This window comes from Podarcis melisellensis (assembly GCF_964234715.1).
Source record: "Podarcis melisellensis genome assembly, chromosome: 13".
Taxonomy (NCBI): Eukaryota; Metazoa; Chordata; class Lepidosauria; order Squamata; family Lacertidae; genus Podarcis; species Podarcis melisellensis.
In genome coordinates, this window is record NC_138545.1 from 22,566,904 (window position 1) to 22,637,264 (window position 70,361).

Sequence of the window (70,361 nt, forward strand, 5' to 3'; positions counted from 1 at the left end):
TTCAGAGCTACTGTTCACAAGTTGTTGTTTCCTGGAGCTCAGATTTCAGTATAGGTTACCTGGGGTGTCACCACTCCCCAAATGCTAAACAAATAATGGAGACTGGTATGGAGCTGAGGGTGGATGAGCACGGAGAAAAGACAGCTGGGCATGGTAGGTTCAGGTGTGGTCTCTCAGTTGCATTTACTTCTTCCTGGCAACCTCAGCAATTGGCCCCAGCAGGATGGATGCTAGAAATGAAGGCAAAGATGTGTGCCAAGATCTGCTGAACTTGTTGGTCAACATTCTCGACCAGGACACAACCTACCTGCCACAGACAGCTATATAAGTGAGGTGACTCTCGTTGCTGATGGCTGGATATCTTTCAGTGGCTTCCTATCACTTATGTGTCCACTTTCTGGAAAGCTACAGATTCTTCCTGACTGGCTCTTTGGTTTTTGGCACTAGCAAAACCCACCATGTTGGAGTGGCAAGTGATCAAAAGACAAGGCCTTGTGGCGACCAGGGAAGCTCGTCTACTCATGCTTCTGTTAGCACTGATGGGTAAGAAAAACCACCATATTTTTACCTACCTCCAACAGCTAAACCAATTGGACTAAACAACAACCAAAAACAACAGTGAGTTTTAGAATCTTAGAAGGATGAGAAGACTCTTTGGTTTTGCTCCTAGCTCTAGGACAGAAGTGGTATTGCTCTGGTAGTGCAATGGGAAAGGGCTAGTGGCTATGGACACAGATCTAGAAGAATGAAGTCCAAGAAGGATGTCTGAGTCTCAGCAATAGCCCACTTTTCAAACTTTGAGTTCAAGGTTGTTAGCATTGTTTTGCCCTGTTATTCTCTAATAACCTTATAACAAATCCATTTACTGCCTTGTATTAGCAGCCTTTTAGATATGCATACAGAGGAAGGAAGAGGTGCCCATAGCTCAGTGGCATGTTTGCCATATTAAAGGTACCCAGTTTCAATCTATGGCACATCTTGTTAAATCCTCAGGTAGCAGGGACAGGAATAAACCAACAGACACAGAAATTTACCACATATCGCATCAGACTACTTGTCCATCTAGCCCAATATTTTCTACTCTGACTAACAGCAGCTCTCTAGGGTCATAAGCAGAGGTCTTTCCTACCATCCTCTTCCTGATCTTTTTAAAACAGAGATGCCAGGTATTGCACTTGGGACCCTCTTCTTGCAAACAATGTCCTCTGTCATTGAGTTGTGGTCTGCCACTAAACTGTGATTGCAAAGACCGCCAATCAGAAAAGACAATGCTGGGCTACATGGATCAATGGACTGACCCAACTGAAGCTTTTCTTTTTCATATGTATTAGCTTATATCTGGACTACTTTCCCCTTTAGGCATTCATTCTTTATTGCAGCTGGCACAACTGTGAAGCTGCTCCAGCAGCAGTAAGTGCAATGGTGCTGTGGAGGCGATGAGGGCAGAGTCCCAGTGGGGCTGTCAGTGATGCAATAGCAGAGGCATGGAGGAGATGGGGCAGATCTGCCACCTGAGGAAAATTGTTCCACCTTACCTCAGTGATACCTGCACTGAAGAAGTGGTGTGGGGAAGTCCGAGGCTTTATTCAAAGGAGTAGAGAAAGCCATAGCTCAGTGGCAGAGCCCAAGCTTTGTCTGCAGAAGCACCCCCCCCCAGTTCCTTCCCTGGCACCTCCAGTTAAAAGGATCAGGTAGCAGAGGATGAGAGAGACTTTCAGTTAAGATGCTGGAAAGTAATTCTAGAGTAAGTTTATTGGGGTAGATGGACCCACTTTCTGACTCAATATAAGGGCAGGTCTAAATGTTGTATTGGGATGTGTAGAGTTCTCAAATGTCTTTGCTCATTTGCAATGTGTAGCATCTGTAAGGAGCATGTTGAAGCTCCTGTTTCTTATCTACTGGACCACATCTCAGGCCCATCTAATCCAGCATGCTGTTCTCACAGTGGCTAACTGCAAGCTTGCAAGCAGGACTTGAGTACAACAGCATCTCCTGTGGTTTTCTAGCAACTGGCATTCAAAAGCATTACTGCCTCTGTCAGTTGAGGCAGAGCAAAGCCACCAAGAATCCCATTACAGTTTGGAGTGTTTTCGTGCTCATTTGGGAAGTGTACAACAGTTAAGTTCACATGGACCATGGTTTTGGAAGGAAGCTATTGGTCTGGTGCAGCAACAGCATCCTCTAGAGTCCATCTAGCCCTCTTTTTCAACCACCACAGAGGGGGCAGAGAATTCAATGGCATTGCAGAGATGTATGTAAACTGCTCCTCCAGCTGAATGCTTTTAGGGACTTTAGAAACATAGAATGCTGGCAACTTGTAAATTCCTAGACACAGTACTCCAGGTGTAGTCTGACCAAGGCAGAACAGAGCAGTACTATTACTTCCCTTGATTGGGATCCTATACTTCTCTTGATGCAGCCTAGAATAACATTAGCTATTTTAGCTTCTGCATCATACTGTTAACTCATGTTAAGCTTGTGGTCTACTTCGACCCCTAGATCTTTCTCCTATAATTGAGCACGTGCAAATCTGTGTTTACAGCGATGCCCCTGTTATAGGATCTACCATCTAACTCCTACCAACGTGTCTGAAATTATTTATTCCCATGCTCCAGCCAGCTGTATTGCTGCACCTATTTTTTTTAATCAAACACACACAAACATATGCAAATACAAAGATGCCTTAAGCATAACACCTTTTTTTCTATAGAGCAATTGTGAAAATTTATGTAGGCTTAATCAATGAATTAATTCATTGACTATAGACCGCACAATTAATCACCCAAGGTTTCTGTAATGAGTTAGCAGCCTTCACCAAAGCATCTGGGACACTTATGTAAAGCTAATCTCTGATGATATTGAGTGAACGTGCCAAAGGTTTAGCTGCCAGCCCAGATTTACCGCAGAATTTCCATGAAATTCCTCTGCTCAGGACTGGGAAACAGAACTGGAATTCTTCCAGCAGGTCTTGCATGCACTAGGTTTACTATATTAAAAACACATCCTTTAATACTATACAAATAGTGTCGCCAGCACATGAGGACTATAGCTCAGTGGCAAAGCACAAGTTTTTCAAGCAAAAAGCACTAAATTCAATCCCTGCCTATACTCTGGTTCTTTCTGCATTTACTCTTTATAGTGGTATAGATGCTGTTTCTTCTTCTTCTTCACACATAGCTCCTCTTCTAATCCCACAAGATTAGAATTATTGAATACATAAAAATAAAATAAAAACACAAAGGGTTATACCTGTGCACATACTCATAATCCCAATATTTACTGGCTGGAGGAACATGGAGATGCAAAGAGGTATCACTATGGCCACTGAATTTTTCTCAGTTTGGGCAGAACCTGCCATTACTGTGGAAAGGAGAACCCAGAACTCATAACAACAGTGACATGTGACCAAAAGGGCAGATGAGCAGCTACAAGTTGTTATTATTTAAAATGTCTGATTGAACAGCAACTGTACTGCTATAAATGTTAAGTGCAGAAACACCCTAGAAAGGGCCAAGAAAAATCCCAGTCTGGCATCCTCGTAAGCTGCTGCCAGTCTGTGTAAACAGTACTGAATGAGCTAGATGGCCCGACTCAGTCAGTACAAGGCAATTTCCTTCGGAGGTATGTCTTGATTGTTTGTTACAGCCTTTACCCCAGCTGTAGTATATAATCCAATGTGGGGGTTGCTTCTAAACATCGGCACCAGTTCTGAATGTTCCCCGTGAACATTGTATACAAATTTCAACCAGCTGTGTCTTGAAATCCACATTACCTCATCCTTAGAAATCTCAACCAGATGGCTCCAATTTTGAAATCACAGTAAAAAAAAATTGTCTTTCTGCCTGAGGGAAGAGTTATGCCAAGCATTTATTAGTTTGCTTTTACTCCAGTTCTCCACAGACCTCTCATGAGTGGACTCACAAATCCTACCAACATCTATTTTCAGCTGCAAATAACTTTCCCTTGTGTCTCCATCAGGAGAATATCTCTCTCTCTCAGTAAACCTCCCTACCTCCCTGGATTGTTCTAACATTTGCTTGATGGTCTATTAATTTTACAAGTTCTTGTGTCCTTCATTGGCATCAGGTCAGCCAGTGTTCCCTCTAATCGGTTTCTTAACACTCCTCCAGGACATATTTTCAGAAACATTCCATCTTCCCCTTACAGACATTAAATCATTCTGCCTCCCTTTATGTCTTATTATGGCTTTGCTTGGCTTTTTTGCTGACTGCCTCCAAGTTCTCTTTTTTCCCTCCTGCTTCACCCTTTGATCTCTGTTGATTATTCCTGTGTGGTTGTGGTTTTGTAGAGATTCTAATCAGCGATCTTATAGTTGCCTTACCTGCTTTGTGCTGCCTTAAAGCTTAACTGCAGCTGGTTGTTTTTATAAGTAAAGCACTTAGACATTCACCTATCCTTTCAACTGTAAAGAAACTTAATTTTTATCCAGTTCCTACTCTTTTTCCATAGTTCTTCTTCAGCTCAACTTTTTTCTTTTTGGTTCTCCCATCAACCTTGCAAAGTAGATTAAGTTCACAGATTTCCAGAGCCCAAGGTTACACTGTGAACTTCATGCCTGAGCAAAGATATGAACCTGGATCTACCTTACATTCTAACCACTACTGCTCCCATCTTCTGGGATAGGTGAACCAATGTTGTGAAACTGGGCCTAGTTGGGTCTAGATCTTTGGCCTGGCCTACACATACAGCAGAATGAGGTGGTAGAATAGATGACACTACTTCACACTGCAGGTGAGGGCTCCATTTTATTTAACACTGCTCCTTGTCACAACCCCCTGTAAGTTGAAAATTCATACACTGAGGTCAAAGATTCTACTCTATCCCTCTTCCTGCTGAGCTTGGCTTCATTTTTAACACAGGGAAATATTCAAAAATGTGATTCCCACCCACCTGTAATCTGAAGTGCTACAGCCCATTCTACCACCTCAGCCCTCAGCACTTGACCACTTGATTCCCATCTCATCTGCTGCTTGAGCAGGCCCAGCCACCTCATTCTGTGGCTCGTTCTGCTGCTTGGTACTGCTGGGGTTAACCCTTTTCTTTACATCACTGCAAATCAGTTGCCATTTCCCCTGGAGGTTTTCAAGTCAATGGCTGAATCTTGTAGCATGTGAGGCAATCGGAAAACATCTCTGAACATGTCTGATGTGCCTCTGAATAACTGCAGCATACCCTCCAGATCAAAATAAGGATACACTTGTTAATAGTGGCAGAGAAAACCCAGCCAGATGGGCAGGGTATAACATTATTATTATTATTATTATTATTATTATTATTATTATTATTATTATTATTATTATTCCTCCTCCTCCTCCAATTTTCTCAAACCAAGTTAGGGGGCATGGGAATTACCATTATATCAGATGAAACCATTGCTCCATCTCAGTATTGTCTATGGCAGCAGCATTGCCCTTCTTTTTTTTACTGGCAGTCTCATACCCAGCATTGCTTGGTGCAGGCCCACAATCTAAAGTTTAGTGAGGGTGGTGGAGAGATGAAACATTATAAACCACCCATGCTTGGAAGTTCTAAGAAACCCCAAAAAATTACTGCAGTTTTCAGATCAACTTTTTAACTTATCCCACCATAATTTCAATTGATTTCATTTCAAACAAGTCCATTTTTTGCCATACCCACATTTCCTCACCCACTTTCACCTTTGACCCAGTCTGCTGCTGGAATGCTGACCTGAAAGGGTTGGCTACGTTTGAATCATTAAATGTTCCCTGCTTTAGGTCTACACTGCCTGCCAGTAGCTCTCTTAAATTTTCAGATGAAGACTTTCCTGACCCTACTTGGAGATCCAACAATGTTAACAAGGCTCTTCTGCATGCAAAGCATGCATTCTAATCTACCAGTGACTTGTGGTGCCAAGCATCAATGCCAATGCTTCCTCATCCATTATTACACTGTTGCTCAAGTCTCTCTTCTACCTGTTGTATGCTGCATTCATTTATTCTGCAGCTGCTTGAAATCCACTGATTGAAAACCATGCATTAACCTTGGCTTAATAATGCATGGTTATGCTCACCCAATTTTTCTGAGTAGAGAGAAGTTCTAGACCCAGTGCATAAGGCAGCTCCTAGGGCTGGCTTATCTACCTCAATACAGTTGTGAGACTTAACAAGCTCTCTCTGCCTCTGACTTCAGAGGAACTCAAGACCTGAGGGAAAATTTGTGGCTCAGTTTTTGTTGCTTCTCCTCCTTTTTAAAGTCAGACACTGGAGAGACCTGTCAGGAGTAAGCATGAATCAATGGTATAAAATAGTATGGAAAACAGCTTTATCAGAAAAACTAACTAATAAACTGAAACTGACATGGAGACAAATAGAAGAAGATGCCTTCACCCTGGTATAGTTCTTCTTTATCACATACACACCCCAACAAAACAACAACAACAATCCGCCAACAGCATACGAATCAATCTGGCTAACTTGATTCAAAAATACACACACACCCCGCTCACACACAAAAACCAAATCTCACTACAGCCAACCAAAGACAACCAACCACACCCTAAGCCACCCCAACCTCTCTCACCAGCAAGGAAATACAACAAGCGAATAGTAAGAGAACCCATACAAGTAACGCTGACACAAAACCCCACACATACACTAAGTAGAAGAATAGAAGAATAACCACCTGACCCCACCCCACTTACCGTTCCCCCCTTTCCATAACCTAACACTGTATGTCACACTAATGTCTCACAACAAATGAAACTGATCTGCAGAAAACACAACTTGAAAAAAGAGACAACACATGTATTTTTGTAAACTAAGAAACCTTTAATAAAACTATATTTAAAAAAAGGGAAAAAATACTAACAAGCAGAGAGATACCATCTTAACGATCCTGCACCAGACATGTGTCTGCAAGGAAGAGCCATTAATTGAGATGAAAGAGACATCATAATAGTTTCTTTAGTTGATTTTGATGATGTTATAATTGGGTTTCAGGGTGTTGCCAGGTAGGTGGGGGAAAGTAAATTACGGCTTTGCTAAATTAGTGTTCGAGAGAGAGGTTACTTTGGGAGCACAGGTTCTTGACTGGAACGGAAATTGTGATGCCACAGTACAGAAGGAGAGGCTGGTATGATCACGATGGACAAGGTAGCATAGATGTCCCAGACAGTGAGGAATTATGAAGCATACCAGTCTATTGTTTCCCGATTGCAACTGGAGACATGGATGTATGTGGGCTGTTGGGATGAAGATATGGGCTAGACTTGCAGTCGGCTTAGCTGCCCCACCTCAAGCCCAGCTAGAGCCAACAATCCACATACAACCACCCTGTTGACCTGCCCCATAATCCTGTATAATTGCTGCCCACCTCCCAGTTAAAGGCCAAACAGAATACGTGTCTGTGTGCTGTAATTTCTGAGAAAGAAAAGAGAAGGGATTTTCCAGTCCCACCCAGGAGACAGGAATATGTATACAACAGGAGAAACTTTTCATTCGGGATTTCAGCTGAATGAGCTCCTTGTTTTGGCTTGATTCTGGTAGAACCAGTTTTTGTTGATGTCTACCATTTTACTAAGATCATTAAAAAAGAACTAATCCCATCCTCTAAAATGTTTGCACTCCCTCCCAATTCTGATTCATCTGCAAATTTGATACATTAATGCAACCTGCTCATTTGTCAGGACTGATGTCAGGACATCGAGAGATCAAAAACATACCTAGAGTGCTTTTATCTGGCACATTCACTGGGAAAGGGAATGATGATGACTACTGATGGTCCATAGAGTTGTACATATTGTTGTGTTGGTGTTGGGACGTCCTGGAGGGAATGTATGTTGTCTTTTTCAAGGATGCTTCCTGTCTCAAGAACATTGGCTTGGAATAAAGTAGAGCTGCTGTTTGGAGATACAGTGCAGCTACGCCAATGAGTCTTAGATCCAGTGAATCTCATCGAATTTCTTGGCACCCTCTCACTGCTGTCTTGTCATGTTGCAGGTCTGCAAGAAGTTCAGGCTACCAGTGGTGAGTGTACATTTTCTGCATTTCTCTTCCTTCTGTTTCAAATGTATTGATGCATGTCACCCCAATCTCTAAACGGTTTTGAGATTCCAGGGGTTGAAGGCTTTTATGCAGGGTTTGTGTTTCCCCTCCAAATTCAGTTTTTTCATTTGAAAATATTTGGCTTAGCAATTACTTTGTCCAGTAATTGCCCAGCTGTGTATTGGAGCATATATGTGAGGCATGGAATAAGTAATTTAAATATTTTTTTGCATGTCGTGAGCCCAGATTGTTCATCCACAGAGAAGTCTTCTAAGGAGCTGTTTTGCTAGCACTGAGTAATTTTTTTCTCGTTTCTGCCTTGGGGCAAGTGAAGCACAGATTACCTTTTGATGCAGAGACACTGCAGGGGTGCCAACTAGAATAAATATAGGAGGCAGATAAGCCCTGCCCTGCACAATTAATCACATGATGCACATCATTTGAATGGCAATTGAAATCAACTTTGGGGGCCCTAGCCCCTCAAATATTTTATTGGGGTGCTGAAGGGACCTTGGCCCCTAGGAGTTGGCTCCTATGAGAGACGGAATTCCCCCACCTTAATGAGATTCTGCCCATTGCACCTATATAAGAGTCACTGCTGTTGGCTTGCTTTTTTCTCACCAGCGATACTGTAATGATGAAGATGGCCATATGATTATGTGAATGTGCTGTTAAGGTTGAGTCAAACCTGTCTCCACTATATTATCAATTAGAATCCATATGATCTCAGTGTCTCCTCTGCACCCTAACCTCATGGCAGTTTGAATGAATCTTTGTCCTTTCTTGCAGCCTGTGGGCGGCCTCATGTCAGCCTCAACCGGATTGTGAAGGGACAGGACACAGTGCCAGGGGAGTTCCCCTGGCAGATCAGCTTACAGCTGAACAAAAGGCATGTGTGTGGAGGGTCCCTCATCTCCGACGAGTGGGTGATAACCGCAGCACACTGTTTCTATCAGTGAGTATACAGGGTGGGGTGGCAAACCTGGGTTACTGGTGCCTTTGGATCCCCCATCCCAGAATACTAGATCTGGTAGAGTTGCCATATTTCAAAAAGTGAAAATCTGGACACAAAGGTTGTTGAGCATTTGGGGGGGGGTGTGCAAATCAGGAACCAACATTGCTGACACGGGTTGCAATATGTCCAGATTTTTTTGGACATTTAGCCGATTTCTGATAGGACACTGCTTCTGACTACAGTATTCCGGGTATATCTGGGAAATTCCAGATATATGGCAATCTGGCCTTTTGAGAAGGAAAGGACATGCAAAAAAGTTACCACAGCTTGCTCTGGCTTGCTTTTCTCCCACCCATCCCCCACTCCACCCACAGGGCCAACTATCAAACTCACACTTTCTGAAACAAGATGCAAACTGACACAGAGCAATCATTCAAAATGTGCACTGATCCAAATTTTGCAGTGCAGTTCTCCAACAAAATTTTGCTCCAAAATCCAGCCCCAAATCCCATTCATTCGCCTAACCCCACTCTTTCTGTCATGTTTCCAGGTTCAGGGATCTCTCCCAGTACCAGGTCCTCCTAGGGGCCAACCAGCTATCCAATCCTGGCCCCCAGTCATGCTGCTTGGGAGTGAAGAAGGTCATCGTAAACCCAACTTACGCAGGACAGACCAGCAGCGGGGACATCGCTCTTGTGCAGTTGGCCAGGAAGGTCCACTATTCAGAATTTATCCTACCCATTTGCCTGCCTGATGCTTCTGTGAAGTTTCCTCCAGGCAAAGTTTGCTGGGTCACCGGCTGGGGCAACCTGCGTCATTCAGGTTTGTTCGTGTGTGTGTGTGTGTGTGTGTGTGTGTGTGTGTGAGAGAGAGAGAGAGAGAGAGAGAGATGAGGAGGAGGAGGAGGGGGGGGAAGAGGAGACAGGGGCAGGAACTTGTGTGGAGGAAAAAGATATAGTAATAACTTCACAATAGAAATCAGTAAAATTGCTTTATATTAAATTAAAATCTAAAATTGAATATGAATATGAATACCCTATACCAAGGAAAGCAAGCGTGGGAGGGGTGGGGTGGTGATGTGACCCCCCCTCGGGGATGACATCCAGAGCAGACTGCACCCCTCGCACCCCCTTCCTCCGCCAGTGACAGTAGGAGGGAGAAAGAAAAGGAGGAGTGGCTAAGAGACCCTGTTTGGTATAGTGATTTGAGTGTTGTACTAGGGCCTGACATATTCAAGTTCAAATCCCCACTCAGCCACAAAACATACTGGGTGACAGTGGGACAATCACTTTCTCCCAGTCTAACCCAGTGGCAAAGCTCTATGTGGATGGACAGCAGGCAGGGGTGTGGCTGGCACCCCCAGAGGTGTGGCACGCGTTCTGGGGGCATGGTGCCCGGCACACGGGGTGCGGCGCGTGTCCGGGGGGGCCGTCGCGATGGCATCCTACTGGAATAGTAGTCCCAGGGGTGGTCTGCTCCCTCCGCACTCCTGTTCCTCCGCCAGTGTCTAACCAACTACATAAGGTTGTTAGTGAGGATAAAATGAGTAAGGGGAGAACCATGTACACAACGCTAGACTATTTGGAGGGAGGGAGGATATTAATGTGATAAATAAATAAAGAGAATAGATTGGTAAATATGAGAAATGATGGGACGGAGAGGCTCAATGCATGTCACTGTATGTATGTGAGGACACACACTCCCTCCCCAAAAGTGCATTTAAGGGGGAGAAAGTGCTTCAGTTGTGTATGTTGTTGTCATTACAGTCGACCTTCCATCCCCACAAACCCTGCAGAAGTTGCAGGTGCCCATTATTGACTCCAAGACATGCAGTGCCCTCTACCGCACCAACATAGCTAATGGCCCGATCCCACGGGTGATCAAGGATGATATGATCTGTGCTGGCTTTGCAGAGGGCAGGAAAGATGCATGCAAGGTGAGAGTGCTTATCTGTTCATTCACTTCTAAAAATGTGTAAATACTCCTCCTGATCCTCTATTATTGCTTGGCAACTTCTGCTGCTAGCACAGATGGATATTTGTGTGTATGTCTTAGGAGAGTTGAAAGTAGTTTGAAGGCCAAACTAGATATGGCAGGAAGGCGGGATTGCATTTAATGTTGTTTTTTTTTTAAAAAAATCAAATAAAAACTACAGAGGGGAGGAAGCACAGAATGCAGGAGTGATTAGCTCTCCCTTCCCACTGTGGTTTCAATTAAAATTCGATGGCCCCCATAGCTGCTGTTAGCTACAAGAATAGCTGCAAGAATAGAGATGGTGTTTCAGTTTTGGTTCTGTTAATTTTTCATTTCCCCAACTCAATTCTCTACTCCTTCAGCTTCCAGCATCATACAAAATGCACCCTGGCCTATTGTTCTCCTTCCTAGGATGAAGTGGTATCAAACCAGGTCAGGGGTGGGGTGTAGAAATGCTTATTCCCCCCCCCCAAGCATTTCTTATTTCTCATTATGACATCTTCTTATCTTACTCTTTGAGATGCCGATGAAGCCAGCCAAGGCAAAGCAACTGGTTCGAGCAGTTCACCAGGATTTTTATTTCAGATTCTAACCTCACAGACACAGGATCAGAGGCCTGGAAGGGACCCCACGGATATAATTCAAATTGACCAGTCCCCCTCCCCCTCAAAAAAATATAACAACTGTCATGGCATGCTAAATTTCAATCACAACAGTGGGCATGGAGTGACACAACAGCAGATGTCAATGGAAATGTTGCAACTTTTTATTTGCATGTGTGCTTTCTGTTCCCCTAAGATTGCCTCATGAAAACGGGGGGTGGGGTCGGGTGGGGTAAATAACTGTATGCTAGAACACTGCCTCAAGTTTCATCACACGCTGTGAACCACACAAACACCACACAACTCCTGCACTTTTCAGGGTTTACACAGTTACAAGCATTTTTGTTCTGGAACCAATTAATATAGGAATAAGTACGGAACTCCTGCTAGCTTTCATGTGCTTTTTATGTCACGTGAAAAGCACATAAAATGCAGCATTCATTGGGTAAGAAAACATTGGGGACACAAAATAAATTGCTGTCTAAATGCAGTCTTAGTTCATTCTGCGGCGCAAAAAATAGAATGGAAATAAACCAGAACATTTGTGGTATAAAAAGTTATGGGATTTCAGCTGAAAGTCAAGGGATATGCACTCACTGGAAATGGTAGGTGACTGTTCCAAATCTTCTGCACGCACAAACAGTACTGAGAGTAGGATTGTGTGTGACAGCCCTAACAGCATCATGGGTGCAAATCATCATGAATGTGCATTAAATGTTCATTTCTGTTTCTTTGTTTCACAGGGTGATTCTGGAGGCCCCATGGTATGCCCAGTTGGCCAGTCATGGGTCTTGGCTGGCATTGTGAGCTGGGGTGAAGGATGTGCCATTGAGAACCGCCCTGGTGTGTATAGTCGGCTCACGTACTACCAAAAGTGGATCCACAGCCATATCCCAGGCATCCAATTTGTCAAAGACCCAAATAGCCATGGACTACGCGAATGGCGTGACATACATTACTGGAGGTCAGACACCAGTGGGCAAAAGCATCCCGGAGTCCACTTACCTTCCCACGCCTCTTCTCTCAGTGCCAACCTTCTGATGTTCTTGCTGTGTCTACTGATTCTCGTATAACCAAAAGACAGCAGGGAATGTGTTTCCTAAGCAAGATTATGAAACAGAAGGATGCCATCAGGCTTCTCAGTGACCTTTCTGAGGTGTGGTCTTTATTCCCCAGTGAAGAATCCCCATTAGCTGTACCAAACAAGCTGGCTTTCATTATCTCCTTTTTCAAAGGGGGGTGAGGGGGGGGGAGATCATTCTTTTTATTTATTGTTGGAATTTTTTTATTAGAATTACTGCTTTCCCTGATGTGAGAGACATTTCAAGAACTTCTAGGCAAGACAAGCAAACCAGTTAAAACAAACATTGTTCTTCAAATGCAAAGGATGAGTATTAAGTTGGGTAGAAATTAGGGCTTTATTTTTATATTTGTGCATGGTCAATGAGGATTTTTGCTGGCAGTTTCTTACTTACCAGTACAAAATATGGTGAATATTTCCTTAACCTGTCAACTTCCTGTATGTAAAATATGTTTTCATATTCTAGAGTTATCAAAAGTTTCTATCTGCTTTACACACACACACACACACACACACACACACACTAACTGCATTTCATCCTGGTTTAACGTTTTCAAATGTGACTCTGAACACTGGATTTAAATTCTGGAAATACTAAAGGTTTTTTCTCCATTTTGAACCTGTATTTCAGCTGGGCATATTTGACAAGTCTTAAGCCAGATGTTGAAAGAATCAGGGTTCTGTGTTTATTTGTTTGTTTGTTTGTTTGTGTGGTGGGTGGAGAATCATATTTAATTAGTGGAACTTGGTTTGTTTGTTTTTTGCAATCTTCTTTTTCACGCCATGTTGTAATTTAAATTATTTCTCCAGTAGTACTGAGAGGTGTATTTGTATGGGTGTGTGTTGATTGTCTAGTTCAGTGTACACAGAGATTTCAGGGGGTGGGGGCCTAAAACAATCAGGCGCTGTCAGGCCCTGGAATTAATCTTTATAAATGTCTCATTTTCTCCCCAATCACTCCGCTCCACAAGTATGTTATGCTATATTGCATGGGCCACATTAGTTGGTTCCTTAATTGCACTGAAGGGAATCTCACTATGCATGCTGGAGTCACTGAATGTGTGACAAAGAACCTCTTGATTGGGCTGTGTGACTCTCTATGATACATAGTCATGGGAAAAAGAACATGCACCCTCTTTGAATTCTGTGGTTTTACATATGAAGACATAATAACAATCATCTGTTCCTTAGCAGGTCTTAAAATTAGGTAAATACAACCTCAGATGAAGAACAACACATGACAAATTACATTGTGTCATGATTTATTTAAGAGGGGTAAAGCCAAAATGGAAAAGTGATGTGTGAAAAATGACATTCTCTTAGACTGTTAGATATTGTGTTATTTTCAAGACAATAAACAAATGACCAACTCCAGCAATGTATTTCACTTCATAAAGTATTAGATCAGTGTGTCCAAAACTTCTGACACCTCCTAGTGCAACAGTCCAAGCCCTTAACTTTCAAGGCAGCAGATTTTACTTCGCGTCTCTATTATGTGTACAGATAGTGCCAAGCAGAAAACCTCAATTTCACAGTTGTTCCCCTAAGCACAAATTCCATAGTGGAAAAAGGACATGGATTCCATTGCCAGAGATTTTGGGTTATGTCCTTGGGTAGCACAACAGCTCTATTTAGCTGTAAAAAATATTATGTCTTTGAATTGTTACAGGAAGCAGTTAGCGTGCATGCATGTTCAAGAAATAGATTAATTATAAAGTTGGGAACTGGATTTAAATCAACCCTGTTTCTGGGTGAATTAAATTATAATTCAGATGCATGACATAAGTTGCCTTCATTTCAATGGATCCATCCTGAAAAAGGACACAAAGCCAAGGATTTGTGTAGAAATTGGTCAGGCTGACAGGAATTGGGGTTTGAGCCCACTAAGATCAAGGAGGAATCTACATACATATAAAAAATACTGTGAAAATGTTTTTTTTAAAAAAACATGTTTTGAAAAATATATTAAATTTCCCATAGCTTACCATCACCATCTAGTGTCACATTTGTATACTGCACTTTACAACACACTTAAAATGTTTTATTTGCAGCTGTATAGCTGAGTCCCTAGAAGACTACAAGCTCCCTACCCTGCTGTGTGAGTAATGATTGAATGCTTCAGTCACAACTGCTGCAGAGGTAAGGTACACTTAGGGCAGGCATAGGCAAACTCGGCCCTCCAGATGTTTTGGGGACCACAACTCCAATCACCCCTGACCACTGGTCCTGTTAGCTAGGGACGATGGGAATTGTAGTCCCAAAACATCTGAGGGCTGAGTTTGCCTATGCCTAGCTTAGGGGTTGTGTAAGTAAACTGCTAAGAGTTTCCTTTTTAATGGTTGCTTGTACAGTGGAAGGAAAGCCAGCTCATCCTAACTATTTTAAATGCATTTACAATATCCCCTCCCCTCTAAAGGCAAATCTGGGTGAAGAGGACCCACTGGTTTGCTAGGAACAGATACCAGAAATCAGGTATTTTCCTCAGTAACAATGATGAGGACTTTGTTACATATGTAGTCATAAAACATTGGGTGTGCCTGAGACTATCAACATCACAACATCTATGGGCTTGTTAATATCTGCTGATTGAATCTTGTTAACTTCAGTGGATTCATCCAGGCATGATATCTCTATGTTTCAACATATGTCACTTCACTTTATCTTTTCAATCTCCCCCTTGCAGAAGAGTTTCTTCCCACCACCGTCCCAATCCATATGTACATCTTGCACCCAACCTATTCACTTTATCTATCAGGCAAAGTTGTTTCTTGCCTATAAAACCTCGTGTCAGAATTACTGTGTTCAGCAGTGCCAAGGGTTTAAACTAGCACTATTACACTCCCACCAGTTGCAAAGGATTGACACATTACTTCCACCAAATGTGATACCACCATCAGATACTACCAAATGTGATGTATTACTGTGTGTGATGCACGCAAACATTGCTCCCCTGCTCACTAATCCCCTTTTCACTGCCTTTCCCAGCATTTCCTCTACACAGGGGTCAGCAAACTTTTTCAGCAGGGGGCCGGTCCACTGTCCCTCAGACCTTGTGGGGGGCCAGACTATATTTTTTGGGGGGGGGGAGATGAACGAATTCCTATGCCCCACAAATAACCCAGAGGTGCATTTTAAATAAAATGACACATTCTACTCATGTAAAAAACACGCTGATTTCTGGACCACCAGTGGGCCGGATTTAGTTGGGCTGGATTCGGCCCCCGGGCCTTAGTTTGCCTACCCATGTTCTACAACATGACAATACCCTGCCTCATTTCCTATCCCAAAGATTACATTGTGTTTTTTTTCTCTCTCAGCTTCTGAACCCACCCAAGGATCACAACACCCCCCTACCACCAGCCAAGCTTTCTCCCATCCACAACTTGTCCCCCAGAAAGGACAACACTATTATCTCTTCTCCCTCTTCCAAGTTTCTCTTTCCCTCTCACACACACGTATGACTAAAAGCCTCCTACAGTGTCAAAGAGGAAGGAGAGCCCATCTGGTAGTGCTTCCCTTCCTATGCTCCTCCTCCATCAAAGGTGACCCAAGGAGTGTGGTGGAGTCTCCTTCTTTGGAGGTCTTTAAGCAGAGGCTTGACAACCATATGTCAGGAGTGCTCTGATGGTGTTTCCTGCTTGGCAGGGGGTTGGACTCGATGGCCCTTGTGGTCTCTTCCAACTCTATGATTCTATGATTTGAACTCTGTGGCAGATTCCTGTAAGTGCCAGCTTTCAAGTCCTAGCTCAAGCCACATGATTCTTGTGCCTTCTAGTGGCTCAGACTGTCATCACAGCATGATGACAGGCCAATGTGTGTATATATTTACACCCCTACCCCTATTACCCCACCCCTTCCATTCTTACACAATTTACTTATTTGTTCAATCTTCCCCATCCCTTGCCATCATGTATTTAAATTGCCAGTCAACATTCCACCCATTAGAAACAGTGGTACAAAACAGTGCAGCCACTATTTTAAAGTGGGGGAAAAAGTAAGTTGCATTTTACTATTGAATAATAATAAATAAGAACAGATGGTCTTGCTGGCTTGAATGGTTATTATGTAATTGAACTTGGCTACTGTTGCTTCAAATCAGAATGTTTACTAGGTTGTTACTTTACAAAGGCAGCCCTGAGAATTTCAGCTTGTCCCCCTATTCAAACCTATAGGAATGCAGCCTCAACTGTAAAAAAGAATATTATTTACTGGTGTAACAATTGCATTAGCATGGACAGGCAGAGTCCCCCCAACCCCAGGCGACCTGGGTGGAATAATGACTCAAGACACTGTGTTATGGGATTACATAACTTTGGCCACAACTTTATTAAAACTTCAGATGTAGGGAGACCTTGGCTTAGGCATTGGGTGTTTATGCCTCCCAGTCCCTGGCCTGGGATCTGGGGAACATCAGATTTATCCAGAATGTGTAGGGATTGGGCTGGCTCTGGAGAACATATGTTCAAGCAGAGAGCCTGCCCCCCATTTCGCCGCCATTGGAGGGGAGAGCAATGACAACCTCTCGGCGTATGGCCAATGCCTCCCCTCAAGACCCCTTTAACGGGAAACCCTGGGATCAGCGCTGCAAGGGGGGCGTGGGTCACTGCTTCACGCCACCCCCCCATTTAGGAAGACAGGCTAAAGGATTCTGCCCAAGGCCTGAAACCGCCAAAGTTGTGACATTTTGCTACAGGGAAGGCAAAACCTGCCAATGCAGGAAAATTGATTTCCGGCCCTTCAACAGTGACCATGACATAGCAGCGCCCGCGTACCTGTGGAGAAGAGGTTAACCTGCAAAAGAAAGCTTAACTGAGGGAGGGCAGGGTGGGAGAAGCTCTGGAGTCAACTGAGGATTCCCAGGTAAGTACCTCCCTCTATTGTGTGGGCAGGCCGGTCCCTCCCCTTACCTGGCCAAATCACCTGGCAACGCCTCCTCAGTTGGGATTGGATAACTGGCAGAGGTACACAGCGACCTCCAGGTGTCCAGTTGGGGGGGGGAGCCAGGCTGTACTGCCGGGAGCCACATAGGTCCAGGGGGGCTGCGCTCAAGCATGCAAAAGGTGCCTCTCATTTGATGTGGGGAGCGGTCATTGCAGTGAGAGCAGCCAATTTGTGATAGTCCCGTGGTTTTATATATTTACTCTAAGGTGGGATCACGGCGTTTTAAAGAAATGAATTCCATAAATGAATGGAAAACGTGGATATCCAAAGGTGGAGACCCATTCATTGGGCCACCTTCCAATCTTTGGCCTCACTTTGAAAGGGGTGCCTTATGAATCCTAACTGAAAACAATGCTTTTGGGCAACAACAAAAAGATTACAGCAAATCTCCTACCAAGAGAAGGCATCTGATTTTCCTGGAACATGCAGAGGCTGAGTGTTCTTTCTTCTTGCTTCTCTCTCACACACTTTGTTTTTCCAACTCTCCAGTTCTGTCTGAGAACTAATTGGAAACAGAGAAGGGGTTTCAGCTTCCTATGGCCCTCAGCCAACACCCCATTGTGGCCTCAGGTGAATTGTTGGTGGGAACAGAAAGGATGTGGAGGGCAACTCAGGCCCATCTGGCTTTGACATGCATATGAATAAGGATGCTGGGGGACATGCTGGCTGGTTGGGATCCAGCTCTGGGTGAACCTGAAAGACCCAGCCAGCTGCTGTTGAAGCAAAAGTCGTATAATTAAAAGCAGAGGAGAAAGTTGCATTCTCTTTGGACAGTGCCAAAAAAACCTCTGGCTCCAGCTCCCAGCTTCCCACTCCATCCCTGCCTGGGAGCTGATATAGATAGGATAGTGTCCTTTTCAAGCTCAGCTTATTTCCCTTCATTCATCCCACTGATGTGTCCAGTCACCAGATTAGTGCCCACACAGCATCTCCTGATTGTCATGTTCTGGAGAAGTAGATCTCAGTGTCATCGGTGTCCTGATGGCAATTTGCCCCAAACTCCTAATGACCACTCACAGCAGCTTCATGCAGATATTGAATAGCATTGGGGATAAAGTAGTGCCCTGCTTGGTGTTTGTTTGGCTTTGGAGTGAGACCTCTTTCACTTGCCTTCTGGACTTCATCTTGCTTGCTTCACAGCCTGAAGACCCCCCCCCCCAAATACCAAGAAGCCATTCAGACTTCCACAACACGGAACTGAGTGCTCAGGGAGCCATTGTGTCAAACCCCCATTCTTGCATCAAGAAGCCTATATACATCTGAAATCTATAGGACTATAAAATCTATAGCAACATCAGAAGAAGAAGAAATACAACATGGCTGTGGCCAAGCAGATGATGTTGAGGAGGGCATCAACAATAGTGTGCAGAAGGCTCCTTCCCTTAGTCGGGCATCAGTTCTGCTTGGCTCCCTGGCTTCTTTCTTTTACCATTGAACATCAAGTTCCTTCAGAGGTTTTTGTTCCCAGGCTCTTTACTTTCTAACCACTAAAGCTCCCTCAATGAACCCAGGAAAGTTGGCTCCTATAATTCCAACACTCCACTGGATTCCACAGACCACTGGATCCCACAGGCTGTTGGAGAAGAGTCTTGATCGCCAATAATTCTACTTTCTCCATCCAAAGTTTGAAGTTAGCCCTCCCTTATTGTGCGCGCACACACACAACTTATTGCACGTGCGTGTGAAGGGTGAATAATGAAAACTTGTCTGTGCCAAGAGCCCTGGACAGCGTCTAAGCTCTTGGCTTGTTTAGTCTCTCTCTCCCACTCTCTCCCCAACTTTCATTTCCTGTCTTGCAGTTATTTTATACCCCCCCCCCCTCCACACACACACACTCCCAACCCTCCTGGCTTCTTATTCTTGCAGGACTATAAATCCAGGATTTACATATTGTCTCCGATCCCTGGCCTTGGGGGGTGTTAGTGGGCAGGCATTGGGAGTGGGAAGGGGTAAATAGACAACCCGTTTGCAGCTGCATGCCAGACCCGGCAAGAGGAGAAGAGGAAGGTGGGTGGGAGAAACAGCTTCTAAAGGAGCAGGGAAAAGATCTGCCACCAGACTTATAAATACAGGAACAAGAACAGTAAAGGAAGAGGAACTGTAGGACAACATGAAGGTAATGTAGTATCTGAGGGGAGGGTATTTGATGTGTGTGGTAGTGGCTGGTGTGGAAAGCTGGGTCTAATTTTCTTCACAGGGCTTTCCAATATCCCCCCTATTATCTGTGGCTTTTGGCCATGATCTACATAAGTGTAAGATTTATTTAATTCATGGGTTTCACTGATCAAAGACTTGCAATGGCCTGAGAGTAATTGTTTTTAAAAGAGGAGAGGGCTAACAATGGTTGTTACCCATCGTAGTACCTTGTGGAGCTTCCAGCTTCAGTGATAGTATATCTCTGAAAACCAGACACTGATGAGGGCTACCGAACTCATGTCTTTCCTGCATGCACCATGGATTATTCAGGCTAGCTGCAGTGACAAGCAGAATGCAGGGCTAGAGAGACTTTGTGTTTGATCCAGGAGGGCTTTTCTTGCATTCCTAAATCTAGTCATTTGTTCTACAATTGACATCCCCCCCCAAGCCACAGGCATGCTTATTCTACTAGCCATATGCCTAACAATATCTAGTGCCTGCTTTCTAAATGGAGAAATTCCACCGGAATACTAGACCTTTGATCCAAAACAAGCAAGCGATCTGTATCCAGGATGTATGGAGTTATGGAGGACTCATCAATCAATGATGGTGCTGGTGATATGTGACACTATTCACATATCATAACCATAATAGAGACTGGTAAATTAGCAGAAGCACAACTCTTTAATTTTGGCTGGAAAGGTGATGAGACAAGGAGAGCAAGGACAGGTAAGGTTAAATTAAATAAGGGGGGAGAAAAAGAATGAGAGATGCACAAGTTGTAAAAGCAGTGGCACCATTAGCTAATTTTAAAATACAGATTTAATGAGGTCATATCCAGTTAAGTCATACCAAGAGCAGACCCACTGAAATAAAGAGGCTCAAGTTGCATAAGTCCCTTGGGTCTGCTCTGAGTATGAGTAACACTGGATATCACCCAAAGTACATCTGGTTGTTTGTACAAACTCTGCAACTTTTGCAGATTGCACAGAGAAGGCCTCCCCACTCCCACTGTGTGTGCAGAAGTTGTTATATAGGTAGCAATTGGGAGCAAGAATGGAAGGCAATGATCCCTATTCCTCCCATCACAAATTCAATGAACATCTGAAAAAGGAGGATAGTTTAATGCCACTGCGGGTGTTCCATTACATATATTTGCCCTACCTTCCTAAAAAGGGGGGCTCAAGGGGGGTCGTGAAAGCTTCAGAACAAGCCATAAAACAAAGATTAAGCCATGCATTTGAAGATTAAAAATGTATGTCCATTTTAGGTTTCAGTCTGAGAGAAGAGGGAGCTGTTTCAAGCAAGATTGGCATGAATGCTAACTCAGATTTCTTTGTGGTGCGTTCTTGCTGGATGTCAGGCTGTTGGCCAAAACTTCAGTTCAATTCCAAGTAAAACAAAGTGGTGGCTTTCTCACTCAGATTTCTTCGAGGGAAATCTCAGCACAGGATCCTCAGTATAGGACCAAACTAGCCGACAATCTTTCCCTGAAATTTTGTTAGTAGTAGTTACAAGCGAAATCTTCAACAAAATGTCAGGATTCCAGTGACTGTCCCATTTACCTTAAAGAACTTTTCTGTCCCCACCCCTCACCAGAAGACAGCCAGCATCTTGTAGCCACTGAGTAAGCTCTGTCCTTGCTGGTTTGTTTCTGGATCTTCCTCCCCTGTTTAGTTCTCCCCACTAATTTGTTGTGAAATTGTTCTGCAATTTTCAGTGTTCCTCCAAGCCTGCTGATGCTTCCCTTTTGTGAATGGGTGGTAGCCTTTTGGATACATAGGCAGTAACACTCACAGCTTGGAAACAGAGAATGATTGATCACATTTTTATCTTGCCTTTCCTTCAGTGAATACAAGGCAATCTACACACACACACACACACCACAACCACTGTATCCTTACTACATAGGATGTTGCCTTATGCCAAGTCAGATTATTGCTCCAGCTACCCTGGAGAGCACCTCTCCATGTTTTCTGTTTTGTCCCCAGTATGCACCATGTTTTAAAATACCATGCTCTTTCCTCTTGGCTCTCCCAGGCCTCTCTGTTCCAGCCAGGCTTGCTGTTCCTCCTCCTCCTTGTTCAGTTGCCCACCTCACAAGGACAGGCCATCAACCCTGAAGGTAAGACCTGCTGACTCTGCTATGTGGAGCCTGCTCAAGCCCCTCATGTTTATTGTCTGCCATTCCTATCTCTTCCCATTGGGGCCATATAGCTCAGGGACCCTTTGCATGAAAAAGATCCCATCTTCAATCCCTGGCATCTCCTCTGATGGTTGGTTGATGGAAACCAGCTACCTATCCATCACCTTCTTTGCCAGACCACACTCACATCCTTGAGTGGGGGCTGAGCATAAACATTTTGGCAGCTGAAATATACAGCAGTGAAAAGATAAGTTTATTTTGTGTTTGTGTTCTTTTTGATATAGAGGGTTGGGGTTTTTTTTTTTTGCAATGGGGATCTCTTAGGGCACACTCTTGCTTTGGGGGGGCATTAATGGTACACCAAAGACTAGCAGAATTCGACAAGACACATAAGAAGCAGCTGCCTTATATTAAGTCAGACCATTGGTCCATCTAGCTGATAGTCTACACTGACTGCACACCCTCCAATGCAGTGCGGCCCCAATCCAGGACATCTTCTGGGTTCGAAATCCTGCTCAAGTCACGTGACCAATGCAAGATCATACACCTGGAGAAAATGCTTTTTTGGGGGTGAGATCTTGGCCCAAAATCACAAGAGAGCAAGGCGCCAATTATGGATGCCATGCTCTCGCAGGAAAAAACCCCAGGATGTCCCAGTTTTTCCAGGGCATGTGACTGGAAGTTGGTCTTCAGGGTTTCAGGCAGGACTTCCTGAAGATGTGGGTTATTGAACTTGGGACCTTCTCCATGCAAAGCTGATACTGTTCCACTGAGCTAGAGTCTCTCTCCCCCCCCCCCAATGTTGGATGTTTGGCTGCTTCCCGGAGCTGATTTACATTTGTAAATAAACAGACTTTACAAATCATGGCCTTACAATCTAGTGCAACCAATAGACTTAGGTGTGTCTTATACTGAGTAGCTTTCAAGTCTCCAGGATTCTTTTCTTTACAAGGGAATTGATCCTGTAAAAGGTACTCCCTGAAACATCCCAGGTGCTTGGAAAAGCTGATGGACTAAAACAACACTGTCACACAATCCCCACTTCAAGGATTGGTGTGAGGTTCCGGGGAGCACAAAAAGTTTTGATTTCCTTTCAAGAGTGTGCTTTAAACTTATAAACCCTATTCAGCAATTCTACTCCACATGTGAAGAGTTAGATGAATGCAGAGGAGGAGCGATGACTCTCCCACAACATTGAGCACATACATTTAACTTCTGTTAAAAATACCGTATATATATTTTGCCTCCACTGCGGCAGCCCGGCAGCCACAACACTGCGAAGATGGCCTTCCACTAGACTGTGAAGACATTTATGACCAAGGCTCTGAGACAGATGGCGTGTACCTTATTTATCCCGCGGGCCCCAATATCCCTGTGCCTGTGTACTGTGATATGACCACCGACGATGGAAAATGGACGGTAACAAGAGCAAAGTGTGGGATGGGAGGTCCACCTCAACCTGGCAGTAAGGATCACAGGGTTGGGGCAGATTAATGGAGGGAGCTCAGCTGTTTCTGTGCTTTCCCAGGTGTTTCACTGTGGCCCTAAAAGACACCACAATGAAACAAAGTTTGTGTGTGATTTTTGGTAAATAATTTCATCTCTTTCTGCTTTTTGGCCATTGTCCTCTCTCTCTCTCGTTCTCTCTTTCTCTTTCTCATTTGTGAGCATATATGGATGCATAATTGCACTCACTCACTGTAGTGCATAGTTACAATGTTCCCGGTTTTTAGCCTTTGGATTTTTTAAATACCCTAGTTGAAATTTTCTTATGTTTCATTTTTTATATTCTGTTGTGTTTCACTGTTTACATTTTTCCACCTTCATGAGTATTTGGCAGCAGGAAAGGCAGGCTTTAAATACAGTTTACTTTTAAAAAGACAGGAGGGAGTGAATGTTTATGGGAAGAAGGGATCTTTGTTTTTGTACCTTGAAGGCACACCATCTCCTTCATGTAACCACCACTTTGGGATTCCTGTTTTCCATGGTGATGGGAGGAATGCCATTGGTGGCAGGGGTGGGGAAGATGATTGGGTACCAGTTCATTAGAAATTAATGCTGTCATTTCCCTTCCGCCACATTTTCCAGGTTTTCCAGAAACGATTCAATGGTTCAATCAGTTTCTTTCGGGGATGGAATGACTATCGGTTTGGCTTTGGCAGAGCAGACAGTGAATACTGGCTGGGTAAATAGAAATGAGTAACGGAAAATACCTTCTTTCTCCCCCCCTCCTTTTAAACAACAACAACAAAACAGACAATATGAATCATGGACAACCAAAAAGTAACATGAATTCAATACAAGGAGGTTTTGATGATAAAATCCAAAAGCCAATTGGTCAAAAATCATGAGTAAATGGAATGGATATTGGGCTCATCCACACTTACCATTTACCCTGCACTTTTTAGGCACAGATCCATGCTTTAAAGTTGAGTAGTTTTCTTTCCCCATGAAAACCTGCTCTTTTAACACAATTCAAGTTTTCTGTGGGTTGCAGTTTGTTCTGATTTAGTGGTAAAGAGAAGGTTTTCATGGGAAAAGCATTGGGGCAAACAAGAAAACCCAACAAAACACTCTTGGACCCTTTGAAGTGTGGACCTGTGCCTAGAAACATGGCACAAAAGAGTGTCTGAATGAGCCCATAATTACGAAGTTGTCAGAGGGGTGGAAAAACTCAGCTTACATTGCACAACAAAGCAAATAAGAGGAAAGGGGTTCGAGCCCATTTACAGACAGGTATTTGCTACCTGAGTGACTGTGTTGTCACGTAGTTAATAAATAACCGCTAAGAGCAGGTAGAGTCAGAAAGATCAGCATCACCTTTAGTTGCATGAAGATTACAATTTCTTTGAGATAGTGATGAACATAACTTTCTTGAACCAGTTATCTAGGGTATAACGTGAGACCTTTTTCCAGCCCTCTTTTTCTCTTCTCACCAGGCCATGGGTTTTGTTCTCTCCCCCGGCTCTTGACACAGACATTTTACTTTGCCAGGACATTCTGGAACACCAAATGTTTGGGTTTCTTCCCTAAGCAGCTGAAACATGTTCCTGGGCCCAGACAATTCCAATGTAAAATGTGAGCATGTTTACTGTGACTCTGAGCCAGGAGATGCAGCCAAGTTCCCCTTAATTTTTCTGCCTGCCCACCACTTTTCTATCCAAAGACACTGGCTCAGACAATACATAGCTCCCAACAAAAAGAGTGGGTGGTTGCGTGGCTGTCTTTTGTTCTGTGTGTATACAGTTTGGGTTCCTACATAATACTTCTTATCTGCTCTATGGCCCAGGGCTGCAAAATATCCACCTCCTGACCCTGAAGCAGAAGTATGAACTACGTGTGGAGCTGGAGGACTTTGAGAACAGTACGGTCTTTGCCAGATATACGGACTTCTCACTGTCGCCACATGCTATAAGTGCAGAAGAGGATGGCTACACACTGCATGTGTCTGGCTTTATTGATGGGGGAGCAGGTGAGGGGCTGTGGGTGCCAAGTTACTAGTCATCCCTTTCTACTGTTACTTTAGCCCCCCCCACCCCATAGCCAGGACTGGGTAGGGTGCTAGCTCCTAACACATTGGCTCTACCCCCTGAAATAGATCCTTCAACTACAATAGCAAGGGTGGAGAGCTTCAGGCCCTCAAAATGTTGTTGGATTTCAAATTCCATCAGTCTTAGCCAGCATGGACAATAGTCAGGGATATGTGGAGTTGGAGTGCAGCACTGAGGAACGTGTGGACCTCTATATGTTGGACTCCTAACTTCCATCTGCCCCAGCCAGTATAGCTGATGGGGGTCCAGGAACAGACTCCTTGCTCCTGTTATAGAGAGTCCTGAAGTGATCTCCAATCCCATTCAACACCATATAATCCAGAAGTCCTGGTTATGACTCACATTAGGACAATGCAGTGGATCAAACTCCCCTCCCAGGGATTGGTTCTTAACTTTGGGGGAATTTTCTATACATCAGTGTGGTTAAGTATAATTGCCCCGAAACTCAGATCACAAGAAAGTCCACTCATTGGAAAGCATGCCAACAGCCAGTTCTATCAAGCTAGGCCCCCTAGCTGCAAATGAATCTACTCTAAGTAAGTGCACTACTCCAGCTTTTTATTGCAGCAGGCTTCATGGCAGGTACCTAACCTCAGATGTTGCAGAGCTACAGCTCCCATCATCCTTGGCCACTGGCCTTCACAATGAGCTTCTGGGAGTCTAGTAATATCTGAGGTGCCACAGATTACCCACCCTTGCTTTATGGAATCCACATTTTTGTCACACCATTGTCTTTGTGCTCCCACCAGGTGACTCATTGACCTACCACAATGGCCAGAAGTTCTCAACATTTGACCGGGACCAAGACCTTTTTGTGCAGAACTGTGCGGCGCTGTCTTCAGGTGCCTGGTGGTTCAAGAGCTGTCATGTTTCCAACCTGAATGGCTTCTACCTTGGCGGGGCCCACCTCTCCTATGCAAGTGGCATTAACTGGGCCCAGTGGAAGGGCTTCTACTATTCCCTCAAGAGAAGTGAGATGAAAATACGCCGTGTCTGAGAGACGAGGTGGCCTCTCCCATTCCTCCTTTCCAGTGGCCTTCTCAAGATGAATTTCCATTGAAACAAACAAACAAAAACCACAACTATATTGTGGAAAAGGTTGTGGAGCTGGGATTGAGCAGGTGGGGACTAGGGCTGTGATGGAACTAAAGCCATTGCCAACACAAATTTTACCTTGTCTTAAACTTGTGCTGTGCTGAAATCTGTCTTCTAATTCCTTGAAAATTTCCTTTCCCAGAGAAAGATGCTTGCATTTTTCTGCCTCTTTCTCAGTGCACTTCAGAAAGTATTTGCAGTTACGGTGAGTTGGGGTTGAGCTCACTTACTTTTATCATTCATTGCAAAGGTGGCCAGTAGTGGTGGGGGTTTTTTTGGTTTCAATCAATTTCTCCAGCACTCTGTAGCCATCTTGCCTGTCTGTGCTTCCTGATCTGAAAAAGCCACATGGGAGGAGTTATCTCATGATTTCTTCCTTGGGCTCAAGTCAAACTGGAGGAAGCAGAGGAGGTTGGCTACCAACTGCATGAAACTGGTCTGTCCTTTTACCTTAAAATCAAAACACAGTGCCACAACATCCATATAAGGATCACTTTAAAAATAAGAGAAAATGTTACTTTAAAAACATCAACCATTAGGCAACTATTGTGGGCATGGTAGACAACCTCTACAATTTCTAGTGCTTTCAGGAAACCTCACCCAAGGAAGTCATGAGATGCTCAGGAAGTGCAGACTACAGATTGCAGACCACCAGAGGGATGTTTTGTAGAAAAGGAAGAAATAGGCCACGTCAAAAGTCATGTGAGTGCAACAAAACTTCCACACCACACTAATAAAGATTTCACCCAAAGTCTGATGGAATTTCTTTTTACAAAAAACAGACAATCATTTTAAAAAGAGCTCTCTCTTTTTTGCACAGCATTGTTTCAAACCTGTTTAACTGCCATGACTACAAAGCAATGCTCTGGATAATCCTTTAAGGAAGGTTTTCTAATACTCTCAGAAAATTATTCTCAGAGCTCTTTGGGAAACAGTGAAGCTACTCTGAAACTCACAAGTGCACAAGAGAGACATACCTAAATCTGCTAAGGGGAAGAGATGATCTTCATTTTGTTTGAGGCCAGGATTGAGAGTCTGCAGCACAGATGACTGGATTAGCATTCAAGAGTGATAAAATGATGGGAAGAGGGGAAGAACACAGGCAAAAGCAGCCCAACCAGTTTTCCAAGTTTAAGAATAATTATAATCCTTTGTACCCCTTTGGTTTTTACTTTGAAATAAAGCCACATTCTCTGAAACTGAGACAGTGATACAACTGTGGGGTTTTTTTTTGGGGGGGGGAGCTTTTTTGAGGCCAGGAGTGAAAAATCTGTAGCCTTCCAGATGTCATCCCTGATTGTTGGCCATACTGATGGGAGTTAGTACAGCAACATCTGGAGAATGACAGGTTCCTCTCCCCAGGTTTAGGTAATTTGTTGTTTCTTTACTGGTCAACCTCCCTGCACCAAGAAAAAGAGCATTAGTTCTTCAAAATGTGTGCTTCTTTTGACATCTGGCTGGCCTGAGTAACCATCCAAACTGCAAAGGAAACTTAGAAAATGGAAATGAAGACTAAACACTGCTTTCCCCAGCCTTCTCGTGTCCTGCCAATAAGCTTGTTTTGACTCCAGGCTGTTCACATCTGGATTTTGTCCCCTGCAATTAAGGCAAAAGTCACCTGAGGCTACAGCATTGTGATGGCTGAGAACCAGGATATATGTTCTTTTTGTGTTCTCATAAAACTGGTTGTGTTTTTGGTGTGTGTAGTGGGGGTGGGGAGATGGGAGGGGGAGGAAACAGTGGTGGAAAGACCTACCACACAGGTTTGGATCTTGAGCTGCAGTCTGAGCAAGAAGGGGGTGGACAAACCACACAAAGCCAAGCCAGGTGAAATAAATAAATGTATTTCCTGAAACATGAGCCAAGAGAGGCTGGGTGGGCAGGCGAAAGTAATAAGCAGCCCCCAAAGCCAAGGCACTTGGATATAATGCCGGGAATATAGAGTATTTCTGACAATGAATTAGCTTTCCTAAAAGGTGTTGCGTCAGAACATCAAGTTTCTGGGCACTTCAGAATACACTATGGAGAATCAATGGGAAGGTTTCCCTGAGGATGAGAGAGGCTTTGTTCCCATGAACCAGTGCAAATTTCCCAGCAGCCTTTGCTGTTCAATGGAATCGGGAACTGCATCCCTCACTCACCTGACATTGCATACCTGAGAGACAATCAGCAGGGTGCTGAAACTGATTAACCCCCCATGAACATAGTAACAGCTGAAAGGTTTTGACCTGAAATAAACTGCAGGGAGAGGGTGCAGCTTAACTACATGAAGAAGAAAGTAACTTCTTTCCATTCCCTGACTTCACACTAGAGGCTAAAGTGAGGGCTCACTTTTCAATATGTACCTCTTTAAAGAGGTGGCAGTAATGTTTCTCCCAGGATGCCCTTCTAGGATGCCACTAGGCTGCTCCCTAGCTTGTGTTGCTGGTGCTACAGATGGGCCAAGGAAAATATAGGAAGGGTCTGATTTCCCCATCCCCTCCACTCTGCTTATTATCTCAGCATAGGTGTTGGGGGCAAAAGTAACCTGCAAAGGGCCCCCTGTTCTGCATTACCTGTCCTGGGCACTGAAGGAAGCTGGAAATGGACACAGAAGGAAGCACTGCTCCCTTACCTACCACTAGAGAGAATGCAATCACCCTAGCATCAGAAGGCCGCATTACTAGGCCTCAAGTCATCACTAGTGTGTCACCTCTCCATGTTGATGAACACTAAGGGCATGCTATTTCGCTATCCCTTAACCAGCCACGAGAGGGAGAGGGAGAACAATTCTTAATGTGTTTTACAGGACAGTATGTAAGATCCATTCCCCTGTCGCCATCCACACCCTTGGAGATATGCCTGAATGAGAAAAGGAGAGGTGTGCAGGCTAAAGTGATCTGCCACTTGTTTGCAGGGAAGCTGTAAGTCATAGGACTGCCTCTTTGTCAACCCTAAGGTGAGTTCCGTGGCCCAATGAGGCACCTTTCGTCTGAGAGGCTGGTCTCCTCTTCACCTTCAGGGTCGTCTTCACTCACATTCTTGGCCTCCTGGGTCCTCCTCTCCCCAATGCTGCTCCCCACGCCAGCCCCCACCCCACCGCCAATGACCGCAAAGGTGCCTGCGCCAGCCATGGTCCCAATGGCAAATGTAGCGGCAGTGCCAGTGGTCAGCGCAATAGCTTCTGCAGCCAACACGGCAGCTGCCACACCAGCCCCGATGGCTCCACCAGCTAACCCCACAGCACCCACGCCAATTGCCATCCCAGCTTTGAGGGCATGGGACTTGTAGCGACGGTGGTAGCGCTCCTTAAAAATTTGAGCTTCGTGCTTCAGGTGGTCCTCCAGCGACAAGATGGACTCTGTCCGGCCTGGTTCATCACCCTGCAGAGACTCCTCACACCGCCGCATTAATTCGCACTGCTTGCTCAGAAGGCGCCGCGTCATGGACTTGGGAGTCACTTGCAGGCCAGCAATCATGGGGCGACAGAGCTCGTCCTGAGTGGAAGAAGGCAAAGATGTGTCAGGGTTACAGAACTGGGTAGGAGGGGAGGGAAACAGAAAGGAGATGCCAGTTCATGACCCAAGACAATCCCACTTCATAGTAATACAATTGTATTTCTCCTGCCCTTTCTCCCAGAGGACCATATGGCACGCATAGGGAACCTTAGGCCTGGGGGCTAAATGTAACTCTCCAGGCCTTTCTATCTGGCCCTTGGGGACTTTCCCCAAGCATAGCTAGGTCCCCTCTTTGCTAGTCACAGGCCTCACCACTCCTACTTCAAGACCTTCTTGCGAGTTTGTTGTTTGCCTCGCTGTAATGTGTCCATGAATTCTGGCAATGCCTGGTGCTTGCCTGGATATCGGATAGATAGAGATGTGTGAGTGTGTGCAGAAACTAGCCTACCGTACAAAAGTAAAGTCACTCCTGACATTTCACATCCTATCCAAATCATCTAAAAATTTAAATGTTCCTGGGCAGTTCTCTCAAATGGATCCTGCAGACGACACCACCTGTTATCCCTAAAGTGCAACCAACAGTGGTCCAATATTATAAATATGTCCTGCCACCAACAACCTGCACAGCACATTTATTTCCTTCTCCCAAATCCAACCCTCAGAAATTCCTCAAAATCTTCTTTGCCAACATTTGTCTTAACCCACAGCCGCACCTGTTGATTTGGTTCTGCTCATACCTGGTTTCTGATGAACTCTGCAAACTCCTGACGCAGTTTTTCCTGGGTGTCCAGATTGTGTAAGGTGATAGCCATCTGGGGAGGGTGAAAGGAAAGAATGGAAGATTCTCATTTTTCAGTTAAGTCCCCTCAAACCCCATTGCCAGAAGAGGCAAAGGAAGGTAAGTGTTCATTCATGTACCAATCCTGCTTGTGCTGGCCATCTTCTTCAGTTTGCATATGACATTTTCCTTGTGGGGATGGACAGGACTAGAGGCAACTGCCTTACACCAAGCAAACCATTGGTCCATGTGCCTCAGTGTCGTACTCACTGACTGGGAGTGGCTCTCCAGGGTTTCAGGCAGTAGTCACTCCCAGCCTTACCTGGAGCTGCCAGGGATTGAACCCTGAACTTTCTGCATGCATAATGAATAGTCTACCACTGAATTACAGCCCTTCCCTATTAATAACACAGCAACAAAGCTGTCACCCCCCCCCCTCACTGACCTCTCAGTCCCATCTCAAGAAGGTTTTTATTTCATTTATCAAGTGATGAACACCAGTGGTCTGCTATCCAAGCACTAACCAAACCCAGAGCTGCTTAGCTTCAGCAAGGTTATTGTATTATTTGCCATTGAAATATACCCTGGCTGATGGATGCAGTGTCCAAAAATGCAGCTTCTGCTTAAATAGATCAAACAGGTAAGCCAAACGACAAGCAGTATGGGGGCCTGGTCAAGGAAACAGAAGCAGGGCTGATCATGAACATCAGATGATGAGAGTGAAGTTTGATACCTGAGTGACTGAAGAGAAGCCAAACTTATACTTCTTCATCAGAGAGGAGAAATTCTGAAAAGGAGAGAGAAGAAAAGGAGTGGCATCTGAGGATGGGGCTCACAACTGTCTCCTCATACCAAAAGACAGTCACATACTGTCAGAAGCCACAGTGCTGCAGTTAAATACATTCACAGTCCACACGTACATCACATTTGTTTCCCCACACTGGGAGTTTGTACATTCATTTGCTTTTTTTTACAAATGATGTTTTGACTTTCAGCCCTAATAAGGCAACCTCACAGTTAAAGAGACCTTAACATTTAATTAATACAACTAGGATAATAAAAATATCAAGATTGCTATGAGATTTAGAACAAACAAACGTAAGAAGCAGAACCAATGACAAACACAAGAGAAATGGAGTTCAAGCTAGGGCAACTGACAAATCCCAAAAAGGGAGAGAAAAACAAAAAACAAATCTTGACTTTGGCATCATGGCCTAAGTTCCACTGCTGTGGAGTTGCAGCTCAGCCTGTGTGCTAAGACAAGCCACACCCACACTAACACTTGGACATGCTGAAGGGAGTCAACGGCACCACTGAGTTGCAGCAGTATGCCTGACGGAGAGGTCTCATATCTCAAACTTTCTATCAATAGCAGCACTGGCTACACTAGACCTGAAGTACAGCTTAGCAAGTGAGGTGAGTGGCAGGGATGGAAATGAGTTGGTCCCTGTTCCAAAAGCTTTATACTGAGTCAGGCCATTGGGTCCATCTAGCTCAGTACAGTGGTACGTCAGGTTAAGAACTTAATTCATTCTGGAGGTCCGTTCTTAACCTGAAACTCTTCTTAACCTGAGACACCACTTTAGCTAATGGGGCCTCCAGCTGCCGCCACACCGCCGTGCGATTTCTGTTCTCATCCTGAAGCAAAGTTCTTAACCCGAGGTACTATTTCTGGGTTAGCGGAGTCTGTTACCTGAAGTGACTGTAACCTGAAGTGTCTGTAACCCGAGGTACCACTGTACTGTCTGTACTGTATGTTGGCCAGGAGTGGTTCTCCAGGATTTTAGGCAGGAATCTTTCCTGCCTAGAGATCAAACCTTTTGCATGCAAAGGTGTTGCTCTAATACTGAGCTATGGATGCTCCCAATGAATACAGGATGTAGCAAAGTCAGAGTCTTGGTCCATCGGGCTCAGTACTGTCTACACTGACTGGCAGCACCTCTCCAGGGCTCTACCCTAGATGTTCTACCACTGAGTTACATCCACCCATTGGATATCAGCCAGGTCTAAATTATTTTTAGATTAGAACCAGTGGGTATCTCTTTTTCCAAGAGTACACCCATCTACACACATACATACTAGCAGCCTTTCTTCACATAGCCAAAACAGCATCACACAGACACCGAATCTTACTTCAACCCTGTGTTGCAACAGTTACATTTCAGAGAAAAACTAGACTTTGACTGGCCAGCTTTTAAGTCAGCCCCTACAGCTGTGCATTTAACAGTCACACGGTGTCCAGCTATTAGCATGCAATAATGTTTAGCTCTGGGCTGTGAAAAACTTCACCTGCTGAAAAGCAACACAGGGATGAAGAACACCTGCCCCACTGTCAATGCTTATGGTCTACAGCTCCCACCATCTCTGACCACTGGCCACATTGGCTGGGGCTGATGGACCTTGGAGTCCGACAACAAGAGGGCCAACGGATCAAACTTCTGTCATATGTACATGTACATGTTAGGGCAATGTTTTTATTGGTCAATCTCTTTTAGCACATGCCTATACTTTAGTGCAATTAAACTCTAATTAACAGGAGAGCCTCTACTTCTTAATGGCAGTGTAGGGGGGTTTTCGGCAGGCAAAGTGCTTTTGCACTCAGCGTCTCCTTGCCCCCCACATTCCATGCCGGAGTAAGAGCCAGGTACCAAGACGAACTACCCCCATCCCCCCAATCCCTGGGGGGGGGGGAGGATTTGCAAGGAATTACCCTCAATCATCCTTGTTTTCCCTTTGCCAACAATCTCCTGCTGTCATGGGGTCTTCCTCCATTAAGGCAGAGCAGAACCAAAAGCCTCTACTCTTTTATATAAGCCTACCCTAAGCCATCTCTTTGCACATAGCACATCTTCTTTGCCTATCAGAGCAGTGTGACGGGCAGAAATCCAACAGGTGGAATTCTCCATGTTCTGTCCAGATTAGAGACTTGATTCTGCATCTCTTACCTTCACCTTGGCTGCAAGTTGTGCCCCTGTAAGGGCTCTTCCCTCCTGGTCACTCTTTACATGCGTTACAGCTGTTCTGGCTATGTCGTTCCCATAAGCCTTCAGGCAATCTCTAAAATCCTTATCCATGTCTGGAAGGGGAAACAAAAACAAAGCAGGCAATTCAGGCAAAGGAACTGTAACAAATGACGCTCTCAGAACAGCTGCTCCCCCTGGTGGCCACAAAGAATGATGCTGAAGGTTCAGTAAAAGGTAAAGGTAAAGGTACCCCTGCCCGTACGGGCCAGTCTTGACGGACTCTGGGGTTGTGCGCCCATCTCACTTAAGAGGCCAGGGGCCAGCGCTGTCTGGAGACACTTCCGGGTCACGTGGCCAGCGTGACATCGCTGCTCTGGCGAGCCAGAGCCGCACACGGAAACGCCGTTTACCTTCCCGCTGGTAAGCGGTCCCTATTTATCTACTTGCACCCGGAGGTGCTTTCGAACTGCTAGGTTGGCAGGCGCTGGGACCGAGCAGCGGGAGCGCACCCCGCCGCAGGGATTCGAACCGCCGACCTTTCGATCGGCAAGTCCTAGGCGCTGAGGCTTTAACCCACAGCGCCACCTGCGTCCCTACTTGAAGGTTCAGTAGCCCTCCCCAATTTTACATTTGACCATGCCACTGAATATAAGGAGTGAGAAACCAAAAAGCACGTGAACAGAGCATTTGGAGCAGTAACTTAGAACCACAGAATTGTAGAGTTGGAAGGGACCCTGAGGGTCATCTAGTCCAACGTCCTGCACTGCCATCCATGGGTGGGCTCGAACCACCAACCTTCCGGTTAACGGTTTGCATTCAATACCAGGAATGGGTACATGGGGTCTGCCAGATGTTTTTGAACTCCAGCTCCCATCAACCCCAGTCAGGATGGTCAGTGTTGATGACATATCACATGTTCAGCCGCCTTGGTCTGGGGCTAGGCAATGAGAAGCTGTAGCTTCCACCCTCCTGCAGCCTGATCCAGGCTGCTGCTGCCCAGTTAGACATGGGTGGGAGAAAGTGAGAAGAAATGGTAGATCAAAGTGACAGATAACATTTGTTTGCATCACATTTAGGTTTGACATAAGTGATGCCAAAGCCTGAGAAACTGGAAGGATTAAAGGACCCAAGTTATTGCAAGTTGTTTTAAACTTTTTTTAACATTTTGTGTTAGTTCTTGCAACCCACCCTGGGGCCTTGAAGTGAAGGCTTGGTAAATAATGAAAGAAACATCACTTCTTCTTTTTTCTACATGATAGAAGTGGGGAAATGCTTTTCTATTGCTTTGGGGTTAAGTAGTACATGCTGTACTGCTTTCTATGGGCAGACTAAAGAAACAATTAGGACATCTGGCTAGCAAGGAGAAAACGCCACTATGGATTAACAAAGGAGTTTATTATGGAACCAAAGCTCCACTTAGTGGATGAATGAGTGAACAGCTCACATGCTGCACAGAGCTAATGCAGATTAGAGGAGCAAGAGTTGGATTTGGAGCTACTTGTGGGAATGATGGAAAGAGAAGAGGTTCTTACCTGCAAGTGTGCCCTCAGTTCCCACCACCAGCCTCTTGCCAGGGAAGGGCATCAGGTAGCAGCGGGTGCTGGTGCTCCTCAGCGCCTCCAGGGCCCGTGGGTGCCTTTTGGGATCCAGTTTCTGAGGAGAAAGAATGAGAGAGAATTAGATGTAGCCATCCAAAAACAACCACCCGGAGCCAGGCTTGTTGTGAATGGGACTTCTCAAGCACTCTTCCAAAGCAGCTAGTTGGGTTGGATTGATATATTCATATTCGTATTCATATTCATATTATTATTTATACCCCACACATCCGGCTGGGTTTCCCCAGCTACTCTGGGCAGCTCCCAAAAGATTAAAAACAGAATGAAACATCAAACATTAAAAACTTCCCTAAGCAAGGCTGCCTTCAGATGTCTTCTAAAAGTCAGATAGATCCTTGACATCTGATGGGAGGGCATTCCACAGGGTGGGCGCCACCACCGAGAAGGCCCTCTGCCTGGTTCCCTGTAACCTCACTTTTATCTCTGCATGGTTTTCTAATCCATTCAACAAGCCATAACTTCAACAGTAAAAATAATAGAGCCGACGAAGCAAATGATAACTAATACAAACAGCAGTTGGAATAAAAATCCAGAATCCTACATAAGTCCAGAAGCTTAAAGCAATTAGAACAGAAAATCAGGAAGGGGGAAAGTACTTGGCACAAGAATTTAAATATGCCTATTGCAATCAAAGCAGTGGCCCAGTTACACCCACCAGGACATTTCAGCCAAGCCATGCCCACTTACCCTACACCTGTCATCATATTTGATGCCAGGTGTGGGGTAGGTAAAGATGTGACTGGGCCCAAAGGGCATCTCCTATCAACAGCACCTGAAAAGTAGAAAGCTGTGGCCTTCAAAGTATGTGGACAAAAATGAGTTATCTGCATCACTGTGATGACAGATGAGTGATCCTACCCACCAGTTCAAGCTGCCCATGAAGGTAGATGAGATAAGGACCCACCCCACCAGTTGGATCTCATTCCCCATCCCTGAATCAATGGGTCTGGATAAACAAAATGACCTTCTATTCAACCCTAAAAGGCCATAGATTGGGTACCAGGCAAGTGTTCCTTCAGAAGGCATTCTATAAAATGGGGTGCCACCAACAAAAAGGCCCTCTCCCTGGTAACCACTTTACTCACATGGTTGGAATGGAGAAACTGGAGAAAGGCTCTCCATCCAATGCTTCCACTGTCACATTTACCTGTATGGTACTTTGGAGGTAATGCTGTCCCTCCTGGAATCCAAATTCAGGTGGGAAGAACCAGTCACGCACCAGGACATCAAGATGCTGTAATAGAGAGATGAAGCATGTGAACTGCTTTTCCTACAGCTACAATATGCTTCTATTCCTCTTACACAATTCCTTTCAATGACCACACTTTGACTACTGTGTCCAGCTCGGGCACTGAGTCTGTAAGGCTGAAAACTGTGCAGAAAAGTGCAACCCAAATGATGCAAACAATATATCATTTAAATCGGAACCAGTGAAAGCAGTGAATGTCCTGTGTGAGTGTCTGGAAGCAGTTGGAAGGTAGATGGTGGTTAACAGATTGAGGTTGAATCCCAACAAGACAGACGTTTCTGGGGGGACAGGGCAGGTGTAGGGTCTCCCTGGACCTGTTTTGAGTAACTGCCACTAAAGGACCAGTTTGCATTTCTTAGTGCAGAAAGTATTGATCTGATGTGTAGAAATCTTTCCTATTCTGATTAATACAAGAGGATTCTAGAAGCTACTAGAAGTTTCTCTGTGTGAGAGAAGCAAGCAGAAGGGTCATGATTGTTTTGGTTATACCTTCTGGAAGCTGAGTACAGCTGGTTTGAACTGGTTCTCTTATCTCTTCCAATTAAGGTCATGCTGACTATAAATATAGGCCAGAAGGAGCCTGGGTTTTACTTTCTCTTTCTATCACTCTTCCTTCTGGTGTGTACATAGTATGATTAGTGTTAAAGTTTAGTCTTATTTTAAGTTTTTGTAAGTGCTGCAACTGGATTTTAATGGACTGTGCCAATCCTGAATGTACTGGATTTGTAACCATTTATGCTCATTTGCCTTCAGCACTAGTAAAGCTCTGCTGGATGAAGTACAGTTGTCTCTGGTCTATTTTTTGAAACTGCATCGTGTTTAAGTTTTTCCTCCACACGTATGACAATGCCTAGCCACTGGTTCTTTTGGACTCACAGCTGTTCATGGAAGCGCAGGTTAACCAAGTCAGATGGGTGGCTAATAATAATATTGTTATTATTATTAACAGTTGCATTTGTGCATTTTTACCTTAGGGAAAATGTGAATAACAGGGAACATGACAGAAGCATAGAAAACGATGCCTGGTGTTGAGTAATACAGAGAGGGACATGCTTGTTTTCCTGTCTCATAATACACAGGGTGATCCATGAACGGTGTGGAATTCAGAACAAACAATGGAGAATCTTTCCTCACATGGAGCATTGTTTTAACTATGGAAGATGCAGCAACGACCATCAACCTGGTCAGGATAAAGTTACCAATGGCTACCATTGCTACTGCTCAGGTATCAGAGGCAATACCAATTGCTGGAGAAAAACAAGTGGGAGAATGCCATTGTGCTCAGGTTCTGTTTGCAAGCTGAATAAAGCTGAACATGGGAAGATTCGGGGCAAAGAAAAGGAGGCACATACTTAAATGATGGGATTCTCCCCAAGCCATACTCCCTCCTTTGAGCCCTCCTTGCATTCTGATAACGTCTCTTGCTTGCCTGGATGAAGGACAGAGAGGTGAATGCAAGTGTCTGCAGAAACTTGCCTACAGTACAAAGGTAAAAGGCACATTCCTTGGTCTTCTCATGTGTGCTTCTGGCCCTACTCACCATTGGCATGTGACACCTGGAAAGTGACCCAGAAAGAAGCATGGCCATTTGGATGAATGAAATTCCCAACCTTGGGATAGGCAGAATTGCCCAGAGCTGATTTGCATATGAATTGGGTGGACAAATCAATGTCTGCCCAATTATATATCATTTTTGCCTTTTTTCATTCCATATAGAGGTGTTATTTTGGGTTTGTGACACTCTCCTTATGATTGAAAAGAAATGCAAAGGGGTGTTTTAAAAAGCAGCAACAAAAACAGTGGGAAGAGCAAATTATTGGGCGCTTGCAAATGAGAGAAAAAGAGATGTGGGTGCCAGGCAGAGGAACACGAGGCTGGGAGAGGTGGCTGAGGCGATGGGAACCCAGGAACAAAGGAGCTCTTTGACAGATCGGCGAGGCAGAGAACATGAACAACATGGCAATCATAGGAGAAGGAAAAGAGAATGGAACAAAGAGAAGGAAGTGGAACAGCCGGTGCGCATTACCTGAAAGGGCTTTAATCTGCAGGAGCCTCCTACCGTCTCAGCTACATACATGAACATCTGTGGGCAGAGGAAGTGGGAGACCCACCCAGGAAATGAAGAAATCTGGTTTACTTAGCCCTTTAGCCCAGCCCACAAGATCTATTCCCCTCTCAAGAGGCCATGGGCTTCAGAAGCAAGGAGCCAAAACTACACTGGATAAAATTATGGCTATGGTATTTATTATATTGTGGTATTAGTTATGTACATCACCATTTGTATCCCCACCCCTACAACAATAGTTGGAGTCATCTCATTTTATGGTCATAATATCCCTTGGAGGTAGGCAAAGCTGAGGAAGTCTTGACTGGTCCATGATTAGTTGCATGGTTGAACAACATTCAAACTCAGTCCACAGCAATCTTGGTCCAAAAACTCCATCCACAACATCTGGAGAGCTACAGGTCAGGGAAAGTTGCCCTAGGGATTTATTGCCTTTCACTGCGGTGTACAGCATGGCTTGCTCGAGCTATCTCTTGGCATCTGCTTTTCCAGCATTTTCTGGCAGTGCACGGATTCTCTGCTTGCAGTGTGAGGCAGTTTTAGCTGCATGGATTGTTCTGCTGGGCAGAAACCTGCCTTTTGTCTATCAGGGACTGTTAGACAAAAATAAACTTTGTCCCTTCCAGTTCTATATATCCAGCCTTCTGCTTCCCTGAAACTTGGGGGAACTCAGGAATTCTGGATCTTGCCCACCCACTTTCTAGCCCACATGGCGAGAACCAGCTATTTTTATTCCAGCCAACTACCGTATTTTCCTCATCCTTCCCCTGGATAATGCCCAATCCCCCTTTCCCCTTTTACAATCCTACTCACCTCCAGGTATTCCAAATCTGGGTCCTTCATCATGGTGACCAAATTGAGTATCTAGGAAGAAACAACAGAGGTGTCAGAAGATGCGCTGAACTTACTTTTGCAGCAGGAAGGAAGAAGAGAAAGCACACCTGGAAAGGGGGGATCTGGCAGGAACCCACCTGATAGGAGCTGAGCAGCATGGAGAAAGCTGAGAGCTTGACACCATCTTCAACATTTCTTTCCACATCCATCGACCCCTCTGTGTCCACCAAGAACATGGCAATCTAAAGGGACAGTAAGATATTAACGGACTCTCATAGGAGAAGTTTCCTGAGAGAAAAGGAATTAGTTTGGCCAGCAGGCTCCAAAGTACCTACTTATAGCTTATAGGTGGCATGTGTCTGTTGTGGATGGTAAGCCATATTGGCTCCTTGTCCATTGCTGAGCCCAAGTGGGTGGTATGTGCCTTGAACATCCTAAATGTCTTGGGATCCAAATTCCCCATGAAGTTCTTCTTGCACTCACCTGCCAATGTCATGAGATCTTCCAGAGAGGCCCTGATCTAAATGCCCACCATAGAATTTAGAGGATGTGCAGTGTAGTATAATGGTTAGAATATCAAACTAGGATCTGGAAGGCCAGAGTTCACTCAGCCACAAAGCTCACCAGATAACCACAAAAAAGTCACTGTCTCTTAGCCTAACAGACTTCACAGGGTGGTTGTAATTTTGCAAGGAGAATTCTGCCTTTTCTGTGGTGTCACTCCAACTTCAATCCCCAAGGCTGCAGTTCCAGTACTAACATTATAAGCTCTACAGTGCAAGGAGAAGACCTTCCCATTTGCCTGGGCATTTTAGTACTTTGGACCATGACTCCAGTACTGTCTGAGGCTTATGGGAACTGTAGTCCACAACATCTAAAGAACAGCAGGATGGGGAAGGATGAGTCAGGATGCGAGGAGTGTGGGGCAGAGATTATGTGGAATGGAAGCATTTCATGAGGACATCTCCAGGGGGCTGGGATGACCAGAAGGTCCCATTTCCATTGAGGGAGAGAAGCTTTCTTGCTCTTGTTCTTTCTCTAGTTACCTTCACAGCCTGTGCTGTGCTGCTCTTACCTTTTCATGTTCACTCTGGACCCAAAATGGCCGACTCCATATCCACACACCCTTGGTGGTGGTGTTAGGTCCTGGTCGCCATTCAAAACCCGTCAGTGCTTCATCTTCCTGACCCATCCATGATCCGTCCTCAGCATCCTGTCAACAAGGAAGAAAGGCAGAGGATGGTGATCTTGTTAAACCCACAGAATGTTCATGAAGACAGGGGATGGAAAGGCAAGCTATGTGGTATTGAGCTAGATAGGACAATACCACTCTCTGATTCAGAGCCCATAAGGGTGGAAGAGAGCAAGAGTGTCTCTGGTTGCCCTTCCCATCCACCTGGAGCATCTGCCCTGCATACAATGTATGTCTCTGAATACCAATTGTAGAGAACTGCAAGCGGGGAGAGGACTGTTGTACTTAGGTTCTATTTGAAGGCTTCCCATAAGTATCTAGGTGGCCACTGTGAAAACAGGATGGACTACATGAAACTTTGCCCTGATCCAGCAGGGCTCATCTTCATATACCTCTGCTACCCTTAGATGTCCACACAGCTGCTTAACTTCTGCTTGGACCCCAAATGTGCGCCAGGGTATAATCTGAAGGTGCATGTGGTCACCACTTTGCTAAAGCTAAGCAGGTCTGGGTCTGGATGGCTGACCACATGCACACTGCCCTCATTTAAAATGTCAGGATATAAACAAAATAAAATAAGTAATATTTCAGCTGTGACTTGCACAAAATCCATTGCACAAAAGTCCATTTGTACAGCTGATTACCTAGATGAGATGGGGCAACATGATCTGTGAAGGATATTCATGCAAGCCAGACCCTTTTCAAATGGAAATTCTGCAAGCATCACCTACTGACCCACCCTAACAACACACACAGAGAGAAGTTCCCATGCATTTGTTCTCACCAGGTTCTGAAGCCGCCGTAGAAGAAAGTTCAGCAGGAAGGATTTCCCTCGCCGTTGCTCCCCAAGAATGGAGACGAGGCAGACAGGGGCATCCTTCACCTGCCCCTGCTCCAAGCAGCGGCTCAAGGCTTCCTCATCCAGGCAGAGATCTCCATCATCATCCAAGCCCACCAGCTGCACTGGCTTTCCTGGCTCCAGTATCTCCTGAAAGAGAAGGGAGATGGATAGGTCACCCAGATCTGAAGATGCTCCACAGTCTGGCAACCCCATGCATCTTAGAGACGTCAACACAGAAGAAAGCACAGCAGATCAATTTATAATCATGATCAGTTTTACATCAGGCTGGCAACTGAGCGTCCGTGCACCAAAATCTTGCTAGCAGATGACGACTGTTGGCCACCCACAGTATATACAGCTCTTCCTTTCTTGACCAATAAATCTCACCACAGCAGGCTAGAATTTTAAGGTGTTTTAGGGCATATTGCTATTTGGAGGTGAGCATTCATACCATTCATTTTCTATTGGGACAACTCATTGTCAGAGGAGGAGCTAGGAAAATGCAAAATATGATTCCCCAGCCAGCACTTGCATTGATGCTGTGATTTCTTCATGTTGCATCAAGTGTCCTAGTGGAAATGGTATAAGATGGTTACTTATATAAGCCAGATTGGGTCTTACCAGTTCCTCCTCAACCACCTCCTTTACAGGCAACTGTCCAATTTTCTCCACCAGGCTCCGCAGCCGAGTGTCTGGGATCATCCTCTCCCGGCTGCAGGGATGGCGGCATTCGGGGCAGCGGTACCCATAGCGCGAGGTTCCACTCCAGTGGGCAGAGAGGCAGACCCTGCAGAAATTGTGCCCACAGTCAATGGATACAGGGTCCTCAAAGGGTTCGAGGCAGATGGAACAAGTTATGTCCTCTTTCAGGTCCTGGATCATGCCTCCTGCAGACGTCTTTGTGGGGCTTGCCAGTGAGCTCAGCCTGCAAAAAGCAAACAGATAAAATGCAAAGCTGAACAGTGAAACTCTGGTTTCTGACAGTACCTCATTCTGCTGTGTCCACAAATAAGGCCTTGGTTAAAACCCAACTGTAATCATGTTTACGCATTTCACTCAGTTAATTGTCTGGGATGTGACCTCCCCTTGCTGAATGCTCTTTCTTGGAAGAACAAAGTTGAAGAACCGTTTGCAATGGGCTCCCAATGAATATCAGGCTTCTGCTTAGACTCTGAAGGACCCTGAATTCTGTTTTTGGCAGCTGCTGTGGAAAAGAGAGGTGGGGTACATGAGCAAATCCACCTGCTCATTTCCACCTGGCAACCCTGCTGATCTTGAGGCCCATAAGTTTCCTCAGGATTGGGAAGGGGGAAGAAACACCAGCTGTGGCTTACTACCTGATTTTCAGCCTAGAGATGCCTTCTCTCAAGACATTGGAGGATCCTGAATTCTATTTATGCAGGCTGATATGGGGAAGAATGATGGGGTAGGTGAGTAAACCTGTCAACATTTCTCTACCTGGTAGCCCTACAGATTTTGAAGCCTATGAGTTTTGTTGTGACAGAGAATGAAAGAGAAACACCAGTTAAGGCTTATTGCTTAGACAAGGAGCTATAAACATCAGACCTGTTCTTAGATTGCCTCTGGGCAGGGCAGGCAGTCTGAGGAGGATGACTCATAGAAAAAGCTTCCTGGAGTTAACTCCTTATGCACACACCAAGGTGGACACACCAAGGGTACAAAAATGAACTTCATGAGACTTGAGTCCTACAGTGACACATGGGAATGCTCCCCTCTGCAGAAGAAGAAGAAGAAGAAGAAGAAGAAGAAGAAGAAGAAGAAGAAGAAGAAGAAGAAGAAGAAGACGACGACTCCAGAGTGTTTATCGTCTTAGGAAAGTATTGTCCCTTGAACTAAAGACATCTTAGCAGCGATGTGCCTATCACAGCATTATTACACTTAGAACTCACCATCGATTCCAGTCAAGTTGTCCAATATGGTTCCAAACTCAACCCACTTTTATCCTCTCAGCAACTCTGTACCATACCCTAGGCCAGTGGTGGCAAACCTTTTGGAGATTGAGTGCCCAAACTGCAACCCAAAACCTACTAATTTATCATAAAGTGCCAACACAGCAATTTAATATGGGATGATAATTAACATACCATAATAAAATGAGCTGGGGGGCTGCCCTGAGTTGTTGAGCTTTTTTGGGGGGGGGGGGGCTTGGGACACAGTTGTTTTTTTGGGGGGGAGAAAAACACTCTCACACATTATAAACGCTTCCTATGGCACACGGAGCAGAAACAACACATAGTCTCAAGGATCGCAGGCAGCAACCAATCAACAAAAACCCTTGACAAAGTCACCAATCGCAGGAACTACAACCTGCTGGCTGCAAAAAATCCCACCAATTGCTGGGGGTGGGGCAGGAATACAGCTGCTTTGTGGAGGTAAACTGCCTCTAAGCTGCTGTGGGGGGGGGAGTGGTTTACTCATGAGGAGGCATGGGGGGAAGTGGCTGCCCAATTTGAAAACCCCAAACAATGGCACTGCTGGCATAATCACACATGCCAACAGAGAGGGCTCTGCATGCCCACTCTGGCACCTGTGCCATCGGTTCACAACCACTGCCCTAGGCTGAGAGATAGTGATTGATCTGCTGTCCACCCATCAAAGGACAAGGATGATTAGGGATCTGACTCTGGGTTTCCCCAGTCCCAGTCTGACACTCTAATTCCTATGCTACAGTGGCAGTAATAATCATGGGGGGAAAAGGTTGAATCAAATCTAGATATTTTGCTGATTCTTTCAGACATCATTTCCTAAGACATGCATTTCTTTTTCTTTCCTGGTAGAGCCAGTGTGGTGTAGTTGTTAAGAGCAGTGAACTTGCAATATGATGAACTGGGTTCGCTTCCCCACTCCTCCACATGCAGCTGCTGGGTGACCTTGGGCTAGTCACACTTCTCTGAAGTCTCTCAGCCCCACTCACCTCACAGAGTGTGTGTTGTGGGGGAGGAAGGGAAAGGAGAATGTTAGCCACTTTGAGACTCCTTAAGGAGAGTAAAAGGTGGGATATCAAGTCCAAACTCTTCTTCTTTTCTAGTAGGGTTGGTGAGTGGGTGAGGAGAATAGCTAAACAAGAGCCAACTCACGGTTTAGTATTTGTGTTTCCCATCCTGGGGATAGGATGATGTTGGCAGCCTCCCACAGTATAACCTTCCCTGCTCCTAGAACAAAAAGATAATGTTACTGTTAGCCAGTGCTTCCTTTGCTCAGTATCCTCTGGTGTAATGTAAGGAATAGAGAAACAAAGGAGCAGCAGCAGCAGGAGGTGGTAAGGGTGCATAGGAGATCACTAAAACACATGGAGATCCCCCTCTTTCACCTTATTTGGGATGCAATAAATATTTATTTCATTATTCATTTCTTACATTTCTATCCCACTTTTCCTCTAAGGAACTAAAGTGGTGTACATACTTCTCCTCCCAGTGTTTTTGTTTTTTAAGAAACAAAGGTGCAGATACTCACCACGAAGCTGTTACAGTAAATGTCACACTTTTAGCATGGGGGGAGGGGTACCACCCACATGAAAAAGAAAGGGAGTAAGAGACTTGGGGAAACCCAAAGGTTTGCCAAGGTAGAAGAAATAAGGGGGAAACTTAAAGGGGAGGATGAACCCCCACAAACAGCCCAATGCTAAGTAGCCATGGCATGCAGACTATTTAGAGGAAGAGAAAATGGACTGGAGTCACTAGAATTCTGAACAAAAGCACTCCATGTTGCAATATTTAGCTGCAGGTACTACATACCGTATATTTTTTCCTATTTACTTGTCATGTCTGGCCTGCCATCATTATAATCATCTTACACTTGTAAGTCATCATGCGGCGAGTATGAAAGTGTGAACCATCAGCTAAAAACGATGGAGTTACATAGGATCCAATGGAGTCACTTCTGTGTTTGGGGATAGAGGAGGCATTTATACAGGTGCAACTTAAAGGATGGGGCCAGGGAGAGCAAAGTTCAAATCGCCACTCATCTATGAAGTGCCAATCACATCCAACCTACCTTACAAAGATGCTGTGAGGGTAAAATGGGCAGGTGGGAGAACTACAGCTGTTGCCTTGAACTCCTCAAAGGAAGAATTTTCTTTTTTCTTTTTAAATGTCATGAAAGAAACAAACTGAATAAAATGAAATGGAGGATGGCGGAGGCTGAAGCTGATGATATGTTTGTGTGTATGCTGCTCTCCCAGACTGAATAATCTACCAGTGGGCCAAAAACGTTTCAGGAAGTCTCTGCTGTACAGAAAGTGTAAGGGTGTTGCTCACAACAGGCTGGCGGTTAGAGATATCAACTCCACAAACTACCAACTTTAATCTTTTAAGTCGTAATGAAGCTCCAACTGAGGCACCCTTCCTGTAGTAGTTTTCTTTTTCTTTTTCTGTTTTTAAAATTTTATTTGCTTAATTCAAATAAACAAAAGAAAGATTCTTCATCATCCATTAATACAAAATTATAAAGCAAATCAACTAAAAGGGGGAAAACCCTAATATAATAAAATAAAGAATATCTTCTTACTTTACATATAACTTCCCATCCACTCCATTTTTCACAAATTCATTATTAACTTATTGCCAAAACTTGTCAGATTGTAATGAAGCTCCAATTGAGGAACCTTTCCTGTAGTTATCAGGCTAATCTAGACAAGCATGCCTACACAGAGAAGCAGAAGTGAGAAAAATCTACTCCAAAGCTATTCTATGATTGTTTTTTATATTGTCATTTTATGTTGTAAACCGACCTGAGATCTACAGAAAAAATACATACAGTGGTACCTTGGTTCTTGAACTTAATCCATTCTGGGAGTCCCAAAACCATTCGAAAACCAAACTGTAGCTTCCAATGGGCTGCAAGAGCTTCCTGCACTCAAGCGGAAGCTGTGTTGGATGTTTGGCTTCCGAAAAAACATTCGCAAACCAGAACAAGCAGCAGAGAAAGCCAATTGGGCACCTGGGGCGGTGTGTGTGCCCTGGGCCCAGAGGTGGGGGCAGCCACCCACAGGGCGGGGCGAGCCGGGGCAGAAAGCTCCTTGGGGCCTCCAAGGAGTCTGCCTGCCTCCTCCCACTCAGCTGCCCTGCAGCTGGACTGTTTGGAGCAGAGCAGAGCCTGCGGGCACCCAAGCAACCGCATCACTCCCAGGAGAGACACATGGCTCGGTCGCGCTACAGGCCCCATGCTGAGTGCCGCCTGGCATTTTGTCACCCCCCTCAGTGGTGACACCTGGGGTGAACCACCACCCCACCTCACCCCCCTTCCTCCACCCCTGACTGGAACACTTCTGGGTTTGAGGCGTTTGAGAGCCAATACATATGAGTACCAAGGTGTTCGAGAACCAAGGTGTGACTGTACAGTGGTACCTCAGGATGTGAACGGGATCCGTTCTGGAGCCCTGTTCGCATCCTGAATGGAACGCAAGACACGACAGTGCGTCTGCGTGTGTGTGGGTCGTGTTTTGCGACTTCCACGCATGCACGTGACGTCATTTTGACCGTCTGTGCATGCACGAGTGGCAAAACCCGGAAGTAACGCACTCAACCTGAAGCATATTTATCCCAAGGTATGACTGTACTACTGTAACAACAACAACAACAACAACAACAACAACAACAACAACAACACAGTTTTAAAGGCTATAGATTGTTTAATTATCCAAAGGCCTGGGAGAAGAGGAAAGCTTTTGCCTGGAACCTAAAGATATCTAACAAAGGGGCCAGGTGAGCCTCCCTTGGGAAAGCATTCCACAAGCAGGGAGCCACCACAGAGAAGGCACATTCTCATGTTGCAACCCTCCGGCCCACTTTTGAAGGAGGCACACTTACCCAGCTTTGGGAAGGCAGTGCAAGGGCTGGGAAGGGGCACTCAAATGTTGAGGGTCTTAAGGGCTGCATGTGGCCTCCGTGCCTTTTATTTGACCAACCCTGCCTGTTTGGCCAAATGGTGGAACGGAGATAAGCATTGAACAATAGCACATATTTTGTTTTGCAGTACAACTCCCATTAGCACCAGCATTGGGGTAGATTGTTTGGAGGGCACCAGGTTGCTAGATATAGGGAAAGACCTGAAAATGCCCTTGAGCTAATGGAGCTGTCATGCAAGCCTCTGCATTAAAAAGAGATGAGGAGAAACTGTGTCAGAGGCGAGGAAACAGATGGCAAAGATAAGCTAGGCACTTCTTTGTTTTGTTCTCTTGGTTTAAATGCTGCCTGGTGCAAAACTGGGCTTGCATGAATGTCTGAGAGAACCAGGTATGAGTGGGCAAGAGATAGGGGCAGAGGAAATCCTCATTGGTGGTGGTTTAAATTCACAACATTTCTTCTGCTCAGTTTGCCAGCTTCTGAAATAAGATACCGGGCATCTTCTCCAAAGGATGCAGAAAACTCTTTGCCGCTGGATGTAAAGATCTGCATGTGCTCAGAGGCACTTATGCATCAGGTTATGTGACCTTTACTTCCAGTGGAGAGAGCAGCTTCCCTGTACAAAAACCTGCACATGGAGGACTGTCCTAGAATTGCAGAGTTGGAAGGGACCCTGAGGATCATCTAGTCCAACCCCCTGCGATGCAAGAATATGCAACTGTCAAACCAGCATTATCAGCACCACACTCTAACCAACTGAGCCAGGAGGCCATTTCAAATATGAGAGCTCCACACATGCATGGGAGCCCCTGCAATCAGTTTGCACCATCAAAAGTGGCACTTTATAATTAAGTTCCAACCCTGTGCAAAAATGACCAAAGGCACATTTATTGAACGTTAGAGAATTCACTGCACACACATTAACTCAGTGATCTTGCCCTTTAATTTCCTTAAAATTATTGTGGTTTCCTTCATTAAGTGGAAGAACGTTGGCAGATTACCTAATTGCTCTCTCTCTCTCTCTTGCGGATATTTACTAACAGTACATCATGCAGGCCTTCAAGACTTGTGCAACCTTCTCCTTGAGGGTTCCTTGAGGTGCCCGTTTCTTCAGATGTCTGATTTGGCCACAGCAGCATACGCCTTAGTTACATCCTGTTTGTATTACTCTAACCCGTTCTGTGTGGGGCTGCCTTTCAAAAATGCTCAGAAACTTCAACTGGCTCAAAGAGCTGCAGCCAGTTTGTTGACTGGGGCTCATTATAGGGAGCATATGACTCCCTTGCTAAGGCAGTCTACTTCTAAGGACAACTCAAAGTGCTGGTTATGACCTATAATGCTGTACAAGGCTTAGATCCAAGCTATCCGAAATACCATATTCTCTTATATGAACCTGCCCGGGTTCAGAGATTTTCAAGGGAAGTCTTTTTCTTAGTCCTGCCACCATCTCTGGCACACTTGGTGGGGACATGGGAAGAGGCCTTCTTGGTGACTTCTCCCAGATTTTGGATCTCCCTTCCTGGACAAGCTAGGCTGGCTCCCTCCTTGTTGTCCTGCTGCTGACATGTGAATACCATTTTGTTCCCACAGGCTTTTGGGAATTGACAGCTTTTATGGTGCTGTGCTGTTTTTTATTGTAATTATTTGAATGTTTTAAATAGATTTTATATCTGTATATACAATTAATTATATTATTATTATCATTGTAATGATCGTTTTTCCTGAGTTTAAAGCGATTAGAGTTTTTATCTGTAAGCCACATAGGTGCCAGCTCCCTGGGGCCCTGTGTGCCTGAGCACCCACAAAATCCCCCATGAAGGGGCCGGGCACCCACAAATTTCAGTGCCAGGGCCATGCATACTGCATGGCACCCATGGCCACAGGGCCAAGCTGGCACTCCTGGTAAGCTGCCTTGAGTCCTGTAAGGTGAAATGGCAGGGTATAAATAAATACATTATTATAATAATAATTTGTCCTTTCAGGCCAGTCACCGTATGATTTTACCCATTCACTGCACATATGTAGAGTTTCTCTCCCTCTTTCTGTTTAGAGGTGCAAAATCTACACAGAAGGTCCTCAGCACTCTCCATACTCCCAAAAGTATGCTCCAAATAATTGCACTGTTATATTGTAGGAGAACCAGGGGTCAAGGATGAAAGAGAGTGACATGCTAAAACCAACTAGCAAGTTTGTGACTGAGGGATTTTGGCTCCCTGCAATACAGCTTGGTATCTTACAATCTGATCCAACCCGTGAATTGTGCCATCAAGTTATCCCCAGGTGACTGGGTTTGAAATTACAGTCTTAGTCAGACACCACTACACTACAGTGGCTCTGGTCATTAAACCTCAGTAGCAACAATAAAGGGTGTTGGCAGCCTTTAAGTTATTGGGCATTGCTGCTGAGTTAATCTCTCTGTTAGTATAGGAGGTATAAATAGCAGACTTTATCTGGGAAAGGAGGAAGGGAGGGATGGACCTCTACTCAGGGAGGTGGATGTTGTCTTCATGGAGAAAGGGAGGGAGGAACTAACCTCTACTTGGGGATGGAGATATTTAGTGATGAAAAGGGAAGAACTGAGGAAGAACAGGATTTTCATCCCTTAAGGATATAAACAAACAAGGAAGCTTCATTATACCAAGTTAGACCATGGATACATCTAGCTCATATTGATATCAACCAGCATCAGCTCTCCAAGGTCTCTGGCAGGGAATTTTTTCCAGCCCTGCTGGAGACTGAACTAGCCAAGTATCTTTTGCATGTGGAAGAATGCGCTAGTGCGAAGCTATATGTGTCTGAGGAGCTCTAATTTTGGAAAGAGGATCTACACCTACTTCCTCCCAGTCTTCAGCTTAATTTGAATCAGGGACACCTAAAGTGTTAAGCCCAGAACTGTTACCTTCACTGCCAGCACCTAACCTCACAGCATCCAAAGCAAGAACATCAGGCTGGATCCAGAGGTTAAGTTAGCTACACTTTTGTCCCAATGGAATATAAAGTCAAGCCATGGCCATTGATTTCAACAGGACTACAGAGTAGCTTGAACTTTCTTTGTATCCAACCCACAGTGTCTGTGAGCATTTACAAGGTGGCTCAATGAGTCAGTGTGTCTGGTTCTTAACCAGAAGGTTGGTGGTTCAAGCCCACCCAGGGATAGATGTGAACAGGATTCCTGATTTTGCGGGGTGTTGGACTAATTAATCCTTGAGGTACCTTCCAACTCTACAGATACTACTATGATCACTGATACACAGAAGACATGCATAGGACACCATATATTGGCCTTCCTATGCAAAAAGGCTGATAGGATACATTTTGTACAGGAGTAGAGCTAGAAATGTGTGCTTGAAGGTGAGCCCTGCCTTTCCTTGAGATAATACCCTTCATTTATTCACTGGATTTCCATACCAACGTTGATACAAATAATACCGAGGCAGTTTACAGTAAAAACATAAAGCAACTAGAATTTTAAGGGAGGAGGGAAGGTTGCCATTTATCATTTCTGCTAGCCCTTCATTGACTATAATGGGTACAAAGTATAGGAACCAACCCCTAGGGGCTGTGGGGACTTCAGCCCCCACAATAAAATATTTGAGGGGGCCAGACCCTCTCAAAGTTGGTGGGCATTCCCATTCAAATAGTGTGTGTGTGTGTGTGTGTGTGTGCGCGCACACACACACACACGCGCACTGTGTCATGTGATCAGTTATGTGGAACGGGGCTTACCTGGGCCCCCACAATATTTTATTCAAGTTGGCACCCCTGGTGTAATGATCAGAATGGCTATAAAGGTATGTTTGGTGAGAAATTGGCTCTCTTCCTCTTTTTACCGCTTAACTTAGCAACTTTTAGAAGTGACACATTTCAGGCAAATTGAACCAAGGAATTGGAGACGCAGGCACCAATGCTATAAGCACACTTATATAAGGTCATGGATAGCCAATGTCTGACATGCCCTCCAGATAATTTAAACTACAACCCCCATCTGCCCCAGCCAATTCACTGGTCAGGAATTATTGGAATTGTAGGCACCAAGTTGTCTAACCCTGAACTAGGAGGTAAGGCAAAGAGAACAGTGCAGCAGGAAGCTTTCTTAACATTGCAATAACACCGAAATGATCCCTAAACGTTCACTTCGATGTTTTTTATGCCCAATCCTGTCCCCAAGTCGTCCTCTCTCCTGCTTCGTATCAAAATACCCTCGTAAAGAATCCAAGGGGAAGAAATGCATTGACACACCCCGCACTTTGTGCACCTTTCTCTTTTTTAAAAAACAACAACAACAAAACAAAACCTGCAGCTGTCAAAGGTGGAGCTGAAATCCCACCCGATCTTCAGGACGCGAAGTTTCCCAAGCAACGAAGGCAGAAAGACGAGGAGGCTAAATCTATCTTTAAAACACAAGGAAAAGAAGAAAGAAGCCCACGAGGAACGAGGAAGAAGGGACGGGAGGCTCCCTCTCCGTCAGCTGAGCATGACAATGCATGGCACAAGGATCAGCCTCCTGCATGCCAGAGGAGGCAGGAAAAGGGGGCGGGGGCGGAAAGAAAAGCCCCTTACCCAGGAGATACATCTGCGGGTGCACGCTCCTACCTGCTCCCGATCACGCTCCGCAGACCCCTCAACAATGCCTGCGGGCGAAGGCGTAAGAAGTGAAAGTAAAAACATCGTCGTTGCGCGAAGAACGCACAGCTACTTCCCCATTCTGGCGATGCTTCTGAGAAGGCAGGAGCGATTGGCCAATAGAAGGTGACTCCGGACTGTGCTTTTTGCGGGGGGGGGGGGGAGAGAGACTTGGAGGAGAGAGACAGAGGGGCGGGGCGGCGAGAATAAAGGATAAAGGGAAGATAAAGGAAATAGACAAGAAAAAGTGAGTCAAGTTGTTTTAACATTCTAAGGTATAGGGCTTTGGCGGGGTGGGAACGGATGAATCAATCCTGTCTGATTCTAGCCCCCTCTCCCCTCATGCACGCGCACACAACTCCTGCTGACACAAGTCAACTTTCCCAGTTTCGCTCTCACTCCACCGTCCTTCCTGCTTTGTTTTAAAACTGCTTTGCATGTCATCTCTGCCCACTCCGCAAAGGTGGAGATCGTTGTTAAACTGAGCCACCCTAAGATAAAAATCGAGTGCGGCAGGTGCATGGCCTCGGGCGCTATCGTCCCTCTCTGACTGCCCCTTTCCCTCCCATGGAATGGATTTTGGAATTCTGATACAAGTTCTTATCTTCACAGGAGCCAATTCCTAGGACCCGAGGTCCCTTCGCCCTCCTCACATAAAATTTTGGAGCCTTCTTCACCCACCCCAGTTGATGGGCATTGCCATTAAAATGGTGTGCTTGTGCCACGTCTTGTGGGGTGGGGTTTACCTGCGCCCTCCCCCCAATATTTTCCTCAAGTTGGAATCCCTGCTTACCCACCACCAGAAACTTAGTGAACCATTTCCCCTTTCTTGTACATGCATGACAGATGAATATATCTAGAACTTAGCTTTCTTTGAATAGTGAGATTTGGTTTTTTAAAAGAACAATCACTTCTGTGTCTCAGTAAGAATACTGGGCTGTATCCAGGCAAATGTATACTTAACACTCTTATTATTAACCTGGAGTTTGTTGAAATAGCTACAGTTTCGTTTATGGGAATGTGAAAACACCAAACTAAGCAGGATATTGCTTCATAAGCTATAAACATTATTGTAAATACATATGGTTAGATATAATGAAATGTTAGATATAATGAACTGTAAACAGTGCCAGATTTTCGTATAAGCTAAACAGGCTATAGTTTAGGGCCCCACTCTCTTGGGGGCCCCCAAAAAAATTAAATGAAAAAGCCTGGATGTACATTTTCAAAATATAAGATAAACAAAAAACAAAACAACAAAAAAAAACACCTACATACAGCAACAGAGTTTTGTGTTTTGTGGGCTCCTATGATGTAAATAATGGGCTCCGTCTGCTAGCCTGCTCCCTAAAATATCACTGGTTTGCTCATTTTTATATACAGTGGACCCTCTGGATATGAATTTAATTCCTTCCAGGGGTCCTTGTGCACCCTGAAAAATCCGTATCCAAAGGTGCCACTTTTGCACATGCACACGGTGCAATAGAGCACTTTTGCGCATGCGTGCAGTGCACAGAGCGCTTCTGCGCATGCGCAAGCGGCGAAACCCGGAAAAATCAGGAAACTCCAGGGGCAAGGAGTATGTAATTTTGCTCTACAGTTTGGTCTGAGCTTCAGTTTGGGAAATAGTGGTTGGGGTGTTTGAGAGAGTTACTGGAATTCCTTTATTGCTGATAATTTGATTTTTACTAGCTTCTCACATTTTTACCAGGTAGTGAAAAAGTAGGTTCAGAATAGAATAGAATTGTATTGTGTTGGAAGGGACCATGAGCATCTAGTTCAACCTCCCCTTGCCTCCGAAAATATACTCTGTCACCAGTATATGCTCCCTGCTCACGTTTTCCTACCATTCAAGGAACAGTTGGAAACTCCTGTAATTTTACTTTAAAGTGTAGTGATCCACAAAGGAATTGGGGAGGCTTAGGGAATATGGCATGGGCAGAAATTGTAAATCTACAGTTAGATTATCAAAAATAATAATAATCACATATTGATTGAAATTAACCAGGGGAAATGAAACTAGTTGTGCAAGTGAGTTAACCCCGACATCTAGTGGCTGATGTAATGATTGCATATGTTGCAATATGAAAAAAGGCTTTAAAAATAAACAAAAATAAAACAAAGAAGAAAAATAAGCAACAAAAGAGATAAAAAGTACAATGAAAGAAGTAATGAAATTATTACCAAATCAGGCATCATTTTGGCAATTTACAATTTCCAAAAGCACTTTTGCTCAGAGCCTTTCACCAGCTAATGCAGACAGCCAACCTATAAGTAAAAGATATAAAAAGAAATCTAGTGTCTGACAATTGATAACACATATGTTTTTCTTTCATTGTACAGTTTTTGATGCCTGCTAACCAGACATATAATTTAACATGCAATATTATTATGTACATTTGTTTTAAAATATATTAGTTTCCAGTGCTTTTTCTTTAGGGAAAATGGTGCCGGTACTTTACTCACAATGAAGTTGTTACAGTGCCACACTTTTCACATTTGGGGGGAAGCACTGATCGTTTTATATTTTGATAATTTTATTATGTTTACTTTTAAAAGTCTGTTTCAATGCGCATTTTATACCACTATATGTACATTGTTTTGAGATTTTTTTAAAAAAAATAATAAGCAGTATATAAATTTTGTTATATAAGAATAAACATATTTTCTGGGATAGAGCACTTTGTGTGCAAACCCAGTAAAGTTGTGTCTAGACCAGGGTCCCAAGTACAAAAGGGTGCAGCGTGGAATCTCTCTTATCTCACTGGTTCCACAAATTCATCTATGATGAGCCAGAGGCATCTAATGATGTTAGCTATTAGTCATGGATAATAGCATAATCTGAAAACAGAGAGCCATAAAACAGAGGTGGGGGACCTCAGGCCTAAGTGCCAAATGCAGCCCTCCTTTCAACATTGCTTCTCCCCCAGGCAATGCCTCACACCAGCCCTGCTTTGCACCTGCTTTGAGTGTTTTTGCCTGGTTGAAATGAGTCTTTGAACTTTCATAATGCCTCTTGCCTGCCTCAGTGGAGGACAGAGAAGTGTGTGTGTGTAGAAACTAGTCTATTGCGCCAAGATAAAAATTACTTCCACTCTTGCCCTGCCTTTCACTCATATGTGGCCCCTGGCAGGGCGCCCAGAAGGAAATGCCATCCTCAGGCTGAGAAATGTGCTCCACCCCTGCCTTAAAGGTTTGCTTGAGCTTGGGGAAAAGTAAGATTAACAAAATAGGAACCGCCACATGCTTACCCTCGAACATTTCTCCAATGAAAATAGTGAAGTCCTGTAGTAGTAATAATAATAATAATAATAATAATAATAATAATAATAATAATGCTATTTTAGCCCCAGCCACTCTGGGTGGCTTCCAACACATATAAAAACACAATAAAACATTAAACATTTAAAAACGTCCCTATACAGGGCTCCCTTCAGATGTGTTCTAAAGGTTGCATAGTTACTGATATCCTTGGCTCGGTGGGTTGTATAACTCCATACCCTCCAACATTTCTCTGATGAAAATAGGGACGTCCTAAGGAAAAACGGGACATTTGAGGATCAAATCAGAAACTGGGGTGGCTTCTGCAAATCCAAGACTGTCCCTGGAAATTAGGGACGCTTGGAGGGTTTGCCCTGTAGCTTAGCCCTCCAAGGACTGGGGCAAGTGTACCCAGCTTTGTTCCCCTGTCCCTGTTCCCGTTCTGCACGGACCTGTTGCAGGCAAGCAGGCTATGCAGAAGAAATAATAGTATATTGCATTTACAGTTGGTTTCAAAGTCTGAGAGAGAGGTTAGGTCTTCTAAGCTGCCAGAGGGAAAGAAAGCTTGGCCAATTCAGGCCGAGATAATAAGAATCAGCATACGATTCGGTTAATTTGTTTATTGCTCCTCTTAACAGTAAAATATTGTTGTCCTCTGTCTGCTGAATTTTGATAAATCTGCTGTGTCATGTTGTTTTCCACAGAGAACATTGTGAAATTGTCTGATGCTGGGAAACCATCTGAGGCAAAACTAGACTTTCATATCCCCATCACACTCTTCTCCATTTTGCTGCTGTGGAAAAACAGCAACAACAACATTGGGCCATGTTGCAGAATTTTATGTGTGTATCTTCTGCTTCTAGGTTCAAAACAGAAGCATGTGATCCTACTGACTGTCTATGGGTGAAGAAAGGAGAGGCTATTGACCACTCCTTCATAGCACCTACTTTGCCAAGCCTACACTGAACTTCGCTGAAGGCACATTTCTGTCCTTGGTCCTCCATGCTTTACAGAGGCTTCTCTTCTACAAGCTTGATCAGCAAGCTGATGGCTGTTTTGCGTGTTCAGACCCAGAGACCTCCCTCCTAAATAAGGACACATTTGACTCAAATTTTAGTTTTGGTTTTTGGCAGAATTTAGGCCATTGCATAGTGATTGCATAGGCTCTGGTTCGACTAGCTCCCTACACCCTTACAGGTAGTGCTGACCCAGAGTTCTATCATAGGTCAGCCAAGGGTGAACACCTGAGGCAAGTGAAAAGCCTGGGAACAGACTCTGTTCACTCCCCAGATGTTCCCCTGGACTCAGGCATGGGCACAACCCCCTCTCGGGGGTTGACCAAACCAAGTTGAGTCCCTGGATTCCTTTAACAGAATACCCTTCACATAGGGATGGTGAGACCATTCTCCCATCCCTATCACATGAACCAGTGCCTATCCGCAACCTTACAAGTTGTGACAGATTGCTACGCGGCAGGCGAAACCCAAATGGCAACAGCCAATCAGCCAAGTGGGGAAAATTCCTGCCGTGGTCCTGTCCCAATGACAGACGACACATGACGGCATAGCAAGGTCAATCACAAAATGCCCTAAAATTAGGGAGAGGTGGGTGGGTGTTCCGATGCGTGAGCCTAAAGAGGAAGCTATGGGACATGTGCATAGGTCTATCTAAGTCCCTCGATCCGTTTAGACAGCACCCATTGGCCAAATTAAACCCAGCAATGAGGGACCTACCAATCAGGTGTTGTGGCTATCCAATAGACCCTCAGGCAGCAAAATAGCTTGGGTCACTTACATACTTATGCCCAAACATCCATACTTTCTCCCCCTGCCCTAAATAAGACAGCTAATCCCTGCTCTCTCTCCTGCCCTGTGCTGCGGGTCCTGTGCTGCCCTGTGCTGCGGGATTCAGAAGTCCTACCTGTTGGTGAGGTTTATGTCAAAGAAATAATCCCCAGTCAATAGCAACAGACAACTTCCTAGGGCTGTTGTGATGAGTCAGCATTATATTACAAAGTCCACTGAGGAGGCTAGGTTACAGTTCTAGCTATATTCTTCTATATTTCCTCTACGTGCTGAGCATTGCCTCTGTTGAGAGTCACTCAGGCAAGTCAGGAGGTCCTTAAGCGGAAGATGTGTTGTCTTAGGATACAGGAGCTCATCGTCTTCTCCATTCTGATTGGTATGAGAATATTTCTGTCTCAGCACACCTGTTTTCAGAATGTGAATCTGGGGGATGTGCAGGGATCCACAGAGCCATCTCTTCTTCTCTGCTTTCACTTTCCAGGCCCTCCCAAGGCAGATCTGAATTATTATTATTATTATTGGGGGGGGGGAGAGACTATGTTGAAGGTTTAGGTTGAGAAATTCCACTACATTTGGTGATCTTACTGAATTATGTCGAAAGACCAGTGGGGTTAATAATAATAAATTCTGGGCAGCTTTCAACAGAACATTAAAAACAGAATAAAACTTCAAACATTAAAAACTTCCCTAAACAGGGCTGCCTTCAGATGTCTTCTAAAAGTTGGATAATTGTTTATTACCTTGACATCTGACAGGAGGGTGTTCCACAGGGCAGGCGCCACTACCGAGAAGGCACTCTGCCTGGTTCCCTGCAACCTCACTTTTCACAGTGAGGGAACAGTCAGAAGGCCCTCAGAGTTGGACCTCAGTGTCCAGGCTGAACGATGGGGATGGAGATGCTCATTCAGGTATACTGGGCTGAGGCCAAATTATAAAGAACTAGCATCTTATATGCTGGCAGAAGCAAATACTCTTTGCAAGGACAGGGAGGCTCTCAGTTATATATCATCAATTAAGAAATGGCTTGATTTGCCTTAGTGGCCATATTCAACACATTTTCTTTAGCATAACTTTAGGATAAAATGGGATAACTTTACCAAATTCAGCAATAAAAATGGGTTACTATCAAACACATGCTATGTGTGTATGATATATTAATAGTAATAAGGAAAAAAGCTGGGCTAACTGCCCTAATTTTTATTACACAGAGAGATAAGTTATCATAATTGTGTTATCAAACAGGTTAGATAATGTAGAATTACCTTCATATTCTCATCCACATGCTTTGACTGAACATTTTGTTAAATCATATATAAATTGTATTTCATACATACAATTCTGTTCTCTTAATAAAGAAAGTAAATGAGAAGTTTCACGGAATGGCAGAGACATGGAAGGTGTGTGTAATGTGATCTGATGGTTTGCCTATTTCATTTGCTGCTGTGCTAGGGACTTTCCCATTTCACTTGATGTACTGTTAATTTCCTTGTTGAAAACAAAAAATGCTATTCCTCCAAAGAGGTCAGAATGACATGTATGATTTTCCCCATCCTGTGAGATAAGTTAGGCTGAAAGATGACACCAACCAGGGGTGCCAACTTGAAAAAAATATTGAGGGGCACAGACTCTGACAGAGAGGAGCCAGATACTGCAGCAGTTTCACAGCAACTGCCCGGTCCTTCTATAGCAAGCACTCCTCCTTCCCTGACAGTGAGGCCACAAAGAGCCTTGCAGATTGCTGAGCAATGGGCCAGAAAAGCCAAGGGGGAAGGGGTCCCTTCTTCTCACCTTAGTTTACATCTGCTTGTGAGGAGTATGGAGGAAGAGGGCTAGAGAGCAAAGGCGGGCCATTGTGTCTTGAGTCCAGTTCTGGGCACCACAGTTCAAGAAGGACACTGACAAACTGGAACGTGTCCAGAGGAGGGCAACCAAAACGGTCAAAGGCCTGGAAACGATGTCTTATGAGGAACGGCTAAGGGAGCTGGGCATGTTTAGCCTGGAGAAGAGGAGGTTAAGGGGTGATATGATAGCCATGTTCAAATATATAAAAGGATGTCTCATAGAGGAGGGAGAAAGGTTGTTTTCTGCTGCTCCAGAGAAGCGGACACGGAGCAATGGTTCCAAACTACAAGAAAGAAGATTCCACCTAAACATTAGGAAGAACTTCCTGACAGTAAGAGCTGTTCGACAGTGGAATTTGCTGCCAAGGAGTGTGGTGGAGTCTCCTTCTTTGGAGGTCTTTAAGCAGAGGCTTGACAACCATGTGTTAGGAGTGCTCTGATGGTGTTTCCTGCTTGGCAGGGGGTTGGACTCGATGGCCCTTGTGGTCTCTTCCAACTCTATGATTCTATGATTCTATGAGTCTTCATTCTTCATTTTTCAAATTCAAAACTAATATTATCCATCCTTCTTCTCAGTCTTATCAGCTGTTGTTTCTGTGGCTCACATCTTGTAGCAAAGTTTTCATGTAGTTAACCCGCAAGAGGCATTTTTTAAATCATCTTATTCTCTGTCCAATTATTTGGTATTCAGTCCTCTTATCTCTCCTTTGTTTGTCAAGTTCTCATTAAAGGCACCGGGCTTTATTCCAAAGGAAAGTTTATAAATAGCAAGCCAACAAATTCTCTCTGATGTCTCTTAATGAGCTGGTGTATGTATATGTCTGTATATATTGCTGTATTGTGGGGCGTGCTTCCCAGCTGTATCCCCCAAATACAAAAGGAACCCCCCCCCAGCTCCTCCGGGCCCTAGAAGAACTGGCAGGGATCTAGCGCTCTCCGTCCTTCTGTCCACAATCATGTATAAAAATAATCCATACAAGCAGATACAGTGGTACCTCTGGTTTCGTATGCTTCAGGTTACATACGCTTCAGGTTACAGACTCCATTAACCCAGAAATATTACCTCAGGTTAAGGACTTTGCTGCAGGATGAGAACAGAAATCGTGCAGTGGCGGCGCAGTGGCAGTAGGAGGCCCCATTAGTTAAAGTGGTGCTTCAGGTTAAGAACAGTTTCAGGTTAAGAACAGACCTCCAGAACAAATTAAGTTCTTAACCCGAGGTACCACTGTATATTTTAGAACAAAATACACCCCAAGTCCAAAGGAGCTCTTTTCCATAAGAATTCCTTTCTTTTGTAGCTGTGCAATAATAATCACCATTTTGTTTCCATCTTCAGCCCGAGTTGCCATATCTGATCTTGTTTTGCCAACTTCTCAGAGTTTTCCATTGAGAGCTGTGGATCATGCATTCAATTATAATTTTCGTCTCTTGTGTTTCGTTTAAGTAATTAAATTCTTTCTGGCTGAGCTTCACTAAATCATGATGTAACATAGCAAATACGAAAAGATAGTGGTTGCTCACCTCCTTAATCCATGTTTCAAGATGAGAGTCCGTTTAAAGTCAGAAATTCAACATCCAGCGAATGTATAATTTCGCATGTTCCCCCCCCCCTTTTCCTCCTCCATCTGGAACATGCCTCTCCCCCCTCAATCTTATAATTATGAAAAAAAAGGTGTCTGTTGCGTGTATGAGTGGCTCTGGAGAGTGCCAGCCATGCTGTTCTCTTAGACCCAGCGTCCCTGTCGCTTGCACCTTGATGCAAGCTAACAGATCCCGGATGATCTGCGGGTCTGTGAGACACTTCTCCCCCACCCTGGGAAGTCTGCTGGGGCTAATTACACCCATCTCAACCCTGAATTACTAGCACAGCTAGGGTCTGCTCATGTGGGAGACAGCCATTTCCCACAGCAAGAGACCAGAAGTTTGAGTCTTCATTCTGAACTGGAGATGGACCCGCCTGCCTGACAGCCCTGACACTTACACATCATCAGAAAGAGGAAATGTGTTGTCAAAAAGAGGATAACTGAGGATATAGATTTGCCCAAATGTTGTGTATGCTAATTTATGTAAATTAATGCAAATCATCATCATCAAGTTTTATTGCGGCAAAAGCCAGTGACATTAATGCAAATGTATAAATAATTACTGCAAGAAGAAATACAATACATCAAACCATAGTGGGGGCAGTTGTGACTAGGTGGCCTGTGTCTGCTGCCCAGGTGCTACGCCTTGCTGGCCTATTCCAAGGTCCCTGCTCTCCCTTCTCATTATTCTTTATCTTTAAACTTGACTATGATCAGATAATGTCCTTCATATAGAGGATACTTTCTGACAGCCAAGAGGATAGCTCAGTCCGTAGAACATGAGACTCTTAATCTCAGGTCAGGATCATGGGTTTGAGCCCCATGTTGGGCAAAATATTCCTAGATTGAGGGGTTGCACCAAATTATCCTTGTGGTCCCTCCAAACTCTACAACTCTATAATTCAAATAGAGAGCCATTCTTTGTAAAGTGGGACACATAGCCTTCTCTATGTAAAGGAGGACCTGAGACCATAGAGGGATGCGGTAACTCAGACTAGACAATACTGAGCTGAATGTTCCAGTAATCCTATTCAATATAAAACAGCTCCTTTGCATACAGCCACTCTCTCATTACAACCATTTGTCGCCAAAAATGATGGAAAGTTGTGGCTTCTAATAATTTTTTCCTCCCTTGTCTTTGCAGGTATTAGAGAAGCTGAGCCATCACCAGGTGAGGAACAACTTCTTTGATGGGGTTTGTCTTTTTTTTGGGGGGGGATCTCCTTTCCAATATGCTCACCAGCCCATCTTGCTCTCTCCACAGCCTGTGGCCAACTGGTCCCCTCTGCCCGCATTGTAGGTGGTGAGGAGGCTGAGGTGGGTGCATGGCCATGGCAGGCCAGCTTGCAGTTATTCGACTCACACCAATGTGGGGGAACCCTCATCGCTTCACGCTGGATACTCACAGCTGCACATTGCTTTAGCAGGTGATAAGAGAGCCCCCAGACATCTCTATCTTCTTAGGAAACCTGGAGACCTTGTTCCCATCTTTTTTATTTTTTTACCTGTAAAATGATACTCCCCTTTCAGACAATCCAGGCATTCTGGTAGCCATCTTCTCTCATTTCCTCACCAAGGTGGTTGTCATTTGCTATATATCAGGGTTGGGAAACCTCAGGTCTGAGGACATTCAGCTCTTTATCAGACCCCTCAGGAGTCTCCCAGGCCATGCCCTCTCCCCTTCATTAAGCCCCCCTTGCTAATCCTGCTTTGACTCATCCTCATTCTGGTTGGAATGTGCCATTGAAGGTGTCTTCCCCTTTTCCTTTCTCACAGGACTCTGGAAGTATTTTTACTCATCTGCTCTCATTTCTTCTCCCCTTCTTCTTTCACACTTTTGTACCCTATTGCCACCCCAAATTGACAGTTTCCTTGAAACCAGAGCTCTGAATACACTACTGCACTTTCTCCTCTTGTGTTTTATTAGCCAGCATCTTTGTCTATAGTATTACAGATCCCTCCTTGTTTGTCGTCATATTGGGAGCCCACAATCTCTCACACCCTGGACCTGAAGCTGTGTCAGTTCGTGTGAAGCAAATCATCATCCACTCTGACTTCTTGGGATACAGGGATGGCAATGATATTGCGCTTATGGAACTGGAAGGCCCCGTCAACTTCACCCACCGCATCCAGCCTGCTTGCATCCCAGGACCTTCCATCTCCTTCCTTCCCAGGTTGGGGTGTTGGGTCGCAGGCTGGGGAAACATCCAATCGGGAGGTGAGGAAGTCAGGGCTGGCTACACATTTGATGGGGCCCTGGGAGGGCCCCTCTGCTGTGCCTCTCTCTCCCGTGTTGCTGGAAAGTCTTTGCCTGGAAATAACTGGTGAGCAGCAAAAGTACCACCACCACTTTTATTTTGGGATATTAAAATGGCAGCTAGACCCAGTCACCTGATGCTGCTCAAAGCACTGGACCAGGAAAAACCTTTCCAAAGGAAACCCAGGACACAAATCAGCAATGGGCTCTTCGAGGGTGCTAGGATCCAAGCTACTCAAGGCTGCCACCTGCCGGCATCAGATTTGTTAGCAGTACACCAGAGTTCCTATTTACCTAGGATAGTTCCTGCTTTCTTTTACCTGTCCCTGGCAAATCACTATGCTTGATGTTTGCCTCTGGGGGGGTGGCCATTTGTGTGGGTGGGTGCTTTTAATAAAGAAAGAAATCTTAGGGAGAATGTGTATTCCATCCTCTCTGTTAGTAAAATGGTGGTTAAAATGGAAACACTCATGGTCACTTTGTCAACTCATTAGAGTTTAGAAACCAGAAAGGCCCGTTTCAAAAAGTGCAAAGCAGGTTTCAGCAATGAGTCTTTGCTCAAAATACACCTTGGACAAAATTGCATTATCTCCCACCTCTCTCTCTTTCTCTCTCTCTCCCAGTCCCATTACCTGAGCCAGAGCTCCTACAGGAAGTGCTGCTTCCGCTGATGGATACAGCTACCTGTGAGGCCCTTTACAGTGACTATAAAGATGAAAAAACTCCAAGTACTAGTGTAATTAAGGATGACATGATGTGTGCAGGATACGTGGAAGGGAAAAGGGATGCCTGCCAGGTACAGTATATTCATTTATGACATTTTTATCCTACCTTTCCTCCAATTAGCTCAACCTTCTGCCCTCCTGAAACACATTTCATCCTTACAACAGCTTAGACTGAGAGAGGCACTTGCCCACCTTTCATGGCTGAAGAGAAATTTAATTGGATGCTTACTTCTTCCTGGGTGGGTGCCTGTTGCAGCCTCTCACGCTCAGTCACCGTTGGGGGCATTTCCCACTGAGTTCCCACTGGCTGCTGCATCTCAAATTGGCCAATCAACGGCCTCTTTTGGGGGTGTACCTTGCAGGCTGAGAGAGCATTGGCTGCACACATGCCCTCACAACCAGTGAGGCATAAAAGCCGGGAGTGGTGGCCCTGTCTAAGCACTTCCTGAAGCTAGTGTGACACTAGTGCAATGACTATCAGTGGCACAGTTAGGTAATTTTGAAACTGGACTTAATTGTCTTGTGCCTCTCTTCTTTAGATGGCAATGATATTGCTTCACTTCCTCTGATATTACTTTCTCTGAATACCAGTTACTGGGAAACATAGATGGGGCATATGGTTGGCCTCTGTGAGAACAGAGTGCTGGACTAGATGGGTGTTCAGCCTGATCCAGCCATGTTCTTAGGAAGATCCTGTTGGATCACACCAAAGATGAACCTAGTCTAGCAATCTTGTTCTCACCATGGCTAGCCTGAGTACAACAGCACTCTCACCACTTTTGATGAGCAGCAAGTGGTATTCAGGGACATATCACCTCCTCTGGAGGTAGGATGTAGTCATCGTGTCTAGCAGCTTTTGATAGTTATTCTCTGAAAACTTGTCTAAAATCAATGTCTGTGCCCATCAGAATGGGTGCTATATATTTCATCAGATAATTGCAAATGGGTGATTGGCAACAGGTTTTAATTTAAATGGTAAACATCAATCCAGATTAAATGGGAATGAAAATAGAGACTGGAATTTTCATAACAACATCATGTGGATGCTGAGAAAAATTTGCATACATGAGGCACACCAATACAGCACCCTCGTTGAAGCACCCTACATCTTGCAGAGAACTCCATAATGTGTGCATTGTTTAAAAAAACAAACAAAACAAAAAAACAATAACACCCTTCTGGCCCTCCAGTTGTTGATGGACTACAATTTATGTCATCCTTGACCCATAGCAATGATGGCGGGGGCTGATGGGAGCTGGCATCCATCATCATGTGGAAGGCCACTAGTTCTTAATTACTGTATTAGTCCTTCCTGGGCTGGCCTTCCTTGCCAGACTTCTGCTAGAGATATCCACATAGCTTTTGGGTCCTGGAGGCAAATACCTGAGACACTATTGGAGCAAGGATCTTCATATTCTCTTGTCCCTTCTTTGTTATCCTAATGCACCAGAACAGTTTAGCATGGAAGAGTAAAAAGTATGCCCATAATGGTTGACCTAACCAATGGTTGACCTCACCACTGATGAGTTGACACATCTATAGTTTGCAGCTTTCAGTCCTATTTTGTATAGTAATCAAGCTACTGAAAGAAGAGCTGGGCTAGTAGTGCTCTTAAAGTAAAAGGGAAATAAATTACATCAGAAACAGCCAGCATGGTGCCCTCTATATATTATTGTACCACCACCATTGTCCAACAACATCTGGAAGGCATTACAGTGTTTATCACCCATGTATTACACTATAAACTTTGTAGCTGGGCACAGCTGGCCATGTCTAACAGCACCTTCTCAAAATCATTTTTTTTAATGACCAGCAACATAGAAACAAAATAGGAAACACATAAAAAATCCAAATGGATGTAATAGAGTAGAATGGGGTGGGGGGAATAAGGTAGGGAAAAAAATAGCATAGAGTAAAATAAGCAACTTAAAAACTTAGAATCCTGTCACAAACTCCAAAGAGGAAAATTACAAAAAGTCTAGAATCAGTTCCTGATAGGTTTTGCTTGATTATCCTGGCAGATTTGATAAGAAAGGTTCAATAGACACTGTGCACCATTCACAATAAAAGGAGCCATACAGGAGGACATGAGTCACTAATCTGATCTCTCTGGAGTCATGGGAGCACTTCTGCTTGTGGGAAGGGGTGCTTGTGTTTTTTTCATCTCCAAGGTTTCTGCAGAGAGGACATTTAGCACTTCCTGCATAAGATGCAAGTGGTGGCAGTGGTGGGATTGGGGTTATGTATTCCTGGTGGATAACCATTTATTCCTTTATTTTTCTTTACAGGGGGACTCAGGAGGACCACTGATTTGCCCGTGGGGTGGGGCTTGGCTTGTGGCTGGTGTGGTGAGCTGGGGGGATATTTGTGGTGCCCCTAAGCGTCCTGGTGTCTATACCCGGGTCAGTGCCCACAGCAGTTGGATCTTGAGACATGCCCCAGAAGTGAGTGCCAATTTCATCAATGGTGCCTCAAGCAGGGGTTGCGCCCAGTTTCTGGTACTAATAGTGCTACACTGCCTTCATTAACTACCAACAGTACAGTATGCAGGGTGCATGTCAGGATTGCTATGGCTTCTTTGCTGTGTCCAATATCTGGCAAAGGTGACTGGGAAAGCATTTTTGGATATATGAAATACCTGGAGTTCTGGGAAACATCATAAAACAATGGTACCTCATCTGTGTTACAGGAGAGAGCTATCCTATAGACTTTCTGTCAGCTTTACATTGTATTAAAACTAACCTTAATTTATTTTAATGACTTGCCACCAAGCAAGTGGCAGGTGTCTCTAACTTTGGTCCATGTGACTGTTACAGTTCTTCCTGTAGTCAAGTTCAATTTAAATAGTTCCCACATCCAAGCTTGATGAGAAGTCTTGCTTGTAAATGCAAAGGCTTTCTGTAAACTGTCAATCATCTGAGTGGCTGTGTCACAATTGTTGGTGTGAGCCAGTTAGGAGTGTGAAAGACTATCCATAATAAAAGACACTGCTATATCATTTAGATGTCCCCATAGGCTTATTGATGTTGCAACATCTGTAGGCTTCTCATGTTTGATCCAAGAAATGACCCCTCTTATTCTCAGAGTGACTTCCAATCTTCTCATCCATTGGGTAAAGTTACTCGCTGTGAGTCTAAGCCATGGGTAGGCAAACTAAGGCCTGGGGGCCAGATCCGGCCCAATCGCCTTCTAAATCCGGCCCGTGGATGGTTGGGGAATCAGCATGTTTTTACATGAGTAGAATGTGCCCTTTTATTTAAAATGCATCTCTGGGGCATAGGAGTTTGTTTGTGGGGCATAGGAATTCTTTCATTTATTTATTTTTCAAAATATAGCCCCCCCCTCCAAAGTCTGAGGGACAGTGAACTGGCCCCCTGCTGAAAAAGTTTGCTGACCCCTGATCTAAGCAGTCTGGGACTATGAGCAACAGTGGGATTTTGGAAATATATTGTAAACACACACAAATACCAAAAAGAATTGAAATAATGGCAGACGAAAATGCCAAATATTGAAAGATTGTTCTCAAACCTGGAAAGAAATAAAGGTCTAAAAAATAAAAAGTGGCTCAACTGAAAGCTTACTTTGTGTTGTCTAACTCCACATATGTTGCCAGAACCAACATGGTACAAGACATAGATTCAAGACACTATTTTCATGGAATTTTTAGTCAGGACACCTTCAGACGAGAGAGCACTTCAATGCACAAATAGATGATTAGTGATTTCAGCTGCAGGGTGTGAATCAGATTAAATTAAATGAGACTCAATGGTCATTTGGAGCAGATGTTCAGGCATGTTTAGCACCTGTGATTATTGTCTCTAAGACAAATTCTCATCTCATTTAAGTGGAAGGGGAAATGTCTGCTCAGATGTAACAAGGGATTTTATTCAGCATTTCCACAGGTAATCCCTGACTTTCAACTGGTTATTACCTTCCCCTTTAATTATCACGAGGACTGCAATTAATGCTGCTGCTTTAAAAAAAAACCCATGTGAAATTGCAGTTGCCAAAAGTAGCGGGGAAAGGAGTGATATAAATATATCACTTAGCATTTGGTGCTGGGGCTAGGAAAAGAATAGACAAGACACTTTCAGTTTGATCTCTGATGCTTTGGCTTTTATTTTAAATTCAAACCTTCAAAGATGGCAATAGTTGTATCAAAATGGTACTGAAAATGGTGAATATTGTTTTCTTGATTCTGTTACTGCTTCCTCATATGGCATGCAAGGCACATATTGTCAGATGCATGGTACAAGATCCACACCCTCCGCTTCATGAATATCATCAGTCAGGTGACCTCTTTATTGGTGGAATTGCTTCTCACAGCTTCATTGTCTCCAACTTCATCCCCTTCAAAACTGTACCCCCACAGGCATCCTATGAGGAGCTTATGTAAGGCAATTTGTTTCTCTCTCTCTCTTGTATTGTGTCCTGGAAACTGTCATTGGTGCATCTGATTGGGTCTTCTTTTTTCAAAAAGCAAAGCAGTTAAAAGAGTGTCAAAATTAAATTACTTCATAACTGGAATTTAAGCTCCTCCCACATCTCCTTCTGCTTCTCCCCAGTTTTCTTCATGATTACGTTGCCCCATCTCATGTCTTTGTCTATGTCTCATATCTGCTATCCTTGCTGTCTTCTCCTTCTTCTCCTCCTCCTCCTCCTCCTCCTCCTCCTCCTCCTCCTCCTCCTCCTCCTCCTCCTCCTTCTTCTATGTTGTTTTGAAGGTGCAGGGAATGTGTGTTTGCTATTGTATTATAAGTGAACATGTGAAATAACTCCTGATATTTCCAGTGGTTCTCATTCTAGTGTGTTGCCTAAGAATTATCAGCATATCTTGGCTTTGGCATTTGCAGTCAAGGAGATCAATGAAAACCTTCAGATGTTACTCAATGTCACCTTGGGCTTCTACATATATGACAGTTATTTCACTATAAAATGGACCTACCATGCAACTTTGCTACTTATAGAAACATTGGAGAAGTTTGTTCCCAATTATAAATGTAATATTGCATACACCCTGATTGCGGTCATAGGGGGATTGGACCCCCTAACCTCCCTTCATGTGGCAACTGTTGTGGATACTTATAAGATCCCACAGGTAGGATGTATGTGTGTTGGTCTCTGTGTGTGCTGAATATAGAATTTTAACTGTTTTGAAAGAGATGGGGTAGGAAGAAGAAAGAGGCACAGATGCATGCTGAGATGGGCATTCTTTTTGAGTGAGCATCAAATCTTTCCTAAGAAATACAGCCACGTGGGTTATTCATAAATCAGAAACAAGACAAAGTAAACCCTTCCTCAGAAGTACTTGTTCTCTCACTGTTCTTGTAATAATAATAAAAATACCAACACATTGTTGGAACAAGCTAATACCTGGTGACAATGCATATGAAAATGTGACAAGAATAAACCATGTTCTAATGATTACTGATATGATATTTGTGAATTACTTTCAACACTTGGAAGCGCGAAATGAATGCTATTATCTTCTTTTCCCCTCCACATCTATCCTTAGCTTATTTATGGCCCTCCTCCAGTGATGAATGATAAAACACCAGGGCTTTCCTTCTACCAGATGGCCCCCAAGGAAGATTGGCAGTATGCAGGGATTCTCTCTTTGCTCCTGCATTTCAGGTGGACATGGATTGGGATCCTTACCTCTAATGATGAATATGGAGATAGATTTCTACAAACTGTGGTTCCAGAGTTTACTCAAAGTGGTATCTGCTTTGCCTTCATAGAAAAAAGTCACACACATATGATTTTCACTGAAATTAATGACATGTTCAATCAGGGAGCAAAGCTACATGATAACATTATTGACAGCAAAGCCAATGTAGTAGTGGTTTATGGAGAATCTCATACTATTATGTTTTTGAGATGGTTTCCATATCTATCAGGGCAAGAGCACATGAGAAATAAACAGAAAGGCATAGTGTGGATAGTAACAGCCCAGATGGAGCTGACTTCCATTGCTTATCAAAGGACGTGGGATACAGACATCCTTCATGGTGTTCTGTCTTTCACAATTCATTCCAATAACCCACCAGGATTTCACAAATTTATTGACAGTAGAAAACCTCTTGAAACCAAAGGAGATGGTTTTATCAGACACTTCCGGCAACATGCATTCAGCTGTGTATTTCCAAATTCAGCGATGAGCAATGTGGATGGGGATATTTGTACAGGGGAAGAGAAGCTGAGTGATCTTCCTGGGCCATTTTTTGAAATGAGCATGACTGGCCATAGCTACAGCATCTACAATAGCGTGTATGCCGTGGCACATGCGTTAAATGCAATGTCCTCATCTAGACACAAATATCGAACAATGCCTGTTGATGGAGGACTGAAGTTTCCAAATCTAAAGTTGTGGCAGGTAATGGATTTGGGGGGGGGGACAGCAAAAGGTTACATTGCTTGCTCCATTTTTAATATTTCTTCCTTTCCACGTGAGCTAGAAATACACATGACTTTTAAAAAGACCAAAGCTCAGAACATTTACTTTTAATAATAAATTGATAAATAATAATTATTTTAAGAGTTCCAGTTCCACATCTCCAAAAACTAATTCCAGTTCACCTTAGACCCTTTACAAAATGAACTAGTTCTGTTTACATTCAGTTCACCATTCAATTCAGATTCATTGAAATGATCCTTGAATTCAGAATGATACAAGCTGCTGTGATTAAGTATATAATATTCTTTAACACACTAAGAAAACTTCAAAACATGCACAGTGGAATGTGAGCAGTTTAATTTATTTCCCCATGTGATTATTATCTTTAAACTTAAAGACTCAAATTGTCTAAAGACTGAAAAACATATGCAAGAAAATGAGCTTCAAGATGAAATAGAAATACTTCAGAATTCTACCCAGAATGAACTTAATTCAAATGTAATTTTATGAACTGGTTCATTCCAA

The 70,361-nt window shown here is 44.3% G+C and overlaps 5 protein-coding genes across 8 annotated transcripts in view; 4 read left to right on the top strand and 1 right to left on the bottom strand.

Moving 5' to 3' along the window:
- The first annotated feature begins 380 nt into the window (after positions 1-380).
- Positions 381-13,997, top strand: LOC309354605 (serine protease 27-like). Its single transcript, XM_081884838.1, has 6 exons — positions 381-543; positions 7,980-8,006; positions 8,814-8,979; positions 9,530-9,801; positions 10,746-10,915; positions 12,299-13,997. The coding sequence occupies exons 1-6, from the start codon at positions 459-461 to the stop codon at positions 12,626-12,628; spliced, it is 1,050 nt and encodes a 349-aa protein (XP_081740964.1). The 5' UTR covers positions 381-458; the 3' UTR covers positions 12,629-13,997.
- Positions 13,998-19,406: 5,409 nt separating this feature from the next.
- MFAP4 (microfibril associated protein 4) lies at positions 19,407-27,704 on the top strand. The gene is made up of 6 exons (XM_081887151.1): positions 19,407-19,693; positions 21,754-21,838; positions 23,118-23,278; positions 23,948-24,044; positions 25,149-25,331; positions 26,160-27,704. The coding sequence occupies exons 1-6, from the start codon at positions 19,688-19,690 to the stop codon at positions 26,405-26,407; spliced, it is 780 nt and encodes a 259-aa protein (XP_081743277.1). The 5' UTR covers positions 19,407-19,687; the 3' UTR covers positions 26,408-27,704.
- Positions 27,705-28,335: 631 nt separating this feature from the next.
- On the bottom strand, positions 28,336-52,132 carry RNF112 (ring finger protein 112). 3 transcript variants are annotated; one of them, XM_081885477.1, is made up of 15 exons: positions 51,938-52,131; positions 45,495-45,582; positions 44,579-44,653; positions 42,102-42,405; positions 41,424-41,627; positions 40,523-40,660; positions 39,585-39,689; positions 39,427-39,477; positions 38,575-38,631; positions 36,447-36,533; positions 35,216-35,336; positions 33,666-33,796; positions 31,454-31,507; positions 30,680-30,754; positions 28,336-29,981 (listed from the first exon to the last, which is right to left on the bottom strand). In XM_081885477.1, exons 3-15 carry the CDS (start codon positions 44,599-44,601, stop codon positions 29,439-29,441), a joined length of 1,893 nt encoding a protein of 630 aa, XP_081741603.1. In that variant the 5' UTR covers positions 44,602-44,653; positions 45,495-45,582; positions 51,938-52,131; the 3' UTR covers positions 28,336-29,438. The 3 variants fall into 3 exon arrangements, with proteins under 3 accessions (XP_081741603.1, XP_081741602.1, XP_081741604.1); XM_081885476.1 differs by lacking the exon at positions 45,495-45,582; XM_081885478.1 differs by lacking the exons at positions 44,579-44,653; positions 45,495-45,582 and having other exon boundaries at positions 51,938-52,132.
- A 5,213-nt stretch (positions 52,133-57,345) lies between these two features.
- On the top strand, positions 57,346-66,241 carry LOC309355075 (serine protease 27-like). Its single transcript, XM_081885537.1, has 6 exons — positions 57,346-57,409; positions 61,602-61,628; positions 61,722-61,884; positions 62,404-62,675; positions 63,338-63,510; positions 65,728-66,241. Exons 1-6 carry the CDS (start codon positions 57,361-57,363, stop codon positions 65,965-65,967), a joined length of 924 nt encoding a protein of 307 aa, XP_081741663.1. The 5' UTR covers positions 57,346-57,360; the 3' UTR covers positions 65,968-66,241.
- Positions 66,242-68,141: 1,900 nt separating this feature from the next.
- The window catches only part of LOC309355042 (vomeronasal type-2 receptor 26-like), a 16,271-nt gene continuing 14,051 nt past the window's right edge, over positions 68,142-70,361 (top strand). The window contains exon 1 of one of the 2 annotated variants that reach the window (XM_081885424.1): positions 68,142-69,815. In XM_081885424.1, the coding sequence (XP_081741550.1) occupies positions 68,979-69,815 (837 nt within the window). In that variant the 5' untranslated portion in view covers positions 68,142-68,978. The remainder of the gene's footprint in view (positions 69,816-70,361) is intronic. The other variant, XM_081885425.1, reaches the window with a different exon arrangement.

What these genes read in the sequence shown, in the direction of transcription:
- LOC309354605 (XM_081884838.1), top strand. Translation starts at nt 459, where the DNA reads ATGTTGGAGTGGCAAGTGATCAAAAGACAAGGCCTTGTGGCGACCAGG. An exon ending in GCTTCTGTTAGCACTGATGG is followed by an intron (nt 544 to 7,979) that starts GTAAGAAAAACC and finishes GTCATGTTGCAG; the next exon opens with GTCTGCAAGAAGTTCAGGCT. An exon ending in GGGCAACCTGCGTCATTCAG is followed by an intron (nt 9,802 to 10,745) that starts GTTTGTTCGTGT and finishes TTGTCATTACAG; the next exon opens with TCGACCTTCCATCCCCACAA.
- MFAP4 (XM_081887151.1), top strand. An exon ending in CCGACGATGGAAAATGGACG is followed by an intron (nt 23,279 to 23,947) that starts GTAACAAGAGCA and finishes CACATTTTCCAG; the next exon opens with GTTTTCCAGAAACGATTCAA. An exon ending in AGACAGTGAATACTGGCTGG is followed by an intron (nt 24,045 to 25,148) that starts GTAAATAGAAAT and finishes TCTATGGCCCAG; the next exon opens with GGCTGCAAAATATCCACCTC.
- RNF112 (XM_081885476.1), bottom strand. Translation starts at nt 44,601, where the DNA reads ATGGGAAACACAAATACTAAACC. An exon ending in AGGTGGTTGAGGAGGAACTG is followed by an intron (nt 41,628 to 42,101) that starts GTAAGACCCAAT and finishes CTTCTCTTTCAG; the next exon opens with GAGATACTGGAGCCAGGAAA. An exon ending in AACTTGCAGCCAAGGTGAAG is followed by an intron (nt 31,508 to 33,665) that starts GTAAGAGATGCA and finishes TCTCCTTTTCAG; the next exon opens with AATTTCTCCTCTCTGATGAA.
- LOC309355075 (XM_081885537.1), top strand. Translation starts at nt 57,361, where the DNA reads ATGTGTTGTCTTAGGATACAGGAGCTCATCGTCTTCTCCATTCTGATT. An exon ending in AGAAGCTGAGCCATCACCAG is followed by an intron (nt 61,629 to 61,721) that starts GTGAGGAACAAC and finishes CTCTCTCCACAG; the next exon opens with CCTGTGGCCAACTGGTCCCC. An exon ending in GCTGCACATTGCTTTAGCAG is followed by an intron (nt 61,885 to 62,403) that starts GTGATAAGAGAG and finishes CTTTGTCTATAG; the next exon opens with TATTACAGATCCCTCCTTGT.